Source organism: Triturus cristatus, chromosome 1_1 (genome assembly GCF_964204655.1).
Source record: "Triturus cristatus chromosome 1_1, aTriCri1.1, whole genome shotgun sequence".
In the NCBI taxonomy this organism is placed as follows: Eukaryota; Metazoa; Chordata; class Amphibia; order Caudata; family Salamandridae; genus Triturus; species Triturus cristatus.
Window position 1 is genome coordinate 804,937,243 of NC_140579.1, and position 72,089 is coordinate 805,009,331.

The window sequence follows — 72,089 nt, forward strand, 5'->3', positions numbered from 1 at the left end:
TAAAAATACCAGTAAATATTCTAGTAATAAAAGAACAAACCATTAGTATATCAGAAGCCACGGCAATACAATAAAAGCAGCGCTTGATAGACAGAACAAAGACGGCCAAGTGTGCAAGAGACACAGAAACACGGCGGCCATCTTAAGACGTCGTGTGCTATAAGAAGCCTGCTGAAGATTGAAAGTAATCAAATGATGCTTAATAAAGCATTGAAGAACCTGTCAGTGTATCTTGTAAACGAAATAATGGTTCACATGTGAATCAAAAAGGAATCTCAGATCCCACCTCTTGAAAATCAAAGAAGTGACAAATAAAATATCAGCCTAGTATGTCAGAGCAACCAGAAATAGAGACCTTGCATCGATCTCAAACATCATAAGCAAAATTGTGTCAATAATACCTATAAATATCCTTTTGGGTGTGACAAGTCATGTAATCAACCCAATACAATATGTATGCGGGATTGTTGCAAAAGCACAGATTTTATGAAAAAGAAGGGCACGAAAGTGACCAAAGTCCAGCTAGTCATCCAGAAAGATCAATGTAGATGATATGTCAACATGGTAATCACAAAATTGAATAGACCATAGTTTATCTATTCATGAACAGCATTCAATATAGCCAATGTTGGGTGTCCATGCGGACTCACAAAATATGGTACAATCCATACATTTTTCACATGGTTTGAAATCAACATCATATTGATGGCCTAGCTTCATCACAGGAAATAGTGTAATTCATCGTTAACATTAAGACCAAACTTATTTGACCTTAGACGGCAAATCCAGGATGCCTCACGCTGCCTGAGTAGCAATTCTCTATTACCTCCTCTCTCTGGCATTCTAACATGATCAAGGCCACAGAATGTAATAGTCTTGTCATTAGGATGGTCATGATATATGTGTAAGGCAATAGGATATTTAGAATCACAGTTTCTTATTGCTCGTACGTGTTCCTGAATTCGCAGTTTCAAGCTGCAAATGCTGCTACCAACGTATACCCTGTCACAGGAGCATGTTATCATGTAGACCGTGAACGTCGTGTTGCAGTTGATAAAGCAGTTGATTGCAAACTCCCTCGATTGTCTACTCCTAAATTTTTTGAGTTTGTTCAGACCAAATTTGCATATGGAGCAGCTTTCGCATGTATAAAAACCTAATGGTTTTTCTGGTAACCATGTAAGATGAGTATTTTGTACATCTTTAACATAGCTAGGGCTAAGTATATCTTTAAAGGTTCTGTTTCTGCGATACACTACTTTGGGTTTGTTGGATACTATATGACCCGCAAAATTTTCATCCTTCAGCAAATTCCAATTTTTTCTTAGGATGTTGTAAATATGATTACTAAAGTGGTTATATTTAGTAATAAATAAAACCTCAGAAGGTTGTTTTTTGACACATTGTCTACTTTTGTTGCTAATCATTAGCATCTCCTTTCTGTTCAAAGAGAGCTCGTTTTTCAGCATTGTTCAAGCATGAATAATTATACCCTCTCTTGGAAAAATTATTTTTAATTTGGGCAATATTGTTGGTGAAGTCTTTATCCATACTACAGTTCCGTCTTGCACGTACCATTTCACCATAGGGTATGGCTTTGATGGTAGACTGGGGATGAGCACTTGTGGCATGCAAATAGCTATTGCAAGATATTTTTTTCTTATACATGTCACTATGAATCTTATTGTCACTTGTGAAGAGTTTTAAATCAAGAAACTCTATACTGACCTCAGAGTGTTGGATGGTTAATCTGACATTAAAATTATTCCTATTCAGATAATCATGGTACATATTAAGACTTTCAACCGTTCCATGCCAGATCATAATGATGTCGTCAATGTACCGTCCATAAAAGATTATGCTGTCACTCCATCTATGGGCCCCTAGGCCCCAGACATGCTCCACCTCATACAGCCCCATAAAAAGGTTAGCATAAGATGGAGCAAATCTGGAGCCCATAGCGGTGCCCTGTATCTGAAGAAACCACTTATCATTATGCAGAAAAGCATTGTGTGTTAAAATCAGCTCTGTCATTTCAAGCAGCATATGAGTATGCTCAAGGTGCTGAGCGCCCCGTTTGAATAAGAAATATTTAAGAGCTCTCATCCCGTCCTGCATTTGAATGCAGGTATAAAGACTTTCTACGTCCATGGTTACAAAATGTAAATTATCCAAATCCCATGAGAAGTCCTCCAGTTTGCACAGGAGATCTGAACTATCCCTCAAGTAAGATGGTAGATTTTTTACAATAGGTTGAAGGAAACCACTAACATATTGGGCAATGTGTTCCGTAGGCCCACCATTGCCAGAGATAATGGGCCTCCCTGGTGGAAAGGGGCCCCCCTTATGAATTTTAGGTAGCATGTAAATGCATGGTAGTCTGGAGTGGTGGGCTTGTAGAAATTTGTATTCATGGGTGGATAGCAAACATGATTCATGCCAATCCCACAGCTTGGAGTTAACATTGTTTTCAATCTGGATGGTAGGATTCGTCAACAGTCTCTTGTAACAAGACATATCATTCAACTGTCTGTCTATCTCCTTCAGATAATCATTGGTGTTCATGAGGACAATGTCCCCGCCCTATCAGCTTCCCTGATGACCAGATTTTTGTCATCTCTGAGAGTCTGCAAGAGTTTATGATCCTCGGCGCCAAGATTGCTTTTGTGCATACAAACTCTTTTTTTATGATGTAAATCCTCTAATTCATGAAGATCACTAGTCACTTTTTTATAGAAGATATCAATGGCTGATTCCCTAGTCTGTGGAGGTATAAATTTAGAACTGGGACGTAAGCCACTATCTATAGTATAGTCTTGGGAAACACCCAAATCGTTAGCTACCTGCATAACATTGCCAACCTCTTCCTCGTCATGCAATGATGCAAGGAGATGTGTGTTGTATACATCAGCAATAGAAAGTTCAGGGTTGTCATTCATGTTAGACATGGAAACACATTGGGCAACAGGATGGTCTTCAAATTTTTTTTTTATTTTCAGTTTTCTAACAAATTTAAATAAGTCTGTGTGTACATTAACAAAGTCACACTTGCCAGTTGGACAATAGTTAAGACCCCTGCTAAGAACAGATTCTTCTTGTGAGGAGAGACATTTAGAAGACAAATTGACAATAGTAAGTGCATTATTTACAGAAGAGGTATCAGGGCATTCATCTGAGTGCAACGCAGGCAGATTTAATTCTTGTTGACAGCATTCTGTTCCCTTGCTTTTATGCCTGATCTTGTGTTTCTTGCCACCCCTCCGCCTACGTCTGCATTGTAAGTTTTTGTTCGATTCCCCAACCGGTATCTCCGTACTTCTTGTAAAAAAACGGAAGGTGAATTAATATTTGGGGCACCACTGGTGCCCTCCCCTGGATCGCTCTCCAGAGAGGATATTGAGGTGTTACTGGAGCTAAGGCTAGCAGGTTTTTCACATGCCTTTTCTTTTTCTTGGGGTTTTGTAACTAAATCGTCATATTTTCGCGCAAATGTAAAAATGCGACCTCTTCTATACTCACCCTCATCTCTTAATATTTTTTTCTGTTTCTTCTCCTTAAGATATAGTTGGTAGCTATTCAGCTCTTTTTTCAAAATTTCCATATTTTTTAATATTACATCCTTTAGGCTGCTCTCATTAATCTCTGTTTCCAGCAGTTTAATCTCTTCTTTGATTTTCGATACTTTTCTTTCTGAGTTATTGATGAGTGTACCCATCATTTTATAGGAAGCTTCATATAAGCCATCCTCCCATTCCTTAAGAAGGTCTGGATCTAAATCCTCAAAGTTTGGAAAGATGAGGATCCTAAGTCCTCTTGGGATGCGTCTATTCTCAATATATTTCTTTAGGGTTGCTCCATCCCACCACTTGCTTAGTTCGGATTTTTTAAATTTCTCTAAGCGCATAAATTTGCTTTTAAGGCCCTCATTCTTATTCAGACTTGGAAGTGGATGTACTGTATTACATTGAGTCTTGTCGTTGAAGAGATCACCTAATAATTCCTCTCTCTTGTCATCATAATCCATGATCGTACTTATTCAAAGCAGATTTATTCAAAAAAATGTCTTTTAACCTCAAATGACAGTGCTGGTAGCCCAAAACAGATTATTTGAACAAATGCGAAGAGGGTGAAGGCTATATTACCGCACCTGACAAGTGAATAGTGTAGTTAACATAAACTTGAATAGTGCAACGAACCGAGGAACACTTCCCTCTGAGCTCCTTTCAAAACATACATGCAAAAGGGTTCAGCACTATTTAGAAAGAGTCCGTAATGTTTAAAGGAATTTCCAAGACGTCACATTGATTTTCAAAACGAATTCTTTTCTTTATTTGATCTTTTCACAGGCATGGAATATCACAGCCTTGATAGCAAAAGAAAGCCATAGCCGACGCGTTTCGTCTCCTGCAAGGAGACTTCTTCAGGGCTATAGAAAAACACATACAAAGTATATTTTAATACCCAAAGCACCAACATATATATGTACATTCAAATATACAAACATTCTGCAAAATCGAATTTATACAAACAGTTTTTCTAACTGTATATCATGTTTAATAATAAAATGTCAGTAAAGTGTTCACACTAAAAGAAGAGGGCCTATATAACAGGACAAAACAAAATATAATGGCATATTGTCGCCATTATATAAATTAAAGTGCCTATCATTCTAAAATTAAATTACCATGTGTTTAGATAATGCAACTTTATAAATGAGCTCATAATAGGCATGTCATCTCATTGATCATTCATGTCAAAACTGATGTCGGTTTATAAACATGTGGGCCATGCTACATGGATCATAATACCAAAGTTATATAGGGAAACTATTTTATAAAAAAAGAAGAACAGAGCATAAGGGCCCACATAATGAGAAATAAGATTCGAGGAATATCGTTCCCGTAATTTTTAGCCTGATTAATAGCTAATGTAATAAACAAAAAGTCTTCAGTATTGCAAACGCCAAAATTCTAAAGCAAGTAAAAATGCGCAAGAACCTTGTTTTTAATAGATGCATATTAGTGACTTTGATATGCATCAATATGAAATATTGTTGGCCATATATCACTTACCAAACAAAAGATCTATTTCATAGAGTTGCATCAATTTAAGAGAAACGCTTTTGTGTAGATAGGGGCATGTATAGACCTTCAATCAGTACTGGACAATACCTATAGAAAAATATATAAAAGCAAATGTTTTGATATAACAGTAAAATATTCAGTTATAAAGAACGGATATTCTCGAGTATATTTTATACTCGAGAATATGCCATTATATTTTGTTTTGTCCTGTTATATAGGCCCTCTTCTTTTAGTGTGAACACTTTACTGATATTTTATTATTAAACATGATATACAGTTAGAAAAACTGTTTGTATAAATTCGATTTTGCAGAATGTTTGTATATTTGAATGTACATATATATGTTGGTGCTTTGGGTATTAAAATATACTTTGTATGTGTTTTTCTATAGCCCTGAAGAAGTCTCCTTGCAGGAGACGAAACGCGTCGGCTATGGCTTTCTTTTGCTATCAAGGCTGTGATATTCCATGCCTGTGAAAAGATCAAATAAAGAAAAGAATTCGTTTTGAAAATCAATGTGACGTCTTGGAAATTCCTTTAAACATTACGGACTCTTTCTAAATAGTGCTGAACCCTTTTGCATGTATGTTTTGAAAGGACTTTGTCCTGATTGAGGAGCTCAGAGGGAAGTGTTCCTCGGTTCGTTGCACTATTCAAGTTTATGTTAACTACACAATTCACTTGTCAGGTGCGGTAATATAGCCTTCACCCTCTTCGCATTTGTTCAAACAATTGATGATTACGTATCTGCGCTAAAAAAATCTGGCCATAAATTGTCGCTTTGGAGCTCTTCATGACGAGTTCATTCGAGATCAAATAGTGATGCAGGGTTCAAACTCAAATATACAGGATAATTTGTGGGAGAAGGGTGAATACCCCCTACAAAACATTATAGACATTGCAAGGAGGGCTGAACTTACTGGACGTTGTGCAAAAGCGGTTCTCTCTGAGACTAAAGAGAAGAAGGAAGGCGACACCGTAAGCAGGGTGACAGACAGGAAAAACTTTAACAGGCAAAATGTGAATCAAAGAAATTATAAATCAACTTACAAGAGAAATGAAACAAAAAACTGGGGCCACTGTTACTGGTGTTTGAGTGCATCACATTTAGCGAATGACCTCAAATGCCCAGCAAGAGAAGTAAAGTGCACACATTGTGGTGTAAAAGGACATTATGTCAAAGCCTGCAATAAGAGGAAACCACAAAAGGTCAAGGTGGTTGAATATAACAATGACTTTAATGAGAATGAAACAGACACTGATGATATCAATATGTTTGTACTTAACATAGATGATGAACAGGATGACAAGGTGAACAAAATAAGCACAGCAAAGTCAATTACCAAAACAAAGAAACTTATATGCTGTATGTCGATAGGTGGGGTAAACATTGACATTGTTGCAGACTCAGGGTCCCCTTACACTATAGTTAACAAAGGGGTTTGGAAAGAAAAATTCGAACAAACTCTTGGAAGTAAACTAGAAAGACCGGATATAAAAATCAGATTGTTCACAGGAGAACCCATTGATGTTTGCGGGTATAAAAAATCGAATTTTATTTACAAAGTGCGTGAAGCTGAAGGCAATCTATAGGTTTCTAAAGTGGGACCATGAGTACTAGGATGGATGGATCAGGGTAATTTGGGCATCATCCTAGACCCAAGCAAAGCGGAACCCGTGTTAAGCCTATTTGATAACTAGGATTATGCGAATTCGCTGCTTAAAAAATATCCTAAAGTGTTTAGTGGAGCAGTGGGTGAGTTGAAAGGATATCAACACAAGATCAAACTCAAACCTGTGACAACTCCCGTAGTACACAAGGTAAGAAACATCCCGTTTGCGATCAAAGATGAAGTAAGAGCCCAGTTAGATTAACTCATGGCCGAAGGGATAATTGAAAAAGTTGATGCATCAGAATGGGTCGCACCCCTTGTTATAGCAAAGCGACCCAACGGCAAGTTGAGGCTCTGTGTTGACCTACGAGATTTAAATCAGAACATTATTTTGGAGCAGTACCCTCTACCTAAAATTTATGAAATGTTGGCTTCGACTAAGGGTGTCAAATGGTTCTCTACAGTTGATCTCAAATCTGCGTATCACCAGGTACCCCTACATCGCGACAGCAGATCCCTAACTACATTCATCACACCTTATGGGTGTTTTAGATTTACCAGAGTGCCTTTCGGTTTAGCCTCAGCGGCTGCAATGTTCCAGCGACTCATGATTAACATTTTTGAGGGTGTTTCTGGAATTCTGCTCTTCCAGGACGACATCTTAATTATGGGCACAACTAAAGAAGAGCATGATTGTAGAGTTGAACAAGTATTGGAGATACTGGACAGAAAGGGACTCACCGCAGAGCATGCTAAATGCAAGTTCGCGAGCAATTCTGTGAATTATCTGGGGCATCAAATAACCGGCAACGGTATCAGTCCAAAAAAAGAACTCATACAGGCAATAAAAGACTCACCTGTGCCAGCAAACAAGGATGAGTTGAGATCTTTCCTAGGATTGGTTGAGTTCTACTCAAAGTTCATCAGGAATTTCGCACTAAAAACGTACGCACTTGGACAGCAGTTAAAACTGATGAACAAGTTTGAATGGAATAATGAATGCGAAGAAGCCTTTCATACCTTAAAGGCAGGTATGTGCACAGCTTTACCCCTACAAGGCTATGACCCTGCATTACAAAATTATGTAACAGCAGACGCAAGCAATAGGGGTTTGGGCGCTGTTCTCACTCAAAAAGACTCCAAAGGGGTCGAATACACAGTAGCTTTTGCCTCACGCTCGCTTACACAAGCAGAAGAGAAATTTTCAGTAATAGAACGGGAAGCGCTAGCTTGTGTGTGGGCCCTGGAGCACTTCAGACAATACATTTGGGGCAGAAGGGTACATGTGGGCACTGATCACAAACCTTTAACTAAAGTACTCACTACAAAGGGTTTATACACCGCCTCGCCAAGATTGGCTAGGCTGTCAGTACGCCTATTTGATTTTGTGTACAAAGTACAATATGTTCCTGGTGTTAAAAACGTGGTTGCGGACTACCTAAGCAGGATGCCCATCAAAACAAACGACATCGAAAACAACGAAGTAGAAGAACCGTGTATAGCGAATGTCCTAGAACACACCTGCGGAATTGATAAAGAAGAGTGGTTCATTGAACAGAAAAAGGATGACATTATTAGTCAAGTCTTAAAAAAAATTAATGAGGCATGGTCTGGAAAAAACAAACTGCCAGAACCCCTTAAGGACTTCTGGGAAGTCAAGGATGAATTGTCCCTAGAAGATGGATTCCTACTAAGAAGTGGGAGATTTGTGCCACCGAAGTCAATACAATCTAAAATACTTAGAATATGCCATGAAGGGCACCTGGGAATCGCAAAGACTAAAAGTAGGATCAAGAATATGTATTGGTGGCCTGGGGTCAGTAGAGATGTTGAAAGAACAGTCAGGGAATGTAAATTGTACATGGCTGCAGATAAAACACAGGTTGCGTTTAGACCGCCTTTGCACCCCATTCCCTGCCCCTCAATGCCTTGGGAGAGAATAGGTATTGACAAAATGGGACCAGTGTTTGAAGATCTTGAACAATGGTATTTGGTTGTAATCATAGATCACTTTACCAAATGGCCTGAAGTTAAAATGACAAACAAACCTGATGCTCAAAGTATAGTGAAATTCATGGATGAAACTTTTGCACGGGAAGGCCTTCCTAAGCAGATTGTGAGCGACAATGGTGCGCAATTCACGTCAGAATTATTTAAGAATTACATTCTCACATCATCAAACATAAGACAACGTCATTCTACCGTCCCAAAGGAAATGGTGCTGTTGAAAGATTCAACAGAGTTTTAAAGGGCACCATCAAGCTTGCAATCAATAGTAAACTCAACTGAAAGCAAGAAGTTTTGAGAACGGTGTGGGCGTACAGAATCACACCTTGTGAAACGACGGGACATAGTCCATTTGAACTGATGCGGGGAAGGACACCTCTCTCAAGAGACAATGTTGGCTGGATTAAAGCAGCTAAAAGAGTACATTGGTCTGCAAGACAGGTCAAGGAGAGACTTGCTCAAACCCATCTCAAGACTAAGAAAAACTATGACGAAAAACATGGATGTAAATATGTGGATCTCAAAGTAGGAGACCTGGTCAAAGTGAGGAGAAGTGGTCATGTAGGTAAGACACAGAACAGGTAAACCACACCTTTGACCGTGCAAAATGTGTTTTGCAATTCAGCACTCCTGAGTGATGGTAGAGTATGGCACTTCTCCGCCCTGTCTGCATACAGAAAACCCATCTAAGGAAAACAATTACTCCGTGCAGACAGAATCCATAGAGAACTCTCCTCCTACAACTAAAGGCAAAAGGGCAACGATTTACTCCTCAGACTGTGAGTCCGACTAAGAGTTCCCTGCATCATCGGCACCTGCTGTGTGCAGCAAATCAGGATCCATCTTAACGCCTGCTACTGGAACTATCAATCAGTCAAATACTACGAGAACCAAGCGCATGTTATCGCCTACGCCGTCAAGTGACACTTCACCGCTAATTAGCAGGAGCCGAACTGGAAGGTTGTTGGGTCCACCGGTTAAACTAAAAGACTATGTCTGTGAGTGATTGTCACAGTGTCTAGGGATGAACTTATAACTATCGTTACATTGTTATTGTGTACCTCATTTGCAAAGGGGGAAGATATGTTACGTTTAATCTATTGTCCACTCATGGACACCGTTCAGCTGCGCGCTGTAGTGTCCCTGCGCGGACACCATACCCTCAGTGAAGTCACCAGCTGTTAACTGTCGGGATGACAGTTGACAGCTGATCGCCGATCTGACAACATGTTCATAGCTCCAGCTTCTGTAGGAGCATGTGTTGGTGCATATAATTAAAAGAACTTATTCAAATTACTTTGTGCCGGAGTTCTTAACACTACATCTTGTCTACTGGACTTAATTACTACAAAGGGCCACTAGTTGGACCCTATCTAATATATCTATGGTCTGTGGGAACATTGTCCCACTGGCCAGGCTGACCAATTCCTAATTCATTTTAAGTTATTTTCAGGTTCATTAGCGAATTCTTATGCAAAAAAAAAAAACAAAAAAAACCAACTTCATGGTCTCGTTCGAAAGCCAGATATTCAGATGAGAAGTTTGTTAAGAGAATAGTTCAGTTCGAAAGGATTATGATAATCCCGTAAAGGAGATTACAGCTACATTAGATGGGGTTCTTACTATGTCCTCCTTTTTCTTGCATCCAAATCAACCCTCTAGACCATTGCATCATGTCTCTTTAAGAGAGGCTACGTGTACCTGTAAAAAATGGAAAGGAATTGAAGGGATATTATTTTCCAAAATTAAGCAGGAGTTAAAATTAGCACTGAAGAAGTATAAAGAAAACAGATACAAACTACTAAAGCTAATTAATTAAATACTACAAAATAATTTTTAATTTCAGTTCATTCTCTTACAGCCCGTCCTGCATTTCCCAGTTTGGAATAACTCAAGAGTTATGTGATGAATTATCTATTTTTTTGCTGACAAAAATGATAGTTGTTTGAGGTCACACCCCTTGTCCAGCATGTCAAGTTTGAACGTTTGTGGATCAGATCTAGAGACACCTCAACTCTGTGATCAAGAGTTGTAGTTATCTTTAGAAGATTTTACTGACATCTCTAACTCTGTTTCCTCTGGCCCTCCATTAGACCCTATCTCTATGATGGTTTAGGTAGTTGGCTTCTCGATGCCTAGCTGGGCCACTTCTACAAATATATACTAAATCTATCTTGTCTGCTCAGGTACCTGGGGCTTGGAATAAGGTAATGGTTTTTCACCTACTGAAGAAGCCTAATGCAGACCTGGGCATTATGAACAATTTTCACCCTACCTCCTTTTTGCGATAAAGATCTTGGAAAAACCCATCAACAGACAAATGTTACAATTTGTGGAACACCATTCTATCCTGAATGTAACTGCTTTGGGTCCATTTTGATTGTCAAACACTAACAGACGTTGGCCATTCTGTGGCTTTAGTGTTGTCTATCTATCTGATGTGTTCAGCACAATTTCCCATGAAAGATTATTGTCCAGACTTGCGGAGGTGGGTGATCAGGGAAGGGTACTTCAGTGCTATCTTGATTTCATATGTCTGGCAGTCCCTATGCCCATTTTTCTTTTAAATTAAAGGCCTTGTCTTGGGGAGTCAATCCCTTGTGGCCCATGGGATGGAGTGGGGAAAGGCTCCCCAGGCTGATGAGAGAAGTGTAGGCCGCATCAGACTACCATGGTCTGTCCAACTGCATTATTGGATAAGGGCTACCTGTGCAACTTGCAACAGACGTTAAGGCCTGCTGGGGTTTCGAATGACACCAATAGGACTGCTGCTAAACCCCTGCAGCTTGGAGCCGGAATTGACTTTACTGGGATTGCATGGAGATATGAACGGACCTTAGCAGGCAATAACAAATGGAGGTCCTCAGTCTAGGTGCTTGCTAATGCAGCTACATCGAAGCATTTTGAGGACACCCTGTTCGTTCTAATAGCTACGAAAAGACCTTTGTTTGGCAATGAAAAGATGCAACAACCTCCTTTTTCACCACTGTACTGTGAATTGGAACTAGAGAGCAATGTAAGGGTTTATCCTTACTGGTTCACAGCGCTACTAGACTTGTTTTACAGAAGTGATTTACACCAATACCATGGGGAATACAGATGCAAAAGAAGGTAAACTTTCCTGTGAAGAAAAAGAGACCTATAGGGACTCTCACTCAAGAGCCTTCATCCACATGTAATGAACATGACTTGGAGGAACAAGCCGGACCCACACTCATGGACATTAATGAAATTCTGCTAGACATAAAGTCCAGCCTATGAGCTAATAATGCAAACATTTATCACCTCAGAGCACACGTGGATCAAATGAACACAGTGATCGTATCGATAAAGCAGAGCAAAGAATCTCAGATCTTGAAGCCTGCTCGCCCAAACCGAGAGACCCAACAAGCAGTGGAGACAGATACTGGGAGAACCGCTTCGAGCCCGCAGGGACCGGTCGAGGAGAGTGCCGGCTGGTCTGATGTGCACTGTGGCTAATTATGAGAATGAAAAATTTCCTAGGTATCGTAACAGAAAGTTTCAATTCTATTAAGGACTCGGAGGCTAGGATTATCCTATTCTTTTTTCACTTTATTGAATAGCAGCCATTTAAAGATAACAGTTAAAAAACTACCACTCCCTTGAGGACTTGGGAATGACACAACAAAGTTAAACAATAGTGTCCACACAGATAGACTGTCCAATCCATCTCCACCAACCATGGGGCTTCAATCAGTTAATAGTCCTCTGTTATTGTCCATTCCCCCTCTTTCGTCGTTCAAGATCAGCCAGCATGGATGCTTCATGGATCTTGTTTATTAGAATCCCCTCCTGAAAGCAAACAACATAGTTTAGACGACAGCACTACCTAAGGATTAGCCCTGCAAGGGAGAAACAGCATAGAAACACATTTATGAGAAAACGCATGCACAGTCAAAGTGAACATAAGCGAACAAAAGAGTTTACTTACCCCACTAAGAGGGTGGGAAAGTTACAAATGAAGTTGTACCCTGGGTGGGATGATCCTCGCCTCCGAGTCCTTAATAGAATTGAAACTTTCTGTTACGATAGCTAGGAAATGTTTCATTCTAAGTCAGGACCGGAAGCAAGGATTATGCTAGTTTAAAAAACTTACTCACCACCAAGTGAGCCATCTGTATTACTGATTTGCAGTGAAACCGCTTAAATGTAGAGTCCGAAGATCAGTATGCTGCATTAAGAATGTCTTCTAGACGGGCTCCCAAGATAAAGGCTTTAGAGGCAATTGCCTGTCTGGTAGAGTGTGCCCCAAAGGCACCTAGGTCTATGCCTGCTTCCTGCATCACCCACCTCACCCATCAGGCAAGCGATGAGCAGCTGACGTTCTCCTGGGGGTCGGAACTCCTCCGACATCTCCTCATAGGCCTTAAGGCAAGAGACCACGCACAGCTTAGGAGAATCCGGGAAGGCTGGCTATGAAATGGTTTTCGTCCCACACTAAGTGTGCCTACGGATCGTAAAGGTTACCCCTGTAGGTGAAAATATCCTACCGGAAATGTCTAGGGCCCTGACGTCTGAAACCCGTATACAGGAGATCAGGCAAAGGAGCATGGCCAATTTCGCAAATAGTTCCTTTCTAGAAAGGAACCTAATCGGTTTCCAGGACAAGACCAGATTCAAAACCTGGTTTACATCCCAGAGGGCCAAATATCGAGGCTCCGGAGGTAAGGAAAGGCGTATTCCTCTGAGGAGATGACAGACAAAGGGGAGCTCCCCCACCGGGATCCATCCACCATAGCGTGTCCCGCTGAAATAGCAGAACGGAATGTGCTAATGGATCTATAAGCCAAACCTTCCTCAGCCAAAGAGGCCAAAAAATTTAGGATAGATGTGACATCTGCTGCCACGGGATCGAGTCCCCGTCGCACACACCAACAGTACCATCTTCTCCAGGTGGAGCGATAGTGTTTGACTGTACTGTCTGCCCAGGCCTTGGGCATGAATTACTCATCTGCTCCCGAAAGGCCTGGGACCACACATCGCCCCCTGTAATCCGCCACGCCATCAGGGCTAGAGAGCCTTGCACGATGAGTGGGTGAGGATCCTTGTCTGGATTGAGGAGGAGTGCTGGAAAGCGGGGGAGAGGGATTTTGAATATCAAGAAAGTTCCAGAAGAACTGGAAACCAGACTTGCGACCTCCATACCGGGGTAATCATGACCACGCTCACCTCCTGGCGTCGAACCTGGGCCAAGGCCCTCGTTATAATGGCGAACGGGGGAAAGACACAGCGCATTTCCTCCTGCCAGTCCTGCAGGAATGCATCCGTCTTCTCCGCCAGGAGATCTGGTCTCCAGCTGAAGAACCTGGAAAGTTAGTAATCCAAGTGGGAAGCAAAAAGATCCACCGAGAAGGGACCCCATCTGCGACGGAGGTCCGCAAACACTCCCGCGTGCAGCTTCCAAAGACTCACGTAGTGAAAATAGCATGATTGGAAGTCCGCCACCTGGTTGTCTTGTCTGGGAAGGCATTCCACCATGACGGAGACCTGGTGGTCGAGGCAATATTGCCAGAAGTTTGCCGCTAGGTTAGAGTGGGCTTTCGACCTTGTGCCCCCGAGGTGGTTTATATACCGGACCGCTGATATATTGTCCATCTTGAGGAGTACGCAGGACCGGATCGAGTCCTTGGTGCAGCATTGGATCGCAAACGAACCAGAGAGTTACTTCAGACAGTTTATATGTAATCGTTGTTCGAGTGGAGACCGCACACCTCCTGTGGTGAACTCGCCACATCTCGCGCCCCAGCCTGATCAGCTGGCATCTGATTCTATAACAATGTCTTGCGCGGAACCAAAAATTGCTCTACCGTTCCAAGCCTCCATGTTGGAGAGCCAGCAATTGAGTTCTTCCTTGGTCTCCGCAGAGAGATTCACTTTCTGGAAGTAGGAGAGACCTCTGTGCAGATGTGTGGCCTTCAGGTGCTGCAGGGTGTAGGAGAGTAGGGTCTGCTTTCTATGTTCACCCCCACTTTTTGCTTTTGCTTTACTGGTTTTCAACTTAGATGTGGCTGTGGGCCTGCTAATCAGACCCACAGCCCTGCTGTTCTCTCTCTAAATTAATACTATGCACTTTAGGTGCATAACCCATTTGGATAGGATCACCTTATTGGCCCCTGTACAGTGTACCTTAGGTACCCAGGGCATAGGTGTACCCTAGGCCTACCAGGGGCTGCAGCATGTATTATGCCACCCCTGGCCTGGCCTTCCATTATGACACAACTGGCTGATCACTCAGCTGGGGCAAGGTTGTGTAATCACCCCTTGCTTAGGTGTAGTATTCCCATACCTATCTTATATATAGACACATGTGTACCTATCAGCCACTCCTATGGCAGGCCTTAACAATCCTGGAGGCAGAGTGCTTGGTAACATGTGAGATGGTGCTCTAGCATGAGCTGAGCCTGTCTGCAGCTTTCGGAACCATGTCCTTATAGCTGTTCTATGATATAGCCTACCATATACTCTTAAAGTGCCTTATAATCTTAAACGGTTATGGTAACTATGGTTTGGCTTTATCAAAACATGTTGTGTAAGGTGTCTAACACTTTGGAATAATACCCCCATCCCATTTCTGGGGATGAGGATATTATCCCTCCCTTCTAGAGGGAGAAGACATGTTGAAACCTACTTTCCCGGTTAAAGTTAACCAGAGCCCCAGCATCACAAAATGGATGCTGCTGCCACGACACAAGTCTGACCTCCTGCTGCTGGGAGTGATCCTGGCACGGGAGGCTTGGACAATAGGTTTCCTGCCTTGGGAGGTGCGAGTACCACCCCAGACAGGCCTTTGTGTATTGGGGCAGGGAGGGATGAAAGAAACGAGACACTGCCTGGGGCACACAAGGTGTCCCATGCATAGTCCAGTTCAAACCGGTGCTGGGGCACTCCAGCCCCAGTCCTGGCGCGAAACTGGACAAAGGGAAGGGGGTGTAACCACCCCCCTCCCAGGTCCCACCCATAAGGCGTGACCTAGCAGGCAACCCAGCCCCCCAGATTAGTATAAGAGTGGTAGCTGGGCCCCAGGAGATTAGATTATCCTGAACCTGCAACTTGAACAGAAACTCTGGACCTTCGACATTCGACGAAAGAAGAAGACTCAAGAATCTCCCTTGTGGCCAAGGAGTGGCTACCCTGTGGAAACAGGCACCATCAAGAGACTTACCCTTTGCTTTGCTGAAGTTCTTTGAGGGACCGACTGCAGAGCCCGACCAGAGCCTTGACTTCCAGACTTCTCCGACCCTGATCCACATCCACAGCCGAGCTGAGATCCGTGGAGGCAACGAGAGACGTGGGACCGGCTACCTGGGAAAAGTGGCGAGTATCTTCCAGCGCAGCTTCTGAGGCACCCTCGAAGTTGTGCACCGGAGATTGAGAAGCCCCAACCCCAAGCACCATCTGCACCGAAGATCAGCCCCCCACACTCCACGAGTCCTGCGTGGGGCCCTTTTGCAGTTTCCTGCTTGCCGCGTCTGTCCGGTTGCTTGCCCGTTGGCTAGCGGCCTTTGCGACGACACACCTTTGAACTTCCACTGCTGGTTTGGCTCCTCCAGACTGGCTCCTGCTCCTCTGCAAAAGAGAAGCACCCCAGACCTTCCTGGTCTGCACCAGAAGCAAGTCCTCCATTCTTCGTGGGTTCCGCTTGCCAAGGCTTGGGGAGTCCTAGTTTGACTTCGACGCCGCCGACAGCAAGAGCCTTCGTGGGACAGCTCGCCTCCCGGTCCTGGTCGTCCTCGACGTCTCCTGGTACCCGTGGCTGCTGCGACAAGCTTCACCTCTTCACCTGCAATCTCCCGACATCGCCTGGTTCCTTCCTGGTTCCACGTGGTCACTGGCTAGTGACCCTGACTCTGTCCCTTCTGCTTGCAGGTATCCTTCCTTCTTGAGCCCGGCCTTGGGATCCACCGGACACTCTTCACTGACTGCCTGTCAGCAACTTTCCTTCAGGCATCCATAGAAGTCCACAACGAAACCTGACGCAAGTTCACACCTATGCACCCGCAGCCCGTGGGCTAGGTAACTTGGGTACTTCGGTGCTCACAAGGGTATTGACTATCCTAGGGTCTAGTTTCCGAGTCTCGACTTTCTAGCTATACCAGAAGTGTCCTAAAACTGCTTATTTCAGAACTGTACTATTTCTATCGATTATACGCATTACGCGTGAGTGTTTCCACTCTGCACCTGAATCCCGTGGGCCTCCCACTTCCTAACCTTGGGTAGTGTAGTGTAGCCCCAGCGATTCCCTAGGCCTAGGCCTATCCTATTTCCGTGACAGTGGTCCTTATACCACTTCTTTAGTATATGGTTTGCGTGGCCCCTAGGGCCTAACTGTATTACTTACCTGTGTGACTTAATGTATGCTTGAATAAGACTGTGTTGTACTTACCTCGAATCTCATAAAGAGTGCTGAGGGTTTGACTAGAATAAATACACTTTATTTTATATATATATATATCTGTTGTGGTGTCCTTTCATTTGGTATTCAAGGGATTATATATGGTATAACAGCTGGCTTCACATGCCATTCAGAGTTTAGCCTAAGACTGCTCTTGTCCATGCTACCACTAGGATAGCTGGTCTATAAGGTTGACTTTACAACCAATCACCATAAGGGTTGTTTGGACTGATATAGGGTGTACACTAGAACTAGTGACATCATACATCAGGCCACCTTCTCACATTGGTGAGCAGCGGTTGGGATCTGAGCTTGCTGTTGTAATATCATTGTAATCTTGAGATACTAAATTGAAAGATCACACAGATATTGTTTAGGTACATATAACATAGATTATAAATACTTAAGTCCTACTGGACTTAGTTGTTGTAGGTTGAAGGGCCTAGCACACCCTGACTACAACTACTAGAGAGGTTTAGTAGATACAACTAGTGTAGGTAGGTGCACACACCACACCCTCACTAGATCATGTCTCTGGGAGGAGATCAAGTAGATTCTCTCTCAGGAGGGGTAGGTCTTAGAAAGATCCCCTCTAGATATGATACCCTAACTTTTCAGGAGATGAGACAATTGTGTACCTCCAGAAAGTTAAAACAGGGTGCAAACCCTACCCTCATACAGCTAGTAGAGATCCTAGAGGAGTATGATGCTCTTAGGGCCTCCCAGGTTGGTACTCTAGGTACAAGTGAGGGTCTACCCGCTACAGATGAGACAGATGGGACTTCAGATGAGGAGGTAGACAGCCAGGTCAAAGTTAGAAGACTTAGCCAGGCAAACCTAAGCTTACATGGGAGTCTGCATGGGGTCCCCCCATACAGACCCACAAGTGGGCTTAACCAGAGAATCAGGAGAGACAGATCCCCTTCAAGGGAATCCATCCACTCCCATGTCTCTAGCATCTGTAATGCCTCTTCTCACAGGGGAATGACTTCCCCCCCAGAGAAAGGAGCATGAAGCCAGAATGAGGGAAGCTAATCTAAGGATTGAGAGGGAAGAACTTGCCCTTGCCAAGGAGAAGCTTGCTCTGGCTAGAGAGCAAAAGTTAAGTGGGTTAGAACCCACTGGTGGCAGCAATATCCCTAAGGATAGAGACAGGACCTATGATAATAGAAACCTGAGCAAGATTGTCCCTCCCTACAAGTGTGGGGATGACATCCACAAATGGATAACTGCTTTGGAGAGGGCTTGCAAAGTACAGCAGGTACCCCAAAGTCAGTGGGCAGCTATCTTGTGGCTCTCCTTTTCTGAGAAAGGTAGAGACACGCTCCTCACAGTTAGTGATGAGGATGCAGACAATTACACTACACTGTCCTGAAGAGTGCTCGAATTGATGGGTTTGGCCTAACCACTGAACAATACAGGTTGTTGTTCAGGGATACCCAGAAGACACAGACTCAGGACCGGACTGACTTTGTAGATTGTGCCACTAAGGCTCTGGAAGGCTGGCTAGTGGGAAGTAAGGTTAAGGACTATACAGGATTGTATAATTTGATCATGAGAGAACAAATCCTTAACAACTGTCAAAACCAGCTACTGCATCAACACCTGAGTGATTCTGATCTGACTTCTCCCCAAGAATTGGGAAAGAAGGCAGATAGATGGGTCAGGACTAGAGTTAAGCAGAAAAACCAGAACCAGGGCGGTGATCAGAAAAAGGCAGACCAGAAGGGTAATGATCAGAAACAAAAAGACCAGAAGTCTTCACCAGGCCCCCAAAAGGCTCAGGGGGAGGGTGGTCCCAAAAAGGATAAAAAGAAAGATGTCCAAAAGAAACCATGGTGCAACTATTGTAAGTCCAACTCACATTGGTTTAGTGAGTGCACCAAAAAGGATAAGCCCCCAGCCACCATTGCCCCTAAGGCAACTGTACCCCCTAGTTCAGCTGTAAGTGGTGGTTCCCAGCAAAAGGGTGTAGTAGGGTTAACCCTGGGAACTGAGGAGGATTCTGGCCTAGTTAGAATACCTACTCAGGCTGTTCTGATGTGTGATGGGGACATAGCTTTGTCCTCTACTATAGGCCCCAGTAACCTGGGCAAGTACAGACAGACTCCTTTTATCAACCAAAGAATGGCTCAGGCCTACAGGGACACTGGGGCTAGTGTCACAATGGTGACACCTGCCTTTGTGGACCCTGGACAGATCATACTAGGTGAGAACTACCTAGTGACCAACGCTAGCAATGCCACTACCTCCCATAGTGAGGCTATTGTTAACTTCTCCTGGGGAGGGGTAACTGGCCTCAAGAAAGTTGTTGTTAGTTCAGACCTTCCTGTAGAGTGTTTACTGGGCAATGATCTTGAAACTTCAGTTTGGTCTGAAGTGGAGTATAGGACCCATGCAGAAATGCTGGGGATAGATGCACATGTCCTTGCTGTGACCAGGTCACAGGCCAAAAAGTGCACCACTGAACAAGTGCTGGATCCTGGAACTATGGACCAGTCACAACCCAAGAGAAAGAGCAGTAGGGTAAAGGCTGTGCCTTCCCCCCTGCATCAGGTAGTGGATCAGCCCTCACAGGAGGATGATTCTGAGAGCCCTGAAGGAACTATCCTAGAAGAACTTGCACCTGATCAGGTTGAGTTTCTTGGGACAGGGGGACCTTCAAGGGCAGATCTGAGGCAGGCACAATTAGACTGCCCCTCTCTTGAACCCCTCAGACAGCAGGCTGCTGCTGAGGCTGCAGGGAATGCTCAAGGTACCCATAGAGTGTATTGAGATGAAGGGCTGCTGTATTCAGAGGCTAGAGACCCCAAGCCTGGTGCATCCAGGAGGTTGGTCATACCACTGAAGTTCAGAGGCTTCCTTCTTACCTTGGCCCATGATATTCCCCTTGCAGGACACTTAGGCCAGAACAAGACTTGGGACAGGCTTGTCCCTCACTTTCACTGGCCCCATATGTCAGAAGATACCAAGGAGTTTTGTCGCTCCTGTGTCACCTGCCAAGCCAGTGGCAAATCAGGTGGCACCACAAAGGCCCCCCTCATACCACTACCTGTGGTGGGGGTTCCCTTTGAAAGAGTGGGCATAGATATTGTAGGACCAATGGACCCACAAACAGCATCTGGGCACAGATTCATACTGGTGATAGTGGACCATGCCACCAGGTATCCAGAAGCTATTCCCCTGAGGACCACAACAGCTCCTGTTGTGGCAAGGGCCCTACTTGGAGTATTCTCCAGAGTGGGCTTTCCAAAGGAGGTCATTTCTGACAGAGGTGCCAACTTCATGTCAGGATATTTGACTGCAATGTGGAAGGAGTGTGGTGTGAACTACAAGTTCACCACACCCTATCACCCACAGTGCAATGGGCTTGTTGAGAGATTCAACAAGACCCTAAAGGGAATGATAAAAGGTTTACCAGACAAGCTTAGGCGAAGATGGGACATCCTTTTACCCTGCCTTCTGTTTGCTTACAGAGAGGTCACACAAAAGGGGGTTGGCTACAGCCCTTTTGAGCTTTTGTTTGGGCATCCTGTAAGAGGACCCCTATGTTTAGTAAGGGAAGGATGGGAGAGACCTCTCAGACAACCCAAACTTGATATAGTGGATTATGTACTTGGTCTCCGTTCCAGGATGGCAGAGTATATGAAGAAGGCTTCTAAAAAACTTGAGGCAAGCCAAGAACTCCAAAAAGCTTGGCATGACCAAAAGGCTGTGCTGACTGTTTACCAGCCAGGGCAGAAAGTGTGGGTGCTGGAGCCAGTGGCCCCAGCAGCACTCCAAGACAAATGGTCTGGACCCCACACTATTGTTCAGAAAAAGGGAGAAGTCACCTACTTGGTGGACCTTGGGACTCCCAGAAGCCCCCACAGGGTGCTTCATGTCAACAGATTGAAGGCATATGTTGACAGGGCAGACATGGGCTTACTCATGGCTACAGATGAGGGGCAGGAGGAAGAGAGTGACCCTCTCCCAGACCTGTTGACTCAGAACCCTGATGATGGCTCAGTTGATGGTGTGGTCTTTTCTGACAGCCTCACTGTCCATCAGCAACAGGACTGCAGACAAGTTCTGCAATCCTACAGACATATGTTCTCTCTGACCCCAAGTCAGACAAACTGGTGCACCCATGAGGTGGACACTGGTGACAGTCTGCCTGTGAAGAGTAAAATCTACAGGCAACCTGACCATGTCAGGTACTGCATAAAAGTTGAGGTACAAAAGATGTTGGAGCTGGGAGTCATTGAACCTTCAGAGAGCCCTTGGGCTAGTCCTGTAGTTCTTGTGCCAAAACCTCACACCCAAGATGGTAAGAGAGAGATGAGGTTTTGCGTGGACTACAGAGGTCTCAATGCTGTCACTAGGACAGATGCCCACCCAATACCTAGGGCAGATGAGCTCATTGACAGACTGGCAGCTGCTAAGTTTTTGAGCACATTTGACATGACAGCAGGCTACTGGCAAATCAGACTAGCTGAGAATGCAAAGGCCAAAACTGCTTTCTCGACCCCAGGAGGACATTATCAATTTGTGGTAATGCCCTTTGGTTTGAAGAATGCACCTGCCACTTTCCAAAGGTTGGTGAATCAAGTCCTTACTGGGTTGGATGACTACTGTGCAGCTTATCTTGATGATGTTGCTGTCTTTAGCTCCACCTGGGAGGATCACCTGGTCCACCTGAGGAATGTTTTAGAGGCCCTGCAAAAGGCAGGCCTCACTATCAAGGCCACTAAGTGCCAGATAGGGCAGAGCAAGGTTGTATACCTGGGCCACCTAGTCGGTGGGGGTCAGGTTCAACCACTGGAGAGCAAGATCCAGACCATAAAGGACTGGACACCTCCAACTACCCAGACTCAGGTCAGAGCTTTCTTGGGCCTGACTGGGTACTACAGAAAGTTTGTTAAGAACTATGGGTCCATTGTGACACCACTTAATGACTTGACCTCTAAGAAGATGCCAAAGAAAGTTCAGTGGACAGTGAGCTGTCAAAAAGCATTTGATGACCTGAAGCAGGCCATGTGCAGTGCACCTATTCTGAAAAGTCCAGACTACTCCAAAGAGTTTATTGTCCAGACAGATGCTTCTGAGTTGGGTGTGGGAGCTGTTCTTTCACAACTTAATATAGATGGTCAAGACCAGCCCATTGCTTTTATAAGTAGAAGGCTGACCCCCTAGAGAGAAACGTTGGTCAGCTATTGAGAGGGAGGCCTTTGCTGTGGTTTGGGCCCTGAAGAAGCTGAGGCCATACTTGTTTGGCACTCACTTCAAGATTCAGACAGACCATAAGCCCCTCTTGTGGCTAAATCAGATGAAGGGTGAAAATCCCAAACTTCTTAGGTGGTCCATTTCCCTACAGGGGATGGACTTCACAGTGGAACATAGACCTGGGACTGACCATGCCAATGCAGATGGACTCTCCAGATATTTCCACTTAGAACATGAAGACTCAACTGGTCAAGGTTAGTTTATTGTCCCTAAGTTTGGGGGGGGGGGTTGTGTAGGAGAGTAGGGTCTGCTTTCTATGTTCACCCCCACTTTTTGCTTTTGCTTTACTGGTTTTTGACTTAGATGTGGCTGTGGGCCTGCTAATCAGACCCACAGCCCTGCTGTTCTCTCTCTAAATTAATACTATGTACTTTATGTGCATAACCCATTTGGATAGGATCACCTTATTGGCCCCTGTACAGTGTACCTTAGGTACCCAGGGCATAGGTGTACCCTAGGCCTACCAGGGGCTGCAGCATGTATTATGCCACCCCTGGCCTGGCCTTCCATTATGACACAACTGGCTGATCACTCAGCTGGGGCAAGGTCGTGTAATCACCCCTTGCTTAGGTGTAGTATTCCTATACCTATCTTATATATAGACACATGTGTACCTATCAGCCACTCCTATGGCAGGCCTTAACAATCCTGGAGGCAGAGTGCTTGGTAACATGTGAGATGGTGCTCTAGCATGAGCTGAGCCTGACTGCAGCTTTCGGAACCATGTCCTTATAGCTGTTCTATGATATAGCCTACCATATACTCTTAAAGTGCCTTATAATCTTAAACGGTTATGGTAACTATGGTTTGGCTTTATCAAAACATGTTGTGTAAGGTGTCTAACACTTTGGAATAATACCCCCATCCCATTTCTGGGGATGAGGATATTATCCCTCCCTTCTAGAGGGAGAAGACATTTTGAAACCTACTTTCCCGGTTAAAGTTAACCAGAGCCCCAGCATCACAAAATGGATGCTGCTGCCACGACACAAGTCTGACCTCCTGCTGCTGGGAGTGATCCCGGCACGGGAGGCTTGGACAATAGGTTTCCTGCCTTGGGAGGTGCGAGCACCACCCCAGACAGGCCTTTGTGTATTGGGGCAGGGAGGGATGAAAGAAACGAGACACTGCCTGGGGCACACAAGGTGTCCCATGCATAGTCCAGTTCAAACCGGTGCTGGGGCACTCCAGCCCCAGTCCTGGCGCGAAACTGGACAAAGGGAAGGGGGTGTAACCACCCCCCTCCCAGGTCCCACCCATAAGGCGTGACCTAGCAGGCAACCCAGCCCCCCAGATTAGTATAAGAGTGGTAGCTGGGCCCCAGGAGATTAGATTATCCTGAACTTGCAACTTGAACAGAAACTCTGGACCTTCGACATTCGACGAAAGAAGAAGACTCAAGAATCTCCCTTGTGGCCAAGGAGTGGCTACCCTGTGCAAACAGGCACCAACAAGAGACTTACCCTTTGCTTTGCTGAAGTTCTTTGAGGGACCGACTGCAGAGCCCGACCAGAGCCTTGACTTCCAGACTTCTCCGACCCTGATCCACATCCACAGCCGAGCTGAGATCCGTGGAGGCAACGAGAGTCGTGGGACCGGCTATCTGGGAAAAGTGGCGAGTATCTTCCAGCGCAGCTTCTGAGTTTGCCGCGTCTGTCCGGTTGCTTGCCCGTTGGCTAGCGGCCTTTGCGACGACACACCTTTGAACTTCCACTGCTGGTTTGGCTCCTCCAGACTGGCTCCTGCTCCTCTGCAAAAGAGAAGCACCCCAGACCTTCCTGGTCTGTACCAGAAGCAAGTCCTCCATTCTTTGTGGGTTCCGCTTGCCAAGGCTTGGTGAGTACTAGTTCGACTTCGACGCCGCCGACAGCAAGAGCCTTCGTGGGACAGCTCGCCTCCTGGTCCTGGTCGTCCTCGACGTCTCCTGGTACCCGTGGCTGCTGCGACAAGCTTCACCTCTTCACCTGCAATCTCCCGACATCGCCTGGTTCCTTCCTGGTTCCACGTGGTCACTGGCTAGTGACCCTGACTCTGTCCCTTCTGCTTGCAGGTATCCTTCCTTCTTGATCCCGGTCTTGGGATCCACTGGACACTCTTCACTGACTGCCTGTCAGCAACTTTCCTTCAGGCATCCATAGAAGTCCACGACGAAACCCAACGCAAGTTCACACCTATGCACCCGCAGCCCGTAGGCTAGGTAACTTGGGTACTTTGGTGCTCACAAGGGTATTGACTATCCTAGGGTCTAGTTTCCGAGTCTCGACTTTCTAGCTATACCAGAAGTGTCCTAAAACTGCTTATTTCAGAACTGTACTATTTCTATCGATTATAAGCATTACGCGTGAGTGTTTCCACTCTGCACCTGAATCCCGTGGGCCTCCCACTTCCTAACCTTGGGTAGTGTAGTGTAGCCCCAGCGATTCCCTAGGCCTAGGCCTATCCTATTTCCGTGACAGTGGTCCTTATACCACTTCTTTAGTATATGGTTTGCGTGGCCCCTAAGGCCTAACTGTATTACTTACCTGTGTGACTTAATGTATGCTTGAATAAGACTGTGTTGTACTTACCTCGAATCTCATAAAGAGTGCTGAGGGTTTGACTAGAATAAATACACTTTATTTTATATATATATATCTGTTGTGGTGTCCTTTCATTTGGTATTCAAGGGATTATATATGGTATAACAGCTGGCTTCACATGCCATTCAGAGTTTAGCCTAAGACTGCTCTTGTCCATGCTACCACAAGGATAGCTGGTCTATAAGGTTGACTTTACAACCAATCACCATAAGGGTTGTTTGGACTGATATAGGGTGTACACTAGAACTAGTGACATCATACATCAGGCCAACTTCTCACACAGGGCCCGGTAATGCAACGGCCCTGGAAAGACGGCCTGGATCAAGGATGAAAGGAGACAGACGATGCAGGCCAGCTGTCTGAGGGAGATCCGCTGTTTTGTGAGTGCCCTCCGAATTTCATGGCGGATCTTTGTCATTTTCCTGGATGGGAGGCTGAGAGAAGATCGAGAAACCCAGAAAAATTACCTTCTGGGCTGGAACCAGGGTGGATTTGGTCTCGTTGATGACAAACTCCAAGCTCTGTAGGAGGTTGACAACGGTTTGGACTTCGGGTACAAGTGTCCAGGGGCACTGGGCCCTCAGCAAGATGTTGTCGAGGTACACAATGAGCCTCAAGGCGTTCCATTACCGGCCGGAGGACCTTGGTGAAACACCATGGTGCTGAGGATAGGCCGAACGGCAGTGTGGTGAATTTGTAGGTTCTTTCCCCAGAAAAACTGTAGGAACCTCCTGTGGGGAGGGAATATGGGAATCGAGAGGTAGGCGTCCTTGAGATCCAGGCGCGCCATCCAATCGTGGGGTCTGAGGATGTTCCGGAGAAGGTGAATCCCCTCCATCTTGAAGTGACGATAGACCAGCTGTTGTGTTTCGATTTACATGTCCATACATAGGTTTTCCTAAATCATGTCCTTATATAGGCACAATTCGCATTGCCCTTATTTAGGCATAGAATCCCAGTCCTTATTTAGGCATTAGCCATGCTATCCAAATACAGGCATGGTCACCTACATCCGTCCATCCCAACGTCACAACGAGTTCTTAGAAACCAGACCCTTAAGCCTTTGGAACTTTCCCTAGCTAGGATTATTGATTTCTCCAAGAACTCATCTATTATGCATGAACTACTATTCCTTAGGGGTTCATTCATGACGTCTTCCTCTGCCCGACTTTACGTCAATGCTAACATTCCTAAGCACCTTCCAGGTATAAATATACCATCCACTACCATGGCAAACCACGGCAAGGCTGCACAGCTCGATACTGCTCGCCACGGCAAGTTCGGAAGAATTCGAGTCCCCGCCTGACGCACTGACCAGACGCTGTCATCCCTTCTCGCAGAGAAACCCGCTTCCAGTGTTCTGACTCCCTTCGTGGGGTGTTAGAGTTTGAGACCCGGAAAGAGATTCCCACCTCTCTCATTCTAAGGTATGGAGCTGACTAGAACCTAGAGGGACTCTTGACATATGCAAAACTATAGCATACCATACTATAGAATACAGCACCTACTTCTTACACTGGGGTAACTATTTAGAAGCATCAAACGAGTATCCACTTTTTAGCCTATGTTATTTATGTATGTGTATCTGAATATTTGTCATAGCTAGAAGACAATGCTGTTGCAGTATTATTTCTTCTTACTGCTTACGCTGTACGTATTATATCTCGCATACTGTCTAACAATTGTTAACAGCTCATATCTCTTACACGAGAAACAAGACTGTTCAATAAATCCTTTTTATTGAAACGATCGTCTATCTATTTCTGTGTAACTCTGAAGAAACTGAGCATGCACGATTGACTGAGTGAAACTGTTATCTGTTGTTTCCACGATTCTGAGACATTTTCCGATTCTAAGGGAAACAAAGTTGTCATGTTTATGTGGTTGCCAGAAACTACTCGCTTCTTGTTTATTCAAGGAGTTTCTAGTGGCCTCTGAGTTAGCTGGCACACAAAGTAATTAAGTTTAATGTACTCGATAGAGGCATACTGACCTCAGTCCTATGCCACAACTATAGTGTATATTATTCCAATGCGCAGAGCCTATAAGGGAAATAGGAACTACACTACACAGCCACTCGTTTAATTCAGGGAGGTTGATAACCAGCCGCTGACCCCCATCCATCTTGTCCACCAGGAAAAGGTTGCTGATAAAACCTCTGGGATGGGGCAGAGTTGCGGCAATCCAGTAGGGACTGAATCTCCTGATCGACCAGGGCGGCGTCTACTGACGAGAAGCAGATGGGCCACGGAGTAACGGGTTGTGAGGGTTCCCCAGTAGAATTCTATTCGGAATCCCTGCACTGTTTACAGGACCCAAGAGTCCCACGTGATGGAAGTCCAAGCCTGGACAAAGTGTGCCAGATGGCCCACTACCTTTAGAACACTCACCGGAAGTGTTGGAGGCGCCACCGCCTCTGGCTCCTCTGTGTTTGCTGCGCCTTCCTCTGGTCGGGTAAAAGTTTCCAAATCTGGCCTGATCTTCATACTGGCCGTGGTTGGAGCCTTGTCCCTTTTACTGGTTCGGGCGGCCGAACGAGCGGCCCCTTCCACGTCCAGCCCCACGGAAAACCCGGGGGTGAAATATCTTTTTAATCGAGGACTGGGCCTTGTCCAGGGACATAAAGGTGTTGACGAACCTCCCCAGCTCTGTAAAAGAGCCGCCCTGCGCGACCGGGCCCGCTTCTGAGTATTCTACATCCCCAAGCTTGGGGTCTACTTTAATGAGCAGGGAGCTGCGCCGTTCCGTAGACAGGGCGCAGTTGGCGTTGCCTAGGAACACCACTGCGCGTTGCGCTCAGGAGGATAGGATCTCGGGGGGAGATAAGGGATCCTGAAGATTTTGCCTTCTCCGCCATATCTAGAATCTTTGTGAGCGGACCCAAAGTATCCAAAAGCTTGTCTTGGTAAGCCCGCCAGGACCTATTGATCCCCTTTTTTGGGTCCTTGACAAATTTCTGCAGGAAAGTGGCCATACAGGGATCAATGTCCGGCGTTAATGCCACCTTGGCCTCCAAAAATGGGCATGGGCATTCTACCCTAAGGTAGTGGCGGGCATCCTTCTCTAGAGGCCTGCGGATACAGCTCGTCACATTGTGGCAACCTGTCCGAGGGGGCCCAATCTGAAGACCTCGGGTGAAGTCTGTCGTCCGGGTCTAGCATATCAGCGCAAAGACCCTGGTCATCCTGGTAGGTGGTGGGCAAGAGAGGCGCCAGGGACGTGAAAGCATTGTCATCAGTATCCCTGTAATTGCCCTCCCCCGGGTCAGTTGAGGGCCTTGACGGGGACATACGTAAGCCCGGGACCCTGCAGCCCTGGTGCAACCAAATCTGAGGGCAGCCTGCCTGAGGAAAGGGACCCTGCAGGTCTTATTAGAGCCTGCAATACAGACTCCGCTTGGAGTTTAACCAAAAACCTAAATATTACAGACCCCCAGGGCGTATGGGCTCAAACCTGCCTAACGGCAGATATACAGACCCGCAATTACGGGCGTAATACCAGGCAGGCGGACAAGACTCCCCGCGGCGCTGCGGCTCCGATTCTGGAATGCGCGGAATACGGAGCTCGCGTGCCTTGGGTTGAAGTTGCCAACGGGTGCCCTGTGGCGGCTGGAGGAGCACACCGCCGAGCCGGCACCTTGAATACACAGCCGTCAGGGAGCCAAGATGCTCTCACGGCACAAATGAGTGCTGGCAAGATGTAACAGAGTGGGACGTGCACCGGCGAGAGGCCGTTCGGTGCACGCGTCCGCGCTGAAAGATTACAGAACACTGTAGAACCACACTAGGAAAAACCAAGCGCATGAATACAATTCAAATACCATTCGTCAATCGATATAATGGCCATAAAAAAACTATGTTTGAAGATCACACAATAACATTAAAGAATCAAAATGAGAGAGGTATAGAACCATACTTATATGGCTGCGAGCAGCGAAGAAAGAGGGGGAATGGACAATAACAGAGGACTATTAAGTGATTGAAGCCCCATGATTGGTGGAGATAGATTGGACAGTCTATCTGTGTGGATTCTATTATTTAACTTTATTGTGTCATTCCCAAGTCCTCATGGGAATGGTAGTTTTTTTACTGTTATCTTTAAATGGCTGCTATTCAATAAAGTGAAGAAAGAATAGCATAATCCTCGCCTCCGTTACTGACATAGAATCAAGAGCCCAAGTGTGCAGCCTGGTGCGTGGGCGCAGCAGGCCCATTCTGGCATACAGGCTGGCCTTCGTGCTGATTGGCTGGCTGCGATCCATCAGCAGATCAATCACAACCACTTTCCTACATGATTGGCTCCCTAAAGGAGGCTGTTCCCTGAGGCCGTGGGGAGCACTGCTGGTTCAGTGACTGTGGGTGCGCCAATGCCCAGGGGGAGATCTAGCCTGATTTCTGAGAGAGGCCTGCACAGCGGTGACACTGCAGCCCTGCAGGACTCCTGCTGGAGTGCCCACTGGTGGCGAAAGGGCCTGCATGCTGGAGAGTGGCAAAAGATGGATCCTGGAGCACTGACCATACCAAGCTAATAACTTACCAGATCTGCTGGACCAATCTGCTTTTTCTGTTGTTTCCTACTGAATCTTGCTGGAAATTGTGGGACTTGCTCGTGCCTCCTCCACCATAGGAAACACCAGTGGGTAAGGCGTGGGGGAATGTTGGGGTCTAACTGATGCCTTGGGACCCAATCAGGAGGTTGTGACAGCTCCTGCATAGCACAGATCAGTCGAGAGACCCCAGGTGCTCACTACAACCTGTGATTGGGTCAAATGCTATTTGAGCACAATATATACCCCTGAATGGACAGCAAGCCTCACATACAGAGCTAGAAGTGGACTCCTGAACTAGTAAATACAGGCTGCCGTGTCACAACTATTGTATGTCGGTGTGAAATACAACACTAGCATGTCACAGCACCAACAGGCTTACTCATACCTCCCTGAGGCCTTCTTTTCTCTCAGCTGCTGCAGCACCTGCCTCGATCAGACGGAGATAATTGTGTTGAGAGCCACATATGCCAGGGCGAGAGCAGGGTGAAGGCAACCTTGTATGTACCAATTATGGGAAAAGAATACACCCGGTAGTCTAACTTGCCATTTGATGCAGAAAGGGGCCCTAAGACGATGGGAGACAGTGATGGCTCTTCGGAGCATAACTCGACACTGGGGGAAAGTGAAGAGGAAATGCAAACACTGCTTCTGGCTGTGCAGGAAAGCCCGAAGTTTATAGATGAGAAAATGGACACCCTTAGTATTCGAATGAACTCCATTTGACATATGATCGACCACCATGATGGGAGGCTCAAGGAGGCAGAGAAGATGATCTCCCATATGGAATACAGCCTTAACAGTGAAAGCCCCACTCTACACAGTATGGAAAAGGTCCTGCATGTTATAGCTGTAAAAATTAAAGATTTGAATGCAAAATCCAGGTGAAATAATATTCGTATCCTAGGTGTACCAGAATCGGCACACACCGAAAGAATGGGAGAATACGTAAATATGCAGAACCAATGCCAACAAAGTTGTTTGATCCTGACACCTCCTCATGACAGCTGGTAGTAGAAAGAGCTCACAGGTCATAGCACACAGGTCCCTAGAGATGAGATTTCCCCACAACAAACCCCTTTTTTAGTGCACCTCCTAAATTTCAAAGATCACAACATGACTACCATACTGCTCCTGGAGCTGTCTGAGCTATCATTTCATGGATATGCGTTCTCGCTCTTTCCAGATTTAACTGTGGTGGGGCAAAAGATATACAGGAAGTACTCAGACATCAACAAGCAACTGAAAATAGAGATCATTTCATGCGCTAAGCTGTACCCGGCCCAACTCAAAATCACACATAGACAACACCCCTTTCAGAATCCTCCTCAGCAAGCAGCGAAATATCTAAAGAAATACATAAGAGAAAGCCCCAGGAGGAAAGACCAGAATGATGTGACTCCGCAATGGTCCATTCAGAGCGACTCAAAATGAGAGATCCGTTGACTCTGAACACCACAGATGCTGCTGAGCTGCATATTTTCTAATCAAAATGGGTTGGTGACTATTTTTCACCCTGCCTGTAACACACAAAAGCTACTTTGCTACCTTCTGCCGGAAAACAAGAAAGGAGGAGCACAACAGCTCTCTGACATCCTCTTGACCTCAATGATATGGTTCAGGGTTGGCCTGCTGGTCTGCCCCTATGGTTTACACTGTATCTGATTACTATATTAATGTTTTTCTCTCTGTAATTTAATTATGAATCTACACCGATGGTCGTTGCAGGAGAAGGTATGTCCTGGTGAAGTTGAAACACCCGTCTGGAAACGGTTGCAAGGCTCATCAACCAATCTGACAACAAAACACAGTGGATATACTTATTTAAAGATATCTTTCCCAACACCGACAGAGGACCATTCAATTTGTATCCCGATGCATACACAACTCTCCCGTTCCCAAACCTGTGAGGTCTACCACAGCAGCACCTAACTGCCTGACATGGCATGTAAGGGTTCTCAACAACCCTTGTAAAGCTTGTTAAGTACTTGTATTCCAAGACAGGCACAATATTCATGTAGCCCTCCTGAAAGAGACACAACTAGTTCCCAGATCACCCATCCAGTTTGCTGGGAGATGAGCTGAGCATTGTTTTGCCTCCTCATATTCCTCGTATGCCCGAGGTGTCATCATATTGATTAAAATGGTCATCAGATGAGGGTCCGGGATGGATGAGCAGAGTAGATATTTGCTCCGATGGGGTCGCCTGTGACTCACACATATTACAGTGGTGAACTGTAATGGCTCAAATGCAGAAGATCCCAATTTTACACTACTCTATGGGGGGCAATAGTCACCACCAACCCACATTCATTAATTTGGGTCGGTGATTTTAATTGCATTTTGCAAGAGCCCCTAGATAGATTCCCAACCACCACTAGAGGTAAGTCAGACACAGCCAACAGATTGTACAGCATAATTCACTAGCACAAACTGCTGGATGCCTGGAGACACAGGAACCATCCTGGTAAATAAGGTACGTTTTATTCCTCTGTACACAACATATGGTCTCGATTAGACTAATGGCTTATTACACAAGATATAGGAACCTGGATAACAGAGGTACGACACATAGCCCACACCTTATCTGGTCACTCACCAGTGTTACTTCAACTACACTTACCGGATGCAGTGCCATTTGGGGATTCTGGAGACTGAAGTCTAAACTCCTGACAGATCATCTTTTCTGTGAAGAAATACAGGAAGAAATATTAGAGTCTTTTAAGCATAATTTGGACACTGTGTACCACTGGAGCACCATCTAGGACTCCTTTAACGTGATGATAAGGGGACTTTATATTACTAAACAATATGGTGTGCATAAGACACTCAGATAGCACTTAGACCGGCTAGAATGCAACATTAAAATACTGGAAAATTACCGACTGTTGAATGACAATTGGCAGGTACTTGTGCAGATACGACATACACTTTCAGAATACAACGACGTAGCAGACAGGAAGCGGAATTTGCATGGCAAAAATGCCAGAGCTTGTCCTGGAAAATCGTTGGTGACAATGCTGAAGCATTCTTTGACTGTCAATGACATTATGGATATTATAAACACTCAAGGAGGCTGGGTAGTATGGCGCACATACACTTAGTAGACAGAGTTGATCAAAGTAAAGCAAATAATAACAATAATATTCTGGGTGCTTGAAGTTGAAGAGGAGCCACTAAATCTTCTTCTTTAGGGACCAAGTCCACAAAATATGGGAAAATCCCAAGCACTCCCAAATAATCAATACAGAAGTTCCTTCATATTAAATCTTCTGAAATCTTTTATTTGTAACAGAGACCATAGTCTTGACGTTTCCAAGCCCAAGCAAAGACGTGTTTTGTTGCACATGGTACACAAACCTTCAAACTTCATCATGGCTAAAATAACAAGTGCATTCGTTTCAAAATCAACATAAAAAATTAAATGCTAAACCGTCACCCAGGTCAATCTGACTAAAGTCACATTCTGTGTATATACACCAAATGAAATTTGGAAAGGAAGGATGCAGCAAAAACAAAATCCTGTATTCCCAGACCTCACAATATTATAAATCAGTGACATCACAGTACTTTATGGTGATCATACAGTTATATTTAAACAGCACAGCAAAGTGCTTAGACAGCGATTGATTACTATCAGTGAGGCAAGTTTAGATGAAAAAAGGTTGGTTCAAGAAATAGTACCCATTAGCTACCAATGTGCTCAAAGTTTAGTAAATATAACTTGTGTTCACCAAGCAATATATTGTCAAAGCAAGTCCAGCTTCAATTCTCCTATGAGCAGTAATCAAGTTCTAAAAAATTGTAAGCCTGACTGTAAGTCCATCTGTTTGTGTCCTTTTACCGATATCACGCATAGCGCATACAGCCTTAAATATATTGGCCATAAGCATATAACTGTCATGCTTGTTCTATGTGGAAAACTGAACGCATTGTATGTGCAAGTATGATAGTCAAATCTCCATATAAAGTTCATACATACAAGATAAAACCAATCCATATCACACTAACCCGACTCAGTAAGACTACTTCCATCATACCACCTCAATAAAATGCAAGACCGCTCAATTTTAACCAGCACAGGGTTGTGTTATACTCTTGCGCATTGTACGTGCAAGTACAATAGTCAAATTTCTAATTCTAACTCATAAATACAAGGCAAACCAATCCATATTACACTTACTCAACTAGGTAAGACATCCAACACAATATCAGCATGCAGGTCCATTCCTATTTTGAAATCTTACCGTTGGAGAGTACTCCATCAGCACTGCATCTATTCACAGGGACCGTATCTGCGTTCTTCTCACACGCCCGCTTGGTCAGGGTTCCAATAGCCCTAAGAAGACGAACTACCTCCACGTGGACCCAGTCAGCGTTGTCCACATGCACCATATTGGTGCTGTGCGGGCAACATCAAAAGAAGGACTGACCTGTATGGCATTCTTGTAAACACACACCACTCTGAGTGTGGCAGTACATGCCATCGTAATGAAGTCCAGGCAATATAAAGAAGGGACTGACCTGCCAGGCATTCGAACAAAGCCAACCATTACGGCAGCACCATTGTTAAGTGATATAACTTATAATAAATCGCAAAAGTAAGCACTATTATAGGAATCATCAACAAACACGAACATCTTAGCATTTAATTTTCGCTGTTGATTTTAAAACCAATACACTTGCTATTTTAGCCCTGATGAAGTTTGAAGGTTTATGAACTATGTGAGACAGAAAATGAGTTGGCTTGCGCTTGGAAAGTCAAGACCACTGTCTCTGTTACAAATAAAGATTTTCAGAAGATTGAATATGAAGGAACTTCTGTATTGATTATTTGGGAGTGCTTGGAATATTCCTGAACATTATGGATATTGATGGCGCAGCTGGCCGCTGCTTCCAGTGTACTAACCAGCTACTAGGCATATTCACCAATTACTACACTGACCTTTACACCTCCCAATCCCCCTGCTCCTCCACATAGGGGGATAATTACCTTGAAGACATTGCCATAACATGCCTAACGTTGGAACACTGAATATTTTTTGAATGCAACCGTTTGAACTTGATGAAATATGGGCTGCCAGTCTAGGACTTCAGGCAGGTAAAGCTCCAGGGCCTGATGGATTCCCAGCTCAATTCTATAAGCGTTACATTAATGTCATGGCCCCATATCTGGTAGATAGACATATACAAAGACTCTCGTAAGAGCAAATATTACCTCCATCCATGTATGAAGCATTAATAACACTGTTTAAACCAGATAAACCCCTCACAAATGTGATTCCTACAGACCGCTATCATTGATTAACTGAGACGTTAACATTTTAGCCAAGCTAATTGCATATCACCTCACCTGTTATTGCCAGTCTTGGTCAGTCAAGATCAATCTGGTTTTGCCCCGCGTCATTCCACATTCCACAATCTGCACACAGTATTTGCATTACTCAATTACCTTGATTCTGATTCAGATGCAGTTGCTGTCTTCCTAGACACCACCAAAGCGTTTGACTCACTACAGTAGCATAATTTTTTTGCCATCCTCAAATATGTAGGAATGCTCAGTCCTTTCGTACATTGGATCAAATTCCTCTACACCACGGTTACTCATAGTATGGCTCGCGGGCCGCCAGTAGCCCGGCAAGCCTTCCTTGGCGGCCCGCGGACCTTGCAGACATCCTACCTGTGTTTTTAAAAAAAAAATTAAATAGTGTTAGCAAACACTGCCGGGTGCAGCAGCCCGGACTCTGAGACTCTGCTCTGTGGGGGCCCGTGGGATTTCAGTGATTGTCAAAGTGGAGATGCAGGGGCCTAAGAGGTGAAATACAACAAAGCTTTATTAACATGTAAATGGTCTTTTAAAGACCTGTGAAGTACTCGGGTGCGGCTGTGTGTGGGAAGCTGTCTCAGTGCGGCTGTGTGTGCGCGCTGGAAAGCTGTCTCAGCCTGAGCTGAGGGCTGACACACACACGGGGTGAGATGACAGAGGGTGACGGAGGGAGGGAGGGGGAGACAGAGGGAGAGGGAGGGCGAGATACAGGGAGGGAGACAGAGGGAGGGAGACAAAGGGAGGGAGACGGAGGGAGACAGAGGGAGGGAGACAGAGGGAGGGAGACAGACAGAGGGAGACAGACAGCGGGAGACAGAGAGAGGGAGACAGAGAGAGGGAGACAGAGAGAGGGAGACAGAGAGAGGGAGACAGAGAGAGGGAGACAGAGAGAGGGAGACAGAGAGAGGGAGACAGAGAGAGGGAGACAGAGAGGGGGAGACAGAGAGAGGGAGACAGAGAGGGGGAGACAGAGAGGGGGAGACAGAGAGGGGGAGACAGAGAGGGGGAGACAGAGAGGGGGAGACAGAGAGGGAGAGACAGAGAGGGGGAGACAGAGAGGGAGAGACAGAGAGGGAGAGACAGAGAGGGAGAGACAGAGAGGGAGAGACAGAGAGGGAGAGACAGAGAGGGAGAGAGAGACAGAGAGGGAGACAGAGAGGGAGACAGAGGGAGGGAGAGAGACAGGGAGGGAGACAGAGGGAGGGAGGGAGGGAGAGGGAGACAGAGGGAGGGAGACAGAGGGAGGGAGACAGACAGCGGGAGACAGACAGCGGGAGACAGACAGCGGGAGACAGAGAGAGGGAGACAGAGAGGGGGAGACAGAGAGGGGGAGACAGAGAGGGGGAGACAGAGAGGGGGAGACAGAGAGGGGGAGACAGAGAGGGGGAGACAGAGGGAGGGCGACAGAGGGAGGGCGACAGAGGGAGGGCGACAGAGGGAGGGCGACAGAGGGAGGGCGACAGAGGGAGGGCGAGACAGAGGGAGGGCGAGACAGAGGGAGGGCGAGACAGAGGGAGGGCGAGACAGAGGGAGGGCGAGACAGAGGGAGGGCGAGACAGAGGGAGGGCGAGACAGAGGGAGGGCGAGACAGAGGGAGGGCGAGACAGAGGGAGGGCGAGACAGAGGGAGGGCGAGACAGAGGGAGGGCGAGACAGAGGGAGGGCGAGACAGAGGGAGGGCGAGACAGAGGGAGGGCGAGACAGAGGGAGGGCGAGACAGAGGGAGGGCGAGACAGAGGGAGGGCGAGACAGAGGGAGGGCGAGACAGAGGGAGGGCGAGACAGAGGGAGGGCGAGACAGAGGGAGGGCGAGACAGAGGGAGGGCGAGACAGAGGGAGGGCGAGACAGAGGGAGGGCGAGACAGAGGGAGGGCGAGACAGAGGGAGGGCGAGACAGAGGGAGGGCGAGACAGAGGGAGGGCGAGACAGAGGGAGGGCGAGACAGAGGGAGGGCGAGACAGAGGGAGGGCGAGACAGAGGGAGGGCGAGACAGAGGGAGGGCGAGACAGAGGGAGGGCGAGACAGAGGGAGGGCGAGACAGAGGGAGGGCGAGACAGAGGGAGGGCGAGACAGAGGGAGGGCGAGACAGAGGGAGGGCGAGACAGAGGGAGGGCGAGACAGAGGGAGGGCGAGACAGAGGGAGGGCGAGACAGAGGGAGGGCGAGACAGAGGGAGGGCGAGACAGAGGGAGGGCGAGACAGAGGGAGGGCGAGACAGAGGGAGGGCGAGACAGAGGGAGGGCGAGACAGAGGGAGGGCGAGACAGAGGGAGGGCGAGACAGAGGGAGGGCGAGACAGAGGGAGGGCGAGACAGAGGGAGGGCGAGACAGAGGGAGGGCGAGACAGAGGGAGGGCGAGACAGAGGGAGGGCGAGACAGAGGGAGGGCGAGACAGAGGGAGGGCGAGACAGAGGGAGGGCGAGACAGAGGGAGGGCGAGACAGAGGGAGGGCGAGACAGAGGGAGGGCGAGACAGAGGGAGGGCGAGACAGAGGGAGGGCGAGACAGAGGGAGGGCGAGACAGAGGGAGGGCGAGACAGAGGGAGGGCGAGACAGAGGGAGGGCGAGACAGAGGGAGGGCGAGACAGAGGGAGGGCGAGACAGAGGGAGGGCGAGACAGAGGGAGGGCGAGACAGAGGGAGGGCGAGACAGAGGGAGGGCGAGACAGAGGGAGGGCGAGACAGAGGGAGGGCGAGACAGAGGGAGGGCGAGACAGAGGGAGGGCGAGACAGAGGGAGGGCGAGACAGAGGGAGGGCGAGACAGAGGGAGGGCGAGACAGAGGGAGGGCGAGACAGAGGGAGGGCGAGACAGAGGGAGGGCGAGACAGAGGGAGGGCGAGACAGAGGGAGGGCGAGACAGAGGGAGGGCGAGACAGAGGGAGGGCGAGACAGAGGGAGGGCGACAGAGGGAGGGCGACAGAGGGAGGGCGACAGAGGGAGGGCGACAGAGGGAGGGCGACAGAGGGAGGGCGACAGAGGGAGGGCGACAGAGGGAGGGCGACAGAGGGAGGGCGACAGAGGGAGGGCGACAGAGGGAGGGCGACAGAGGGAGGGCGACAGAGGGAGGGCGACAGAGGGAGGGCGACAGAGGGAGGGGGAGACAGAGGGAGGGGGAGACAGAGGGGGAGACAGAGGGGGAGACAGAGGGGGAGACAGAGGGGGAGACAGAGGGGGAGACAGAGGGGGAGACAGAGGGGGAGACAGAGGGGGAGACAGAGGGGGAGACAGAGGGGGAGACAGAGGGGGAGACAGAAAGGGAGGAGGGAGACAGAGGAAGGAGGGAGACAGAGGAAGGAGGGAGACAGAGGGAGGAGGGCCACGAAGGAGGGCGAGAGAGACAGGGGGAGAGAGACAGGGGGAGAGAGACAGGGGGAGAGAGACAGGGGGAGAGAGACAGGGGGAGAGAGACAGGGGGAGAGAGACAGGGAGGGAGAGAGAGAGGGAGGGAGAGGGAGGGAGAGAGAGAGGGAGGGAGAGGGAGAGGGAGGGGAGGGGGGGAGAGGAAGGGAGAGGGAGGGAGAGGGAGGGAGGGGGAGAGAGGGAGGTAGAGGGGGAGGGAGGGGGAGGGAGGGAGAGAGGGAGAGATGTGTGTATGCCGGGTCTGGTGGCTCAGTGGACGAAGGCGTCTGCTGCAGGGACCTCAGTTCAACCTCATGGTCAGAATTTTTGTTTTGCTTTAGCCCCGCCCCTCCCCCTCTGACCCCGCCCCCACCGGTGCGGCCCTCGGCCACAAACCACACTGTAAATTTGGCCCCCGAGAGAAAGTTTGTGGGTACCCATGCTCTACACCAACCCGTCTGCTCCCATGTAAATTAACAATGCCTGCACTCAACCCCTGACATTTGCCAGAGGAAGCCATCAGAGCTGTCCCCTATCACCTATCCTATTTTCACTGGCTCTTGAGCAACTAGTGGTGAAGATAAGACAACATCATACCAGGTACACTCTTTGCTATCACATCTGCTGCATATTAAAATCACTGTATGTTAATGATATGACACTTTATCTCAGGAACCCCAATGTCAGCCTTAATCCTGTAATTAGAGAATATGTCCGCATTGGGGCACTCTCTGGAATCAAGATCAACTGGACTAAATCCTAGATCTTTCTGCTTACCTATGCGGCACAACTATTCACACCGGACTACCAACTACAACCACAATTGGTAATCCAAGAGAACTATGGGGTTGCAGTAGCCCAGATCACCGAACGTATCATATGCTGGATATCCACCCAGTTGTCTTTGGCGGGGCACAATAGCCTCATAAAATTGATTATTCTACCTCAACTCCTCTCTGCATCAGTATACCCCTGAAACGCAACAATATGTGTTTCCGTACATTAAAAAACACAGCTGATACACCTAAGCATGAGCAGGTAAACAAGGGATTAACTAGGATACACTTACACTCCCCCTTCCATTTAGGTAGCTGTGAGGCCTGACCCTGAATTATATTATCTGTTTGCCCAGGCACACTTTGTATATTACTGGTACCATCCAATTCCGCGCTTGGTGGAACATATAGAGGTTGAATTAGACAGTGTAGACGTCATTTTGCTCATATCCTTAATTAGTGCACCACTCTCCAAGCTGCCGCACAAGACCGCCACAGTAGCCTGTACACTTAAGGCCTGGGAAGGCCTGTCATGCGAGCTAAAAGACATAATATTTATTCCCCTAGGCTGCCCTTATGTCCCCACTTGCACAGGCTGGCAACGCATGAACCTCAGGCCAGGCAGGTTGGGGATTATACAGTGTAGACAATCTTTACAAAGCTCGCACCTTACTGTCACATGCACAGTTCCAGGGAAGGTCCAAACCCTGTCCACTAGCACATTTCTTTAATACTGCCTTTGTGGAGCAAGTCAGCTTGCAGACCTCAGTTTACCATTAGTGCCAAAATCTCTCCCAGTGGTGAAGATATTACTTAACACCACTACCACCAAACACTTGAGATCTATTCTGTACTGTCCAACACAAGAGGAATTCCTTGAATGGGACCATTCAGCCAGGGCCAGGTGGGAAGATGAAATGAGGTTGGAAATATCTCCAAACAACTGGAAATTCTGATGTGTCCAAACAGGCTTGATGTCCTCAAGTAGAAAGCTACGTATTATTAACTTCCTCAACCATGCATACCACACCGCTAAGGCTCTCTGCCGCTCTGGCATTCAAAAGGACTCACACTGTCTACGGTGCGAGAAATTAGAGGCAAAATATTTTTACCTGACGTACTCCTGCGATATAGTGATATTGGAAAGAACTGATAAACCTAAGCTACTGCTTGAATGTGACATCCTGATTGGACCCTAGGATAACCCTACTAGGATGGACAGAGAAGATCCCCATCACTTATAAGAAATTTCTCACACTAGCAATACTCTTGGCTAAATGCTTGATAGTCTGCTACTGGGACAGGGAACGCTGTCCAAAACGCAAGCAAAGGTTAAATGCATGAATTTTCTGTATTTAACTATATGCAGAGCTTCTGCCCCTCTCATCCCGCCGCATGGATATTTGGGCTCCACTTAAGAACTATGGGCCCGATTCACAGAACTAACTTAAGAGAAAATCTTAAACTTACTACCATTTTGCTATTCACAGAAGGCACTTACTCATTTTGGTATTCACAGAAGTGAGTAAGTGCCTTTTGTGAATACCAAAATGAGTAAGTGCCTTCTGTGAATACCAAAATGAGTAAGTGCCTTCTGTGAATACCAAAATGGTAGTAAGTTTAGGATTTTCTCTTAAGTTAGTTCTGTGAATCGGGCCAGATCTTTTACAATATTTGGACAAAGACAAGGATACGTATCGGAGTGGTGATTGGGAACTACTATAGAGAACAGACCCTCAAAAATGTTAAAATATGCATTGGGATGTGACTAATATAAAGATTGAAGGAGACAGGAAAAATAATGAAACTAACCTTTCTCTTCATATAAGGTGCATGTCAATGATACAGCCCAAATGCTGCCAAATATGTTTTGTTGAACATCACTTTTTTGTAAATCACCTGTATATTAATGTGAGCCAAATATCTAATGCTTCTCAATGATATTTTGAAAAATTTACATAGTACATCCTGTGATATTCTTCAGTGATGAGCATTGGTTTGTTATGAACTGTGATGTTATATGAAACTATAAATAAAACAAAAAAAAGATAGTTGCTAAGTACGATGACCTTGAGTCCCACTTGTGACGATATAACCTCTGACTAGTTAGTAGCAAGTCACTATAATACTCTGTGTGCTACAGTACATCATATCTTTTGACCAGCTTGTTAAAGTAGGGGCCAGGCCCCGGGACCAACAGATCGCAACTCTACGCCTGCCATCAGCAGTCCCATATCAACCAGTCGTCTAATTGCTTTGGGTAGATGTCTGGAATACCCTAATAGGGCGAGCATAGGGTCTGGCTCGAGTGTCGTGTCTGTAATGTCTCCAAAGGTTTTACATATCAAAGCCCAAAAGGCAGCAATCCCAGGGCATAACCAGGCTAGATGGAAAAAGTCTGCCATGTTTGCACCGCAACGATCACAGTCTGCTGTGTCACGCAAGCCATACCTGAAAAGACTCTCTGGAGTATAATAGACCCTGTTCAAAAATTTAAAATGTATCAACCTGTGTCGCTCATTCAATGAAATGAGCTTGGTGCTCTCGCAGCAATATTTCCATGCTTTGTCTTCGATAACCTTGCCCAGATCCGCCTGCCAAGCTAACCTAGCCTTGGTGTAGTGGTTTTCCTGGTGTCCCTGAGCCATGTTATAAATCGTGGAGATGATTTGCACTGGTTAGTCAGCCTTAATAGGAGCGATATCAGGCGGCTCATCTAAATCACTGCCCAGTAGTTCCTTCAATGAGTGACTAATCCTATGGAAGTGGAATTGTGTCAATGGTGTGGCGTGCAGACCCGCCTGCTCTGTGTCGCCCCATGTTATCACTTTACCATAAGCAAACATATCTCCTATTGTATTAATATTTATTGAATTCAAGGCCCTGATCACCCCTTTTTCTTTGCCTGGTGATAGCCAGAGGCACCATTCTAACGGTGTCCGAGGGGAGTATAAAATAACCCCTGTTTGTAATTTCAAAAGGTGATGCCATGCATGTACTGTCGCATTAATGAAATCTAGAATTCCAGTCCTACGGTCCTGTGGGTTAAACAGGAGCACTGGCAATGGGAGAGGAGCCGCCACCACCTTCTCAATTTGAATGTGTGGAGTGTCAGCAGGGCCATGTATCCAGTGGTGCGCTTGTGCGCCTTGCGCCGCCCTATAGTACAAATCTAGGTCCAGAGCTCCCAGTCCACCTATGCTATAAGGCAGCGTGAGGATGTCCCACTTGAAGAGAGAGAGAAAGAGAGAGACACGCCATAGTTCAGATTGCGGTCTCTATGGCATGCGTATGTTTGTTCGCTATCCTGCTGCTATAAATCTCGTGGGTGGATCAGGAACTAGGGAATTGTTTTTAGCATTGTACAGCACCTTTTAAAATTGATTGAGAAACAGTTTTTATTGCTTTTAAAATCGATTTGCACTTTATAAAAACAAAACTCGCATTACCTGCTCCCCGCCGATACCACCACTTAGGGCTCCGCACTTCCGCTCTGCTAAAGCGGTCTAGTGCCCAGAGGAGGAACAGTTGCTGCTACGCAGAGCTGATTGGTTGGTGGGCGGAAGGGGAGTAGTTCAAAGCCACGCTGGAGTGGACGCACAGCGAAAGAGAGAGACACACCATAGTTCAGATTGCGGTCTCTATGGCATGTGTATGTTTGTTTTTTTTAAACGTTGATTAAGCAGTTTTTTACTTGCTGGAAATCGCTATCCTGCTGCTATAAATCTCGGGGGTGGATCAGGAACTGGGGAATTGTTTTTAGCATTGTACAGCACCTTTTAAAATTGATTGAGAAACAGTTTTTATTGCTTTTAAAATCGATTTGCACTTTATAAAAACAAAACTCGCATTACCTGCTCCCCGCCGATACCACCACCTAGGGCTCCGCACTTCCGCTCTGCTAAAGCGGTCTAGTGCCCAGAGGGGGAACAGCTACTGCTATACAGAGCTGATTGGTTGGTGGGCGGAAGGGGAGTAGTTCAAAGCCACGCTGGATTGGACGCGCAGTGGACGAACGCAGCGGGCACGCCTTTGGCGCGCCTAAGGCAAACCTGTCTGCGCCCATCCGCGTCTGACCGGGGCCAGGGGCCAGAACCCCTAGTCAAATTCGGGCTTACACAGGGGCAGAATTGCAGATTATAGCCTCAGGGAGTCATGCCCTGAACATAGAGGCAGTAGAGAAGCTGAGAGCTGAAAATCTGCTGGGAAGCAATGAGGCGGGAGGACCTATCACCTCGTGCACAGTCCCCCATACTATCACCACACCTAGCAACCCACTAGGTTTGAAAGTGGCAGTCCTTAATACGCGTTCCCTACAAAAACACTACCTAGAAGTCTTTTCACTCCTCCAGGATTGAGACATAGACATCCTAACACTCACTGAAACATGGTTGGGTGACACTTCAGTTCCAGACATCGCTGCCCTCCCGGGGAACTTCGATGCTTTCTAGCAAAACAGACCAGGAAATTCGCAGGGAGGGGATGTAGTCATTCTGTTTAATAAACAGATAATGGCCACCAAAGTAGTGGCAGAGAGCATTGACAATGCAGATGTACTAGGGGTCAAAATTTCACTTAAATCGTCCTGCCTACTACTGCTGGTGGTATACTGCAACCCACGGTCAACACCCAGCTTCATCACTAACCTCTGCTCACGATAAAAACAACTTTTTTTGGCGGGTGACTTTAATTATCAATGGGATAAAGCTCCAAAGGAGCCCCTCGCTAGCCAGTTTGAGACAGGAATGTGCACAATGGGGCTCCACCAACTGGTGGATGCACCAACACACTCAAAAGGACACATCCTGGATCTCATATGGACCTCGCAACCGTGGGCCTGGCTAATAGCCATCAGCCCCTATGCATGGTCGGACCACGCATTACTCAGCTGTTGGGTTCCAACAGATGGCCAATTATCTCAACCACCCCCAGATTGGAGAAAGGTGCGAAATTGGAAAAAAATAGAAGGTGAGAACTTAGTAAAAACCCTACTCAGAATCCCCCCCAAACCAGGGAATCTCGACCAGGAGAGTGAAGCCTTGACAAACACTCTACGCTGTGCCATAGATAAAGTGGCATCGGTGCGAAGAGATAGAGTGAGAGATAAAGGGTAAGGGGCCCCATGGTTTAATGAGACGCTGAGGGCTTTGAAACAAAGCCTCCGCCACGCCGAGAGGCGGTGGCGGAAAGCCTATGACCCGGCGGAACTGACAACCTATAAATCCATGCTGACTACGTATAAAAAATCCATCTTTGTCAGGGGGGCGCATCGAGGGCGCCAAGCAAGATGGCTCCTGCTGCTCGGGACACAATCCATCTGCCATCCTCCTCTAATCCAGCCCTACACGCCTGAAAACTCACTGGAGAAGCAGTACTAGCCATCTGTCGGCTGCCATTGCAGACATTTCGCAGCAAATCGACCGGTAGCTACAGAAACTGCCTCCGACTGCTTTCCACCCGGCTGAATCAAAATGGCAGCCGCGACAGTCCCGGTCTCTTGAGCAACCCGTCGTGGTCTCTTGAGCAACCCGTCGTGGCGCAATCTGCCAGCTCCTGCTTAATAACGAGACCGGCGGGGGGCGCTGCCCTCGGCGCCTCACCTGCCTGATTGACGAGCCCGCCCCGCCTTCTGCTGTAAGCCTGGAGCCCTGCTGCCGCCTCCTCGTACAGCCGTGCAGAGAAGTTCCCCCTGGAGGCAAGAAGACCCGGCCCCATGATGGCTGGAGAGGTGCCTGCGGCTCACGCCTCCGCAGCAGCGCCTGCCTGGCCTGAGGATCCAGGGCCGGGGGACACCGGCGGAGGAATCAAGGGAAGTGCCGGCGCTGCCCTTGCGGCCCAAACTGGGTGCTCTTTCCTGGACCCGGCACGGCCCCGGCTGAGCCTGCGGGCGGACTAGCTTGGCCTGCGCTCTCCAAGTGTGCATCCAGTGGCTGGAGGGTCCACTCAAGCCGGTGACAGCGACGCCCCGCCTCTGTGGCCCCTGGTGAGTATGCTGCGGCGTCCTGCTGCCCCCATCTGCCGCCCGCACCCGCCGTGTGTCTACCACCGGAGGTACACTGCCCGCTGACCTCCCTTCCATGGGATACTTACTGTAGGCCGCCACTGGTCTGCAAACAGATCTTCCACCTGTGCCTACTCCCTTCCGGCTGTCAAAATTGACTGGGACGACCCCTCCGACATCCCTTCCAGCGCCCGGTGGGGGCTTCGCATGTGGCGGTAGGCCTACTCTGCTTCTCCCATTGGGGAGGAGACTACCCCGGACCAACCTGCTTACAACCCCCTGGGAGAGTGCGCTGCTGCCACGAACCCTTGCATGCTGGAAGCTTTACGCGGTGGGGGCCTGTAGAGTCCTAGACCCCCCCGCTACCTAACGATAGCCACTACTCTCTCACCTGAGGGACGGCCTCGCTGCAGGACTTCTTCCCCACCTATCCGGACCCCTGCCGCCACCACTGGGCGCGCTCCCACCAGGTCCGCCCGCCCGCAGGGGGCCACCTTGAAATCGATGCAGAGGGTGGCTTGGACTGGCCTCGGTCTTGTGCCGCCCCCACATGGCACCCTTCCTGTCCCACCTGCTGCCTCTTGGGACTGAGGGGCACTGGATCTTCCGTCTTACACACAGACGAGCCACTTGGCCCTGCTGCGTGGAGTGGAGGCACCGCGAACAACCGTCAATGCACTCCCTTCTTGGCTGACTCACAACTGCCCCCTCGCTGCACCTTTCTTCAACCAGCTCAGGCACTGCCTGTCCCCCGCGGAGCTAATACCCCGCCATGGGTCGTACGGATGGAAAACAACCCAAACTTAACTTCGAAGCCAGGAAATCCTCGTGTACACAGGCTGAAATGGAGGGTGAACAGTCCACCGCCCCTGACCAACCTATGTCCACAGATGACCTGAAGGCCCTCCTTCTCGCCATACAATCCAGCCTGTCCTCTATTGAAACCAAAATGGACACCATGAATGCACGCATTGACCCCCAGCGCACAAAAGCGATCAACATGAAGAGCGCCTCAAGGAAACTGAGCAACGCATCTCTGACTTGGACGATGCCTCCAACACTACCATTACTAAAACGTTGGATATGGAGAATGTTCTGGAACTCATAGCCGCAAAGAACGAGGACTTGGAATCGCGCTCCAGGCGCGAAAATCCTGGGAGTACTGGAATCCATCGCCACTGGCAGGATGGAGTACTACCGCCTTTGGCAGAGAGGCGTTCTCACCGGTGTTCATAATAGAGAGAGCGCACCGCTCACTGACCTCTCGCCCTGTGCCTGGCGCCCCTCCTCGCCCTATTATTGCAAGGCTCCTTAACTATCGGAATCGGGACGCTGCCCTGTGACTCCCCAAGGAGCACAAGAAGGTATTCTTTGAAGGCACAGAAGTATCACTGTACCCGGATTTTACACTGGCTCTCCAGGAGGGGCGCAGGAAATTCCTCTCAGTAAAGAAAAAACTCCAACAAATGAACATCGAATACGCCATGCTCTTCCCAGCGCGTCTCAAGGTTACTCACCAGGGGAAGCAACACTTCTTTACTAATCCTCAACATGTCTATGACTTTCTTAAAACTCTACCTAGGATGGCAGCAGACCGCACCTCCCCCTCCAGTCGACTCCATGAAGATGGCGGCACTTCAGACGTAAAGGGACGACTATACCCCGGTCCAAGGCTTCAATGTCCATCTCCACTTGGTAACTTGCACGGTCACGGTCCCCCCCCTTTCTTTTGATTGACTGGAAGTCCGCGCACCATGCAGCAACCTGCAACACAACTTCCGCTGTGCCTACCCAGTGGATGATGGGGCTGCCCCCTCCTTCGCAGCTTATTTCTACAGTCGCTCTAGGCTGGTGAAGACTATCACTAATACCTCCCGAGCACCCTTGCTGAAGCGAGGGTTAATTGGTTGCCCTCTTTCTACTACCCACTCAGGAAAACCCTACATTGTTTGGTTTGAAATGTTTGACATGTTGGGCCCATTCTCCCCTGTTCGGAGTGTGGAACATAGGGACTTTGGGGAAGGGTAGAGGGAGGTACGTCACAGCAGGTTTGGGCTGCTGCTGTGGGAGGGGGGGAGGGGATGGGGAATGTTTCATATCACTTTTCACTGAACTGTCTAGCACATGTATGCCCTGGTTGACTGACCAGCTCAGACAGCATCCGCTCTCCTCCACTATCACTCTGCACAACTGTCATGGAGACCCGACCTAGACCCCCCAACTATAATTTCCTGATATGGAATGTACGCGGCCTGGGAGATCCCCGCAAGCGCCGACATATCCTCTATTTTCTAGACCGCCACAATGTCCACTACGCTATGCTTCAGGAAATGCATCTTGCCCCCACTACACCCACTACATTCGCGTCCCGCTGGGTGACCTGCAGATGCTTCTCATCATACTCCTCCTACGCCCGGGGCACGGTTATACTAGTGAAACGCACGCTCCCCTACACCCCCATTGGGTCTTACGGCGACCCGCAAGGTCGTTACAGTATCCTTTGGGGTAGACTGGCTGCTCAATCTATAACTTTTGTCTCCTGCTATGGGCCGAACACTGATGGTCCGGAATTTTTTCGGGTCCTTTGGGGAAAGGTACTTGACATCGGATCCACACAATAGATGTGGGGTGGGAGATTTTAATGTTACCCTGGATCCGACACTAGGCCAGTCACACCCACAAACCCATCACTACTCCAACGCACACTACACCCTCAGCCGCATTATCGGTGACCATAATTTGATTGACGCCTGGCGTGCCCTTCACCCGCAGGTTCAGGAGGGTTCCTGCTTCTCCACTGCCCGCTCCGCAGACCCTATTAAACCCAGTATTTAAGGCAGAGCTAGAGCAAGAGATAACAGATTTTTTCCCCAGAAATGACAATTCTGTCACACAATATTCCACAGTCTGGGAGGCCTTTAAGGGCCCCATACGCGGAATTTGTATCACCAAAAGTGGGGGTGTCTTGAAGGATATCCGTGCCACACTCCGTAAATTAGAATTGGAGCTCAAGCAAACAGAACTGCAGATACAGGCTACACCCATCCCTGAATTGAAGGCGTGCTTGCGAGACCTGCTCACTGTTTGCTGTCCTCCAAAATATCTACCCTGACATGAACGCCGCGGCCATCTTTCTTGACGCCACTAAGGCGTACGATTCCCTGGAATGGGATTATCTTGCTTTTGTCCTGCAACATATGGGGTTCCCCGCCCCTTTTTTAGCCTGGATTAACCTGCTATACACTGGCCTGCAGGCCACCGTGATGGTCAATGGCGCTCGATTCTCCCCCTTCACAATAGCCAGAGGCACTCGACAGGGGTGCCCTCTTTCGCCCCTTCTCTTTGCCCTGGCCATTGAACCTCTGGCTGCTAAAGTCCAGCAATACTTCCGAGTTCATGCTCTCATCTATCCAGAGAGCCAAATACTAATCTCTTTATATGCTGATGACCTCACCCTTTATCTTCGCAACCCGAACGAAAGTCTCAACCCCATTCTCAGATTGCTTATTCTCTTTGGTCGCATCTCTGGGGTCAATATCAATTGGGGGAAGTCCCAGATCTATCCCTTCACCGATGCCACTGCGCGCTTTGAGCCTGACTATCCCCGTACATGGTGCGACGATACACTCACCTACCATGGCATAGTCATCACTCGCAATCGTAATGAGTTGATGACGGCCAATTATGGACGGACACTTGATCTATTAACTGAGAAAATCACCAGATGGATCGCGCTAACCCTCTCTCTGGCTGGGAGAATCGCCCTCATAAAAATGGTGGTCCTACCCAAACTGCTCTACCTCTTCATTAATATCCCCTATGCCCCCAGCCGACACTTTTTTAAAGCCGTTAAAACTCAACTCATTCGCCTCATATGGGGTGGGAAACAACCAGGCTGTGCTGGGACACCCTCACATGCCCCTTAAGTGCCGGAGGATTTAAAGTACCAGACCTGGAGTTCTACTTCAGCTGCGCTCAGGCTCACTTCGCGTCATACTGGATAAATCCCCCCTTACATGCCCCACCTGGCGATAGAGGATAGATACATGGCCCCAACCCCGTGCTCTGCCTACCTGAGCACCCCTGCCGTCCTGCGGCACTTAGCTTCCACCACCAGCGCCTGGCACTACCTAGCTAGACTGCTGCACTGCACCCTACTATACTCCCCCCTACTGCCCCTCCACGGTAGACATGATCTCCCGGTCACACAGGAAGGAGGCTGCCGTTGACTCCTTTGAAAACTGTCCATCCATCCAGACCTGGGGGAAACTCTATATCAGGGGCACTTTTTGCACCAGTGAGGAATTCTTTGGCCCCGCATCTCCTACCCCACTAGAACGGTTTTTCTATGTCAGACTGCAAAAGGATGTGAAAGCCCTCGCTCCCTGCTTTCTGCGGAAACCCCCAATACATGCCCTTCTGCAGCAAACTACCCCTACACACGTTGTGTCACTACTATATAGCACCATTCAAAGAGACCGTGCATACGACCTCCCCTCAGCCAAGGGTAAGTGGGAGGAGGAACTGGGCTCCCTCCTCACTGAGGACCAATGGTCCTTTTGCTGTTGCCAAACTGGAAGTATCTACGCCAGCAGCAGATTGCGCATCATACATTACAAATACATTCACCATCTTTATTACACGCCTGCACGCTTGCATCGTCTTCACCTTCGAGACAATGACCGGCGTGACCGCTGCAGGAGTGAAGCAGCAGACTTTAGGCACGTCACCTGGGACTGCCCGCCCATACGCAGCTACTGGACGGAGGTGTTAACAGCGCTTGACCAAATGACTGGGCTACATATTACCGACGACCCCCTAACCACGCTTCTGGGCTATACTGAGACGCTGGCCGCCAAGGTACGGAGGTATGTTTCCCTAGCGTTTCTTCTCGCCAAGAGGCAGATCGCCTGCAGGTGGGGAAGGGGGAGGGCACCCAAATTCAAAGACTGGCTGCAAGATCTTATCTATTGTCAAGAGCAATTACACATTTATGCCGAACTCTTACCGCCTTCCTCCCGCCCACGCGATATATGGCCCCCCCTCCAAATGTATTTACTGGAACACACCACCGCTACGGACTCAGCTGTTGAGCCTCGCATTAGCGATGATGGGGCACACACCAGGGATGTGAACTGATGCAAGTGGGATCTCACTCAGGCCAGGGTATAATGCCCAAAGGGGCGACAGGGTAAAGGGTAACATCACTTCTTAGATCAACTGTTAGCATATGTCAGCATACACGGGCATCTTCTACCTGTAAATATGCTTCAGTGGTAATGCTGTTTTCTCGTTTGTTATTCGGATCAAAATGCTTATGACCCTCTAATGCTACTAGCTAAACTTGTACCACCTGACGCGGCCGTCCCGTTGTGGTTGTAGGCGACTTGCTGTGTATCCTTCCCCCGCCTATATTGCTTTGCAGAAAAATACTTTGCGTTGCCAGCCCACCCAGGGATGTAGGCACCATGCTGTGGTCAACACTTCTTGCCTCCAATAAAGGTTTTTGAAAAAAATAAATCCATCATTGTCAGGAAAGCCGAATACTACAAGGCGAGAATCACAGACGCACCCAATAAGCAGAAAGAGACCTTCAGAATACTGAAAGAACTCAGCCAAAAATCGGAGGTGAAATCTGCAGCCGTACCCCTAGATTGCAACACATTCCAGACCTACTTCCTCCAAAAGGTCAGGGACATCATTTCTGAGATTGACAATACCCCCATCAATCAAGGTTCACTAGCCCAGAATCAGCCCCCACCCCCTTCCTGCAAGCAACTCTACACCTTCCCTTTGCTGGACTCTCTGTCACTGACACAGCTGATGAACCGCACCAAATCAAGTTCCCCCGCAGACCCGTGCCCCCCAAGGATTTTTCGAATGGCCCTCCCTCGGCCTGGAAACGCAGCTCCTCACCCTACTGAATAACTCCTTGGAGACTGGCCACCTACCTTCCAATCTGAAGGAAGCTAGGGTCACCCCCCTCCTAAAGAAAGCTGGAGCAGATGCCGCTAGCCTCAAGAATCATAGGCCCATCTCCCAGCTCCCTTTCTTGTCGAAAGTGATAGAACAACATATTCTCAAAACACTTTCATCATTCCTGGTGGATAACCAAGTGCTCCAGAAGCGACAAGCTGGGTTTAGAGCCCACCACAGGACGGAACTGGTGATGTTGTTGGTCCTTGATGATCTCAGAATCATGGCAAGCAACAAAAAAAATGAGCGCCCTGATTCTATTAGATCTATCAGCGGCGTTCGATACGGTCAAGCACACGCAGCTGTTGGATCGAATAGCGGACCTGGGTATTCATGGGCCGGCACACCAATGGCTAGCTTCCTTTCTGGCAGAGTGATCCCAGAGGATCCAGTTAGGGGAGCGGGTATCAGACAGAGGCACCCTCATCTGCGGCGTCCCTCAAGGCTCTCCACTGTCCCTGCTCCTCTTTAACATCTACCTCCAACCTCTGGTGACAGCCCTAGCCCACATGGACTGCCGAGTTTTCAACTATGCGAACGACACCCAACTCATTCTCCAGATTGACAATTCCAGCTATGTCAAGGTTGTGGCACAAAAAATCCTTAGATTCACGGTAATGACTGCCAACTCACTGAAAATCAATCCCGATAAAATGGAAATACTTGTCATCCCCACGAAAGACAACCCCTGGAGCAACCGTTTATGGCCCCAAGAGCTGGGTGCCACCCCCACACCAGTACATGCCGTAAAAAGCCTTGGCATAAAAATTGATTCAAAGCTCTCCATGGCCAACCAAGTCACCACAGTGGTCGGAACCTGCATAGGGCTTATGAGACAGCTACGGAAACCTGTCCCCCTCTTTTCAACTGCCTCACTGCAAATGATCGTATCTGCCACAATTGTTTCCAGATTGGATTACGGCAATGCCCTATATATAGGCCTCCCTCAGAAGTTGACTAATAAACTACAGGTGGTGCTGAACGACGCAGCCAGATTGATCTTTAGGTTGCCAAGACGGTCCCACGCCCACCCTCTGCTGCGCAAATTGCATTGGCTTCCAATCAAACAGAGAGCTAAATTTAAGGTCCTTTGTATCGCCCATAAAGCAATCCACGGCAAAGCCCCAGCCTATATTAAAGAACGCCCGAAGAACTATGTTCCGGGCCGCTCACTGCGGTCTTCCAAGACCTGCCGCCTGGCCATTCCTGGATACAATATTGCATCCAACAGGGGTCGAGCATTCTCCAACTTGCTCCCACAACTTTGGAACCAACTGCCTGATTACCTGCGCAAGGAACCGGCACTCCTCTCATTCAAGAAACAGCTTAAGACGCTTCTGTTCAACGAGGCCTTAGACACGGCTTAACTGGCCCACTATGGGGCCATGCACCCGTTGACGATCTCTGGCAACTCTCTCTCAAGCGCTTAGAGACCTGCCGGTGATTAGCGCTATATAAAAATCAATTAACATTAACTTAACCCGGGCGTGTTTCCCAGCCCAGGCCAACCGTACTAGTAGAGATGTAAGTATCCAGAAAAAAGACCTCCGGAGGAGCATAGATATATTCGTAAATAAAAACAAGAACCGTGGTAGTACCACCGTTTTCATGATCGATACTCTGCCTGCCAACAACAGTGGCAAGCATATCCATCGGTCCACATCTTCTTCTAATTTAGTTACCGCTCTCCCATAGTTCTCTTTGAAAACCACCTCCGAGTCAGTATGCACCTTAATACCCAAGTATCGGACCGGATCAGTAGTCCAACTCAGTGGGTATTCCGGTATAAACTGAGCCGTATCTGGGTTAGCGGGAAGATGATCGATTTCTTCCAATTAACCTTGAGGCCCGACATCGCTCCAAACTTAGTTACTTACCGCAGTACTGGCGATAGATTCTGGTCAGGGTCTCTAATATATAACAAAGTATCATCTGCGTATGTGGATATAATCAAGTTGTAGCTCGGGAAAAGTATACCCATGTCCGTGATACTAGCACAGCGTGCAAGCTAGAGGCTCCGCCACCAGAGCATATAGCAACGGGGACAGCGGGCATCCTTGAAGTGTTCCTCTGGTAATATGAATCGAATCGGTGACCATGTCGCCAATCTTGATTCTGGCTGTGGGGTAATTGTATAACACTCCAACCATTTGCAAAAGACACCTCCTAGCCCCAGCCTCGTCAAAACAGCCACTCCACGGAATCAAACACCTTTTCCATATCGAGGAACACTGCAACCGCCTGTGTATCCTGTCTAGTATGTTGAATAGCCCCGAACACCGTCCTCAAGTTATAAGTTAGATTTCGACAAGGGACAAAGCCAGCTTGCTCCGGCGATACTAGAAGTGGCACTAGGGGAGTCAGTCGGTTAGCTAATATTTTAGCATATCTTTTCGTGTCCACATTCAGGAGTGACAGAGGGTGATACGATGAACATTCCGTCGGTGGGTTATCAGGTTTGAGTATTGTGACAATTAGATTTTCCCTCATCGAGGGAGGCATCTTTCCTCTTTTGCACATTTCCTCAAATAGTGTCTTTAAGTGCGGGATTAATAGGTCCCTAAACTCTTTGAAAAAGGAGACCGTCAGGCCATCTATGCCGGGAGCGCTGTTAGATTTCATCCTGGCAAGGGCAGCAGCTATTTCCTTTACTTCTATCGGACTCCTAAGATATTCCCTATGCTCGTTCATCAGCCAGGGCAGTTTAATATGTGCCAGATAATCTAAAAGAGCATCGCTGTCCATCCCACCTCCAGAGCTATATAGTGACGCATAATATTGCTTAAATCTGTTGGCTATCTCCTGCGGTTCACTTAGTGTTTCCCCGTCCTCAGTGTGCAGAACTGCAACGCCTGCCTTCTCTCTTTGTTTCTTAAGTAGTGAAGCCATGACCGAACCTGTCCGTTCCCCCTTCCGTATCTGCGAGCTGTCGCATATTTACCTAGGTGCTTAATTTCTGCATCTGCCATCGTATGGTACTCTTTTAGTATCAGGTGCAATTCCTGTGTAACACTATCGTCTGCGTCGGAGAGCAACCTCTGTTCTAGAATTTTTAAGGTGGTCTCCAAGTCCGATAGGCGCTTACAAAGGACACTCAGAACACCTGAATGCTTAGCCATGGCTATCCCACGGATGTAAACTTTAAAAGTGTCCCACACAGTGGAGAATGAGTCAACTGACCCAATATTAGTCTCAAAAAAATGTCTATGGTTTCTACCAGTTCCGCTTTAAAAACAGGGTTGAATAACGAGTATGGAGGAAACCACCAAGTAAAAGGGGGTATGCGTTTATGTGGAGTGTGCATGATAATCTGTACTGGTCAGAGATCAGAGGAGGTGCGGGGGAGAACAGCGCAGTCTCGGATTTGCACATACATATCTCTAGAGACAAACAGATAGTCAATCCTCGTGTGTAAATTGTGATATGCTGAATAGTGTGTGTAACCACCCTTCCCTTACGAGTGTGTACGCCATACGCCCCACAGATCTAGTTGGGTGACAGCAGCAATAATAAACCTTGCCGCAGCTGTGGGGCGTCGTTACGGACCTTACGACCTGTCTAGCTCCGGATCTAACACACAATTGAAGTCCCCGCCCCGGATATGTGGACTAGTGCCATACCTACTCATTCTTTCCAATAAGTTTGCATAAAAGGTTGGATTATCATAGTTTGGACCATAGACGTTAGCCAGTACAAGATCTAGCCCTCTCCATCTGCATCGCGCAGTAGCGAAGCGACCATCCAAATCGGTCTCCAGCGCATCTAGCTTAAGTTCGGATTTCAGGTTCACCCAGTTAATCACCCCCCGGGCATGAGATGTAAACCCCGATACGTGTATGTTTGCCTGCAGCCCCCCGTGTTGCAGCATTGTAACGAGTAGGGGCAAGTGTGTCTCTTGCAATAGAGCAATATCAATACCGCGTCTATTGAGATATGCGAGGACCTTCCTCAGTTTCCTATGGTCATTTAGACCGCGTACGTTCCACATTAAAATGTTTATCTTACTACGTTGAGATTGCAGCTTGACTGTTGATAATTAGCTTTGGTATACTGCGTACATCTGCATAAGTGTTTATGTGGCCTTCGTTTTTGCTGACTCTGCTATGTATTGTCAAAACAGACATCTCTACAAAGGTGACAACAAATAATTTTGGTCTCTGAACCTTCCCTCCCCCCACCCACGCCATGCATACCCCAACTTTGCACGAGCGAAACACCCACCTCATTCCCCAGAGCAACATTACAAAGATAACATATTTCATTTCCATGGGTCACACAAAAATAGGCAGTTTGCCTAACGGTGGTTCACACACGTGGGCGGATTTTGCCTGTTCCTTTTTCCCTATCCGCTCCCACAAGGCCATATGGCACGTTCATCTGTCGTCAAGCCATTTTAAAAAACATCTGACTAACAATTCCGTAGTTTCACCAGTGGAAAACAGTAACAACAGCAAGGGATTGGCCTATTAATGTGTTACCCCAACCAACAATAGTTGTCAATACTATGACTATTTGTAGTGCGTATTATGATAATTCCAGTCCACCACCCTCCAGCAACCATGATACTGTAAGTTTAACCATGTCAAAACAGGTTTAGACAATTCCTTCTATGCAAACCAAATTCTTATCTGCCAAAATGAGCTTCCAGCTTTCAGTCTTGCTCCTCCAGGCTGCCTCCGGTCGCTCCCTCATGATCAGATGTCTCTACATTTTGCGCTCTGTCCTTTGAACATTCCTTCAGAGCCTTCTGTAACTGTTTGGGGTCTGTGAAAATTCGGGAGCGGCCCTGTCTGTTCACCGGCAGACGTGCCGGATTTAACATTGCATAGCCCAAGTTCTGGTCGCGCAACTGTCTCTTCAGTGGTCCAAATTGTCTACGTGCCTCCTGTACTCGGATAGTGAAATCTGGGTACAATGAAATAGCCTAACCTTCATAAAGCAGTGTTTGCTTCTCCCTCGCCGCTTTCAGCGCCGCATCTCTGTCTCTATAGTTAGCAATGATAGGCCATGTCGTTAGTAACTCCTTGACAAATAGTTCCATGTTCCCCACATTGGTGTTTCCGGAAGGTCTGTGATGCGTATATTGCTACGTCGAGACCTAGCTTCCAGGTCCTCCGCCTTATCCTGCAGAGATTGCAAGAGTTTCCCCATCTGCTTGTGGTAGGTCTCCAGCTCTGACTGCGCTTCCTCTATTTCCGTAACTCTGCGCTCCGCCATTTTTTAGCCTCTCCGCTTGCTTATCTATACGCTCCGTCATTCGATCCCTACGGAGTGCTAGGAAGTCAATCTTGCTATCAATGGTAGAAAAGCTCATCTGCATGGCAGCCAAAATGGTATGGATATCTCACTCCTCCGGTTCCGGCACAACCGATTGTGCGTCCATGCTCCCATCTAGAGTCGACTCCCATAATCTGGACTTCCACTGTTCAAAGTGCAACTTCTGCTGCATTTTGTCCACCCTGCCCATTTTCACCGCACCAGAGAGCGCTGTGCTAGGTATCTCAGTGAGCAGCTAAGTGCGCTGTTGGAACGGAGGTACTCAAACAGATTTCTGGCAAAGTTCTGGAATCACGGCGATGTCGGGAGTTTCGCAGCAGCCAGAGTGATGCTTCCCGGAGGTGCAGTGTGGCATAAGGGTCTTACGGCCGCAATCACTATCAGCCAACATATGCGGCTAGCGGGAGCTCTGACCCGTCTAATTTTGCAGTTGCTACGGCTTCAGGTTTGGATGACTTTCTGAGGCCACAGAACCATGTGGCAGAAATGGCTTATGGACCACCTTGTGGATTAGGCAGCAGCATTACGGGCTATGGTAGAAGCTAGGTTGGCAAGTAATTGATATATAGGTGTTAGCCAAATAATCCACAGCAGCGCCAATGCATCAGAGTTCCAGCTGCTTTTATGTCACTGGTGGGATCGTTAATTCTGCTTACCTTCCTATGTAGTTCCCAAGTGCGTGAGGTCTGACTCTGCAAAAAAGGGCGTATCAGAATCGCTGGAAAGGCCATAATTGGCGCAGGTATGTATTGTAGTGTCGCGGTCTAGTTGACGCGCACTACGTTACGGCAGGAATGCGCGTGGCGGCCATATTGGACGCTGCTGCGTATGCGCGAGTCAGCCGACGCGAGAGAAGCGATCGGAGCCTGTTGCCCGGCGCTCTCTCGGATGTGTGACACCCAAACTGTAATAAAGGCACATTTATGCAAGTCCTGCCTCCAGCTCATCATTGGGGGGTACCAGCATCATTACAGTGGCGACGAGGCTGGGACAGAGCGGACCCTGTTGAACCCCAGTGAGGGAAGAGCCCCCAACCTGCAGGAAAACCGGAGGGGACGACGTCCCACAAGGAGAGCAGACCAGGGAGGTAGAGGACGGACACCAGAACACCGGGAGAGCGCGGCAGTGGCAGACGGACACCAGAGGGAGGCACGTGAGAAGCAAGTGTGCCGACCAAGAGGCAGAGGAACGTAAGTGGGCGAACCGTAGCGAGGCGCAGCAGAGACCCTGGCGGAAGCGGGTGGAGACAGCGCAGGCAGCTCCAACGAGAACCCGACGACCCGAAGAAGGGGGGAGAGGACGGAAGCGCCAGGCAGCCCGAGGAAACAGGCGGAAGCCAAGATGAGTGCGCAGGCATCAGCATTAACGACGCCAGTCCCGTTCCTTCCAAGGCCAGGAGAACCCCAAATGAAATGGGAAGAGTGGAGGGAGTACTTCAAAAATTACCTCGAAGCACTGGAAGACGAGAACGAGGAGGCGTTCTCCAGCGCCAGGAGGAAGAGGATACTCTTACATAATCTGGGACCAGAAGGCATACGGGTGTTCCAAAACCTAACACCGGTCACCAGACCAGCAGCGGACACCGACGTGTTCAAACACGCCATTGAAGATTTGGACAACCACTATCGTCCCGCAGTTTGCACGTCCATCGACCGCTACAATTTCCAGGAGAGGAAGCAAGAAGCGGGGGAAACGATAGACGACTACGTGGCGGCGCTGAGGAAACTTGCGATAACATGTAAATATGGGGCATTACAGGACGAATTCAATAAGGACCAAATAGTAATGCATACGACAAGCAAGACAGTGCAAGATAAATTGTGGGCGAGTGGAGATGCGACGCTGAAAGACGTGATAGCCATAGTGAAAAGGGCAGAACTAACTAAGCGCTGCGCAGAAGCAGCAAAGAGAGACCAAGCCCCGAGACTCGCGATAAATAAGGTGGACGACGCGGACCAGTATGGAAGATGAAAAACGGCGCCAGGAGAGTACAAAGGAACATATAAGGGGAAAGGAAAACTGGGACAACCGTGGAAGCAAGAAAAGGAAGGAACGTCGAGGTGCTACAGGTGCGGAAGCCCGAACCACGCGGCGCACGACAAACGGTGCCCCGCCTTCAGAGCCAAGTGCGCATTCTGAGGCCTGGTCGGCCACTACGAGAAGGTGTGTCGAAGGAAAGGGAAACAACGTGCGGTGAAATTCGTGGCGCAGGACATAGGAGAGGAAGAAAAAGGTCAGGAGGAAGACGATGAAGTCCTATGTGTGGAAGACCAAGTACTGGGCATCGACGGGAGAAGAGCGCGCAAGCCCCAATGCGACATGCACATTGGAGGAGTAGGAATCACCATAGTGGCGGATTCTGGGTCTCCCTACACGATCGTCCAAAGATCCATGTGGAACGAGAGATTCAAACTCACACTTGGCTCACGTCTAGAACCGCCCGACATACGACCAGTCACCTACACGGGGGAACCCATTCCAATGGTAGGATTCAGGAGACTGCTGTTCCAGTTCAAAGAACGCAGCGCCCAGTGCAAACTATACGTCGCGGAGAAGGGACCATCAGTCCTCGGGTGGATGGACCAAGGAGAGTTGGGCATACAACTGAATCCAGGAGGAGACACCCAAGTGCTGGTGACGTTGGATGGAGAAGAGTCGACGGCAGCGAGATGGCGGTGCGAACACCCAAAAATATTTGGCGGCAAGATCGGTAAACTAGAGAAATTTACCCACAAGATCGTCCTCAAGGAGAACGTCAGCCCCGTTACACACAAAGTAAGGAACATACCGATCGCTGTGAGAGAGGCAGTGCAACAGGAGCTACACAGACTGGAGGACGGAGGAATCATTGAACCGATCGACAGCGCAGAGTGGTTGGCGCCACTGGTAGTGGCCATGAAACCGTCAGGCAAGGTGCGCTTATGTGTGGACCTCCGAGAACTAAACAAGTGCATCGTGGTAGAAAAATGTCCGTTACCACGCATAGAGGAAATGCTGGCCCGCACGAAAGGCGTGAAATGGTTCTCCACCATTGACCTAAAATCGGCATACCACCAGGTAGTGCTGCATCCCACGAGCAAGTAACTGACGTCATTCATAACTCCGTTTGGATGCTATCAGTTCTGCCGCATGCCCTTTGGACTAGCATCCGCAGCGGCAGTGTTCCAAAAGCTAATGGCCCGCCTATTCAAGGGTATAGAGGGGGTGCAATACTTCCAAGATGATATCCTAGTAATGGGGAAGGAGCTAGAAGACCACAATAAGAAGCTGGAAGCGGTATTAAAGATCTTGGAGGAAAACGGACTGACGGCAGAGTGGGAGAAATGTCATTTCGGAATGACATCAGTCACATACCTGGGGCATGAGATTGGAGAACACGGGATAACACCGAAGAAAGGGAACGTGAAGGCTATCTGTGACGCGCCCCCGCCTACATCCAAAGAAGAAGTAAGGTCCTTTCTAGGAATGGCGGAATACTATAGCAAGTTTGTCCACCACTTCGCCACGAAAACACACAACATGAGACAACTCACGAGGGACAAGACGGCATTTGCATGGACGGAAGAGGCGCAAGAAGAGTTTGACACGGTGAAACGAGAAATCAGCCAGGCGATCCCGCTGCATGGGTACGATCCCCTGGGTAGATCGATATTGATGACAGACGCAAGCGAAAAAGGGTTAGGAGCGGTGCTCATGCAAGAGAGACAAGGAGGCGGGACGGAGACGATCAGCTTCGCGTCCAGGACACTGACGACATCTGAACAAAAGTTCAGTGTGATCGAGAAAGAGATGTTGGCCGTGGTATGGGCCATGGGAAAGTACCGCCAGTTCCTGTGGGGCACGCGATTTCAAGTGAAAACGGACCACAAACCCCTAGTGAAGGTTTTGACGTCAAGTGGCCATGCCAGCGCAACACCCCGGATAGCGAAGATGACGCTAAAACTCTTGGAGTATCGGTACGATGTGGACTACATACCGGGCTCGAGAAACAAAATAGTGGATTACCTCAGCAGGGAGTCAGCAATGGAAAGTGCCACCAGCGGCACCGATGAAGAAGACGAGATGGTAGCCCTGACAGACGATCCGGAAAAGGCCATCAGTAGACAGGAGTGGAAGGATGCGTATGCAGCTGATAGAGACCTGGAAGACATCAAGAAGTACATCGTACGAGGGTGGCCGGAGAGGAGACAACAGAGGCCCAAGGTTCGACAGTTCTACGAAGTTAGAGAGGAGCTGTTGGTGGGGAACGGCGGGGTGTTCGTATACAGAGGAAATAGAGTGGTTCCACCGGAGAACATAATACCGGATCTGCTGTCTATAATACACGAAGGACACCTGGGAATCGTGAAGACGAAAGCCAGAACCAAACAAACGTATTGGTGGCCGGGGATGGATCTGCAGGTGGAGAGGCACGTAAGAGACTGCGTGCAGTGCCAAGGAGCTGACAAGATACTAAAACCGATGAGGCCTGCTCTAGGAAAGTTCACCAATCCCAGTAACCCGTGGGAAGAAGTGGCAGTGGACATCTTGGGACCTGTACTTGACCATCAGGGGATACCCAAATACCTATGCGTGTTGGTGGACAAGTACTCAAAGTGGCCAGAGGTACACATCCAAGAGGTAATGGACACTGACACAATACTGCGTTTTCTCAAGGCGGTATTCCTCAGGGAGGGCATCCCCAGAACCATAATCAGTGACAATGGTCCCCAATTTACCTCGGACAAATGGTCCAGATTCGCGGAAAGGAACGGCATTCTACTCAGACACACGTCGATATATCACCCGGCCAGTAATGGACGAGTAGAAAGGTTCAACAGGGTGCTCATGGGCTCCATACAGGCTGCCATCACTAGGGGCAAAGACTGGGAAAAAGAAGTACAAAGTACAGTCTGGGCATATCGCATCACCCCCACCTGTACGGGGTACAGCCCCTTCCAAATCCTCCGAGGAAGGCAACCCTTCACCAGAGACAATGTTGCTTGGCAAGAGAAGACAATCACCAGCAAGTGGTCTCCAGCGGTGGTACAACACAACCTAGAGAAGGCACAACGTATTTACACTGAATACTACAACCGCAACAGAAAGGTGAAGGAGACAGCGTTGGAAAAAGGGGAGTGGGTCAGAGTGAAGCTGGCTGTTCTAAAGCGAAAGGGAGAAAGCAAGTACTCCCCACCCCTAAGAGTGGAAGAAGTGTATGACCGAGCAGCGTTGCTCAGTGATGGAAACGTGTGGTCCCACGACCGTATGGCCAAATGCAACAAAATCTTACAATGGCCCCGGGAGGACACGGAAGGGGCAACACCACCGGAAGAGGTGACAAGGGAAGCAGGAGCTCCAAAGGTAGAGTGCGGAGAGAACATTCATGAAGAGCAAAACGGTGAGAGAGATTTACATGAAGGACGGGCCACGGAGGAAAGGACCCCGGAAGGGGGCGAGAATGGAGAGAGAGAAGGCCAGGGCACTCTGGAAGAAAGAAGGGGAAGCCCTGTCGCAGAAGGAGGTCAAGAAGGACATACTACCCCGGTAAGACACACCCGGGTTGGGCGAGCGGTGGTGAGACCATCCAAGTTTAGAGACTATGAAATGGACTAACCATCCAGTCAGGTACATTGTGTTGTGTGGTATAAAAGGGGGAGATATGTAGTGTCGCGGTCTAGTTGACGCGCACTATGTTACGGCAGGAATGCGCGTAGCGGCCATATTGGACGCTACTGCGCATGCGCGAGTCAGCGCGACGCGAGAGAAGCGATCGGAGCCTGTTGCCCGGCGCTCTCTCGGATGTGTGACACCCAAACTGTAATAAAAGCACATTTATACAAGTCCTGCCTCCAGCACATCATTGGGGGGTACCAGCATCATTACATGTATCAGGCCTAGATGGCGCGTGCAGCACCGCAGGAGTGGTCTCGCTCGGCAAGCGGTTCCTGATAAGCAGCTTGCAGGGCAGTGGGTCTCCAAGGTTAGGTATTTACTCACTGCGGGCACACTGATTAGCGTGCAGCTGGCGCCAGTTCCTCTACCGCAGCAAGCGTCTCCTATCGGGTAACGTCGTGGGTTCCAAGGTCGCAGCAGCAACTTGACCAACCTCCGCTCCGCTATACCCCACAAAGCCACAGGATAGGCGCCCCCGCTCTCCCCTCGACAGTCTTGTGCCACCTATGCCGACTCGTGCTCAACAGCCTCACAAGCTGGTAGAAGTTATCGCTCGATCTCAGTCGGCGCGATGTTTACACAACGACGCCGGTCTCAGCACGTGCTTGTCCGGCCTCCGCGCCAGTCTGCAGTAACGGCACTCGTAGTCGTTTTCAGCACAGAAAAATCGGCTTATTTTGTTGGCGCCACCTTAACCCCTTGCATGCCCGCCCCTTTCCCCGCCCAGTGCCGCGCTTTGTGTTAGCGGGCGGAGTTCATGACGAGCTGGACTCGTCATGGGCACAGCGCCACCGCAGCCCATGACGAGTCCAGCTCGTCATGGGCACTGAAGGGGTTAATAAACAGCAGGGTGCATAATTTCGGCACCACCAGTAGTACAAATGCAGGATAGTTTAAGGATCGTTAGACGACTCTGTTGCAGTCAGCGCTCTAGCGTCTGACGCTAGAGCGCGGGTAGAGGAAACGTTATGCGTACGCCACGACGGTGGCGTACGCCACTAGTTAAATAAAGGGGGCGTGCCCTGCGTGGGCAGTTACGCCAACACTATCGAAGGGTGTACTGTGTCCTTCATTTGCCGCGCGCTCAGCTAGGCCAGCGCAACTACTACACTGGCGACGAAGGCTGAAAGGCACCTCCGCGTGCAACGCTGTGTCCCGCACTTCGGCCCGCGGCAGCCCCGCGCGTGCGCACGTGGTGCCGCCTCTCCAGACGGCCATACGCTCGCTCCGATGTGACCGGAGCTGGAGCCCCAACGAACCTCGCTGCACGGAGGTGAGCGCACGTGTGCACCCAACACTACTGACTTTCAGCAGCGGATGAATATTCCCGCCCTCTATCAAGTGCTCTTGCCGGTTGCTGTGAACACCCCTGCCCTGCATTCCAGAGTCTGGATTTTGGCTGTGCTGCCCTCCACTGGCCCTACACCTGCTGCCACGTACATCCCAGAGTCAGGATTTTGGCTGTGCTGCCCTCCACTGGCCCCACATCTGCTGCCACGTGCCCAGCTGTGCACCCTACCACGCGGATTCCCGTGCCAGCGCCTGCCAGACAAGGCACTATCCCTGAGCCATGGGGGACGACGAGCGTCCTGCGCCTGCTGTGCCCCTCCACCCACCATCTGGTGTCCTGCCGCCCTTCAGTGAGACTGCTGACCCTGCCACTGCAGCCCCACGCTGGCAGACGTGGATTGGCCGGCTCAACAATTACTTCATTGGCACGAGAGAGACGGATGGGGCAGTGAAGAGGTCGTTGTTATTCCACTACGCAGAGGAGGAGGTCTACCTACTTTTCAAACACCTCCCCAACACTGGGAGGGCAGACGACTAAGACGCGGCAGTGGCGGCACTCAACACGCATTTCGACCCCCAGATGAACCCGGATTTTGAACACTTTAAGCTGCGTCAAGCAAGGCAAAGAGAAGGGGAATCGGTGGACGCGTTCCACGCACGCCTGAGAGTGCTGGCGGACACGCACCTTGTCGGAGACAGAGCCAAGGAAGAGATCAGAGCACAGTTGATCTGTGGCATCCGGAGCAAGAAGCTGAGGAGCCTCATCCTTCGTCAACCAAACATCCCGATGGCGGACATCCTAGTGCTCGCACGGTCCCATGATCTGTCCGACGCCCGTGCGGAAGAGATGGAACAAACATTCACACGAGGCACAGGGCCCGGAGCGATGGTCAAGACGGAACGGACAGACGCAGTGCAGGCGCACAAGAAGGCTCCCCGACCCACCGCCAGGAAGGTGACTCCGGCCCAGTGCGGGTACTGCGGGTATGATGAACACCCAGGCAGGTCGTGCCCGGCGAGAGGGAAGACGCGCACCAACTGTGGCACGGTGAATCACTTCGCTTCAGTCTGCCGGAAACGGTCCACAAGGAAAGACCAACGGGGGAAGAGGCCCGCAAGAAACATGGTGAGACAGCTGTCACAGCTATCCCTGTCCTCCCACACCGATACAAGCCACAAACAGGCGCAAGCCCTGCGAGACGACGATTCTGGATCCGATGATGAAGGGGAGACATATCTGATTTCGTTTACCAGAGCCCTCAAAAGCGCAAGAAGACCACAGCCTCGGTGCGACATCATGGTTGCAGGGTCCAGAGTAAACGCTGTAATCGACACTGGCGCATCTGTCACCGTTATGGGAGTACAACAATATAACCGCCTCCGACCAAAACCAGAACTCAGGCGGTCGAAGGCCCAAATCTACGCCTACGGAAGCGATGTGCCCCTGCCCCTCGCAGGAAAAATGACAGTGCCGGTGAGGACAGAAGATACGGAGATAACGATCGACATACACATCATTAATCAGGAAGTGGACACGCTCCTAAGCGGACATGCCGCCAAAGACTTAGGGCTGCTAGCCTTCCTCCGCAAAGTGCAAGACACCCAAACGGCCAACTTGCTGGACCATTTCCCTGAGCTGTTCAGCGGCCTCGGGAACATCAAACGCCCGCCAGTCAAACTCCACATTGATCGCTCAGTGGCACCCACAGCGCTGAAGCACAGACGGATTCCGTTCCACCTACGCCCACTAGTGGAAGAGGAACTGAGAAAACTGGAAGAACAAGGGGTCATAGAAGCAGTAACTGGGCCCACCCCGTGGGTGTCCCCAATGGTGATAGCGGAGAAGCCCCGCCAACCAGGCAAAATCCGCGTGTGCATTGACATGAGGCTGCCCAACAAGGCCATCAAAAGAGAGAGACACATCACGCCCACCATGGACGATATAATTGCCGACCTCAATGGGGCCCGGTTGTTTTCCAAACTAGACTTAAATGCGGGCTACCACCAGCTGACACTAGCCGAGGAAAGTAGATATATCACCACGTTCAGCACACATCTGGGGCTGCGAAGATACCGGCGCCTCAACTTTGGAATCTCGTCGGCGGCAGAAATTTTCCAGAACGCCGTCCGTGACATATTGCAAGGGCTGCCTGGAGTGTTGAACGTCAGTGACGATATACTAATCCACTCCACAACGGTGGATGAGCACTATCGGCGGGTCCGAGCCACGCTGACACGACTCAAGGAGTACGGGGTCACACTGCACAGACACAAGTGCCAGTTCTTCCAGCAACGGATCGAATTCTTTGGCTACACGTTCACCAACCAAGGCATCCAGGTGGACCCGAGAAAATCCCAGACCATCAAGGACGCCCCAGCGCCAGCTTCCGCCTCCGAAGTACGCAGTTTCCTTGGGATGGCTACCTACTGCGGGCGCTTCATCCTGAACCTGGCTACCATTGCTGAGCCACTCAGGCGCCTCACGAAGAACGACACCCTATGGCAGTGGGGTCACCGGGAAGAAGACGCCTTTCAGGCCATCAAGACTGCACTCCTTGACCAGGCCACACTAGTCTACTTCGACCCAACAAGGAAGACCGAGCTCCTCGTCGATGCCAGCCCGGTGGGGCTGGGAGCGGTTCTCACCCAGGAGCAAGAACCAGGGAGATGGGCGACCTTGGCATACGCCAGCAAGGCGCTCACAGCTACGGAACAGAGGTACTCTCAAATTGAACGAGAAGCACTGGCGATACGGTGGGGCTGTCGGCATTTCCACCTGTACGTCTGGGGGGCACCCGTTCACAGTCGTGACGGACCACCAGCCGCTAGTACCCCTTTTCAAAGGGACCGCACCTCACCCCCCACCGAGGATTGAGAGGTGGGCCATTGGGCTGCAGCAATATCAGATGGACGTAACATATCGGCCCGGCGCCAAGAATCCGGCGGACTTCCTGTCAAGACACCCCGAGAAGAGTGAGCCTACCCCTACCGGAAAGGAAGATGAAGATGACGCCGAGGCACACCTCGGCCTCCTGGCCGCCCTGACATGCCCCCAGGTGTTGACGATCCAGGAGATCCTACAGGCAGCAGAACACGACACCGTGATGGCCAGGACCCGAGAAGCTCTCCAAAAAGGATCGTGGACCGACTTCATACAATCCGCCAACTCGTGGACAGATGACGAGAGGAGAGACTTGCAACAAGTCTGGCGGATACGGAACGAGCTGAGTACGACCCGAGACGGGATCATCCTGAGAGGGTCCAGGATTGTTATGCCAACTGCACTGCGCCGCCAGGCCACACTCATCGCCCACAAGGGTCATCAGGGAACTGAGAAAATGAAGGCTCGGATGAGGGCGAAGATATGGTTCCCAGGGATGGACAGCCTGGTGGAGGACGTGGTGAAGAGCTGTCCGGCCTGCCAGGTGACGAGCGGACCTGAACCTCCGGCTCCCATCGTGACGGAGGAACCAAGAACTCACCCGTGGGACAAGGTCAGCATAGATTTCGGAAGCCTCCCGGACGGGAGAGTGACACTAGTTATCATCGACAACTTCTCCAAGTACCCCCTGGTGGAGGCTTTACCATCTACAGCATTCACCTTTGTAGGGCCCGCTCTGGAGAAGACATTCAATATGTTTGGGCGCCCCTCTGAACTGAAGAGCGATAATGGCCCGCCGTTCCAAGGCCACGAGTTCCGGGAGTTCCTCAGACTCCAGGGCATACGACACCGGCGGATCACCCCTCAATGGCCGCAGGCCAATGGCGAGGTTGAACGGTTCATGCGAACATTGAATAAAGTTATACGAATAGCTGGTGCTGAACATCAAGACGGGAGATTCAACGATTCCTAGGGGAATATCGGAGCACCCCACACTGCTCCACCAAACAAGCGCCCTGGACGCTCATGCTGAAGGGGACGCGACGTGATGGTCTACCTACGGCCCCTGGATGGACCCCTCCACCTTTCGAAGCGGAGCGAGCCTTCCAACGACGAGCGCACCAGAACCAACAAGTGAGCCGGTCAAGAGGCAGTCGAGAACGCGACATCGGGCCAGGAGACAATGTCCTCGTTAGGAACAGAAGACCGGGGGGGAAGTTCAAGCCGCGGTATGAGCCCGGGAGCTGGACAGTGGAACAGAGACGGGGTACAATGGTAACCGCCAGAAGGGGGACGGAATCGGCCACACGGAACATCTCGTGGTTCAAGCGAATTCCGGAGGCCACTGAACACCACCACGTAGGGGTGAGTGAAGAGGAGGAAGATGCCCCGATCCCAGGCCCGGAACCCCTGCTGACCCCCGCCAGGCACGAGTCAGCACAAGAGCCGGGTCACCCTGCCCCCGAGGACGGAGAGGTGGAAGGTGATCACCCATCCAGCCCCAACACCCGAGCCACCGCAAGGTATGGACTGAGGGGGAACCCCCCGCCAAGCAGCCGCCTCAGAGACTTTGCTTGCGAAGTAAGTGAGTGACTGTCGGGGACTATAATTAAGGTTGTTATCCAAGTTGGAGAGGGATGTTGCAGTCAGCGCTCTAGCGTCTGACGCTAGAGCGCGGGTAGAGGAAACGTTATGCGTACTCCACGACGGTGGCGTACGCCACTAGTTAAATAAAGGGGGCGTGCCCTGCGTGGGCAGTTACGCCGACACTATCGAAGGGTGTACTGTGTCCTTCATTTGCCGCGCGCTCAGCTAGGCCAGCGCAACTACTACAGACTCGACGGAGCTCTCTAACTAAGCAGCCATCTTGGAATCAGGCAAGCTCCGCCCCCATAGAGTCCCATATGTAATGTAGTTGCTACAGGACACCCCGATCACTCTGATTAATACTTAAGTGCCCAGTAATATCTCCCTGGAGTTCTTTGAAAGAGTCATAGAAATTTGCTGGGAACACAGAGCCTGCAATGTAATATGGGGGTGGGATTTTAACCTTGCAGTGCAGCCCGTAACAGATAGTACCAACACCCAGAGAATAGATCATCTAAGCTCTGCAAAGGTACTGCGCCACGTACTAGAGATGGATGGACCGCAAGAGGTGCCAACAAAGAATACTAAACTCTAATTATTCCTCAGAACATAGGACACACTTGCACCTAGATTTCTAGCTTGCTTCTGTACAAGTTCTACCACAAGCTAATGACATGGAACACTCACTCTGTATGTTATCAGACCACCCCCCTGGCCTGGCATACATTAAAGGCTCTTAAGCCCATGCAATGGCCGCATATTTGGCACCTTTCCTCAAAGGCCCTTGGAGATGCAGTATTCAAAGCTTAAATGCAGTCAGCTATTACTGAGTTCCTTGAAATAAATGAAAGGTCTGTTCCGCTATACGCAACAGTTTGGGAGTCGTTTATGGTGTATATGAGTAAGCAGACTGGGGTCCTCTGCTAATTGTGTACAAAGCTGGAAAAGCTTGAGAAAGCCCTTGCAGAACTGGAGCTGAAATCCATAACAGAACACAACTCTAACCTTCTTAAAGATATAAATGAGTCCCATATTCTGTATAGGGAAATGGCAGACTCAGAAATCAAATCAAACACCTTGGAAAAAATGTACAGGGAGGTAGATGCGGTGAGGGTGAGAGAACGGAAGAGTTTTCTCTTGGATACTGGCTGAAAGCCAGCCAACAAACATCATACACTCTTTGAGGCTGCACTCAGGAGAGATTGTTGGGAGTAATGAAGTTATGTAACAGGAATTCATCAATCACTATGAAAATGTGTATCCCTTCAAAACAACTGTTAGCCCTTCCCAGATTGAAGAGTATCTGATGGGCATTGCATTGGCTTGGATTCAGGGCTACCCTCAAGCCTACCTACAAGAATCAATTTCTGTGCAGGAAATGATGGATGTCGTTGGTTGATTGCCAGAAAGTAAAGTGCTCAGATCTGGAGGTCTCACTACAGAGTTCTGTAAAGAATTCAAGTAGTACTGACCTCACACCTAGTTTAAATAGTAGGAAGCTCTGGAGGCAGGTAAACTCCCCCCCCCCCCACCCACCGCCCCCCCCTGCAAGCAGAGGGGCCATAATCACTGAAAGATGATTAAAGCGGAAGTATTATAAGCCACTGTCTCTTATTGAACCTAGCCAATAAAATTCTCACCTGAGTTATTGCTAACCCACTGTTGGAAAAACAGGTCCTACCGGAGCAGTATAGCTTTGTTCGAAGCTAGAGCTATCTCTAACAGCCTTATAACGTTGTTTGTTCTTATGCATCAAATTCAGCTTAATATCTGTGCCCTCTCTGTGTTTCTTAACCCCGAGAAGGCCTTCGACCCGCTAGAATGGGGGTGTGCGTATGGCCCAACATTACAGAACTGATTAGACTGCTTTACTCGGAACCAAGTCTATCTTTACCCTTTATTAGCACAAGTGGGTTGGATGATGCACAACATTAATTTTATTAAAGCATGTAGGGAAACTACAATCAAAATGAAGGCAATAACTATTTTAGGGATTTTCACCCCCCAGTCCTCTAATATCCCTGACAACGAAGACCAGATGCCACTTAAAATGAAATCCAATCCATTCTGAATCTCATGTAGAGTTGTTACACTATCCTTAAGGAAGTCTATGTGGAAATATATGCTAAGTGAAGGGGATGGGGAGGTAGGTGCAGCAACCAGTTCCTACCATGGCACAGACGCTGAACATGGATTCCAGTAGGTCGAGCCTTTCTTTTCTGTAAGACCATGGTTTTCTGAGCATTTAAGTGATCAGTAATCAATCCCAAAGCAATGGTCGTTGTGTTCGCTACGTCTTGTAATATTTCAGCATTGTGCATAGTTTAGGGGATACCCTTTCCCAGTGGTTCTTAACCTTTTGGCTTCTGTGGACCCCTACTTAATCACATCACAAAAATAAAATGATGGACAGAGTCACAGATTAATCAATTGTTATTTTACTTGCCATGCCATCTCAGTTTGGACCCAACCATATACAAATCAGTCTTGACCCTGTTGCCCATGGGAACAGTCTAGCCCTAACTGCCAAGCCAGGACCTTCATGGACTGGAAACAAGCATCCTGGGACCTGTTTCGGGGTATCACCACTCAACTGCCAGGATAGCTTGAATCTAGTGGTGCAGCGAGTAAGGGAATCATGTCCGGGCATAGCCTTAGGGGAAACAGCGGTTACAACACTGTTTCCACAACGCATGGCTTTACAACGTGGTCGTTGTAGGAGAGTAGGGTCTGCAATCCTATGATCACCCAGATTTTTTGCTTTTTGCTTCATTGGTTTACGACTTTCCCTGGCTGTGGGCCTGCCAATCAGACCCACAGCCTAGCTGTTCTCTCTCGAAATTAACACACATGTACATTAGGTGCATCCACTAATTGGAACTGGGCCGCCTTATCAGTCCCTGTATCAGCATACCACAGGTATCCAGGGCATCGGTGTACCCAGGGCCTACCAGGGGCTGCAGCATGTATTATGCCACCCCTGGATGGCCGCCCAAATCTGACACAACTGGCTGCACGACAGCTGGGGCAAGGTGGTGTAATCACCCGTTGCTGTAGGTGTAGTATTCCTATACCTAACCCTAAAATGGACACATGGATTCCTATCAGTCATTCCTATGGCAGGCCTTATCAATCCTGAAGGCAGAGTGCGGGGAATCATGTGGGATGGTGCTCTGGCACGAGCTGAGCCCGTCGACGACTTGCGGAACCAAGTCCTAATAGCCGTTCCATGGTGACGCGTGCCAACTACCTTAAAATGCATTATAATCCTCGCGGTTACTTGCTAACTCTGGCATCGCATCACCCACACATGTCGAGTAAGGTGTCATACGAATTGGAATACGAACCCCTCGCCAATTCTGGCGACGGGGTTAGCATTCCCCCCTTTTAGAGGGGCACGACATGGAAGTAACCTTGAACCCCGGTTAAAGTTGACTCAAGCCTCAGCATCACAAAATGGATGCTGCCACCAGACACAAGTCTGACCTCCTGCTGCTGGGAGACCTTCCAGCGAGGGGAGCTTGGACAAAGGGTTTCCTGTCGAGGGCGGTGTTAGCACCATCCCAGACAGGGTTTGTGTATCCCAGGTAGGCAGGGCTGAAAGGAAGGTGATTGCAAGTGGCACCCCGGTGCTCACTGTGCATAGCCCGGCTCAAACCAGTTTCGGGGGCAACCCTGCCCCTGAGCTGGGGCGAAGCCGGACAAAGGATAGGGGTGTAACCACCCCCCTCCTGGCCCCACCCATAGGTAGGACCTAGTCACGGGCCAGCCCCTTTTCCTAGAATAAAGGTAGGAGCGAGTACCCTTCCCAAATTGGATAATTCTGAATCTTGAACTACTTTCCACGAAAGGAACTCTTGACTATTTCTGAAGACTCTCCCTTGTGGCTAAGGAGTAGCCACCCTGCACCAGCAGGCACCACCTAAGCGCTTGCGGTTTGCTGTACGTCTCTCCCACGGATCAAGACTGCCCAGCTCGACGAGACCCGGGTTCCCTGCCATCTCTGACCTCTACCTACATCGTCAGCCCAGCTGAGATTCGTAGGTGTGACGAGACCTGCGGGACCGGCCATCTTCAGAACCTGCACGACGCTTATCTAGCACGCCCATCGAGGGACCCTCGAGTGAGTGCACCTAGGGTTGGAGAAGCCCTAACCCTGAGCGGCTCCAGCACCGAAGTCTGCCTCCCCAGCATCCACGAGATCTGCGTGGGGGCCCTTCTGCTCCTTGCTGCTCACCGCGTTGTCTGACCACTCGCCGACCGGCTTGTGGCCCTCTTCACGACGCACCACGACAGTCTTTCCTCACTGGTCTGGTTGCTCCAGACTGGCTCTTGCTCCCCTTCAACAGAGGAGTACCTCGGACCCTCCTGGTCCACTCCAGACGCCATCTTGACTCCACCGCGTGGGTTTGCCACTGCCAAGACCTGCTGCCCCACTCCTGGGCCCAGCATCATCGACAGCAGACACCTTCGTGGGAC

General features: G+C 48.9%; 1 long non-coding RNA gene across 1 annotated transcript; it reads right to left on the reverse strand.

Moving 5' to 3' along the window:
* Nucleotides 1–12,256: 12,256 nt before the first annotated feature.
* Nucleotides 12,257–42,535, reverse strand: LOC146871107 (uncharacterized). Its single transcript, XR_014980385.1, has 3 exons — nt 42,393–42,535; nt 32,131–32,193; nt 12,257–12,517 (listed from the first exon to the last, which is right to left on the reverse strand). It is a non-coding gene; the product is annotated as an uncharacterized LOC146871107 (long non-coding RNA).
* Between the last annotated feature and the right edge of the window lie 29,554 nt (nt 42,536–72,089).